The sequence below is a fragment of the Haliotis rubra genome, unplaced genomic scaffold (assembly GCF_003918875.1).
Source record: "Haliotis rubra isolate DU_JTF1 unplaced genomic scaffold, ASM391887v1 Scf38, whole genome shotgun sequence".
NCBI classification, from domain to species: Eukaryota; Metazoa; Mollusca; class Gastropoda; order Lepetellida; family Haliotidae; genus Haliotis; species Haliotis rubra.
Genome location: NW_025767057.1, coordinates 314800 through 375747, shown reverse-complemented (window position 1 = coordinate 375747; position 60948 = coordinate 314800). Strand labels below are relative to the sequence as shown.

Genomic DNA, 60948 nt, shown 5'->3' with positions numbered 1-60948 from the left:
TTAAGTACAGACAGAATTTATACTAAATATACTGAAAGGCAAAAGAAACGTCGGAATATTGGAAAATAACATATAAATAACATTTAAGTACCGGCTTGATTGCTATTCAAGCCGTCAAGTTATGCCTGAATGCATGCATGATGCTTGTGCATCTCGATTTCAATGTTGTGTTTGTGCGAACTCTTCCCTTTCCAAAACAATAACATTTCAAACCTCAACCTCAAACAATATTTCATTGAGCAATGCAGGCTATACGACCACGATTCATGTTTACCTCAAACTTGACTTCCGGTGTATATTTTAAAAAAATAGGTTCAAATACTCCATTGTTACTCAAATGTCATTTCCAATATCACGACGTTTCCTTTGCCTTTCAGTATATGTAATCACCACTGCACTTGCTAAAGAGGCATACTGAAGTGTATGAATAAAATAGGTGTGCAAATAGGAATATGGAATAGTTTCATAATAAAAGAGTTCTCTTCACGAGGAATGCTTAAATTTGGCTACTATGCATGTTTATAGGACATGTTTCTGACCAATTATTTTCCATTTGACGGCAACGAAAATGATGATTCCAAACAATGAAATAACCGCTGCGGCAGTTAGTCCTTCTGCAAGTCCAATCCAGCTTAAATCTTCCTCTCCCTTCTCTTCAATCACTTTCAATGCAGTGCTATATTCGGTCACGTTGACCCGGAGAAAGTTAGATAATTCTGATGGAAGGTCTACCTGGTCGTACGACTGGACTGCAAAAACAAATATTTCTCGTGGTTCATTTCTGTTCAAGCTGACAGCTATGCGTTGTTCCTTCCCAGAAGGAAGCGGCAGAATGGAACCGTTGAGAATTTCATCTTTTGAGACAAGATGCATGCTGCGGTAGTTTGTCTTCATGGCGAGTATTGTCTCTCCAACCCGCATCTCGTAACGGCTGACTGAAAGAGGGAACAATACTTAGATTGTTTGTTTGTTGTTCAATGACGCACTCAGAGAGTGACCAGCTATATGGTAGCTCTCTGAATAACCGAATCTGGACCAGTGATCTACATCATTAGCATCGATCTACACGTACGCAACTGGGATGCAATGGCATGCATCAATCAATTCAGAAAGCCTGACCCCCCGATCAGCCTATACAAATCGATCATTTTCTTCTTCACATCTTTGCTTTGTGTTAAAACAACCGGCACTGATCTCGAACAAGAAGATTGTGAATGTTTGAGGAAACCGACCTATAAAGATATCTGGAACCAAAGGAATATCTACTGGTGTCTCGCTTATCACGAAAGAGTGGGACAATTCAATCGGAGCTGATTTTATTTCTCATGCAGCTGTTTTCTAGATGATCGGAATTAAAACCTTCGTGACACTTCCGTTACAAATTCCTAATACATTAGTTATAAAATTGACAAGGTGCGTTTCGCAATAAAACGTTCTAGGAACGACTGCATATCCTATGAGATCTACATGACGTAAATATCTAGGCAGATAGACCAGAGATTGACATTATGATCGCCATCTAAGCGTTATCAAGCAAGTCGCCTAGCCGTATTCTATTAGCCGCTAGTTACGAGTGGTATAAGATGCTGACGTTTTCTCACCTAGAAACGGTGACTTCGAGTCTGAAGCGGACCTACCTCTGCCTGTGTATCCATCATCACCAGGGGCTGTCCAGGATAAGGTGAAGGTCTTGCTAACTGGATCACAGTGCAATAACGTCAGATCTGTAATCCTCCCAGGAGGCATCTTGTCTTTGGATTCCCCTATAAATACAATATTATGCATTAATTCTTCGTCGTTTGATTTATGCTCATGCCAATAATGGTTGTCACCCCGTCCCCACCCCAACCCCAAGCACACCTCACACCTTAATTGAAAGGGGTGACAACCATTATTGGCATGAGTATATGAATATTTTATGGCTATATTGGGGGCTTCCCGATCACAAAAGTCTGCCAATGTGCGCTGTAGGATTTACAATCTGCAACTGACTATAGATTATATCATATCTTTTTATCAGGTACACTTTTATTCGTGTAAATTAGACAGGTTGATGTAAAGATTCTAAAATAAATCAGAAACTGGTAGGACATAAGTGGAAAATACAACGTTTTCTTTTTTTCCATCTAAACCTCTTAGCATTCCAGTTTTAAGTTATACTTTTATTCGTCTTTAGTTTTAAAAACTATCAACAACTATGTGCATGTACATAACTTCAAGTTATACATTGCATCCAGTCTTCTCTGGTGGTCAGGTACTATCATTGGTGATACCATCCAATGAAACAATGTCTATCTTGAATTTGAAAAATTATAACATCTAAAGATGCATCTGTTTTGTAAATTATAGTCAGTATATATCAGGCTTCGGTATAATGAATTAATAATGTACAAGCTGCTACTTCGAGACGACCATGAGTCCGACATAACGGTGTTTAACTGTATTTCTAATATAATTACACAATACTTTACAAAACACTTTAAAAACGTCCTCATATATATTTTGAGATCGAGCAAAAGAAGAAATTAACACTGTATTCTCTAATAACAAATAGTGCCGAATCTCACCTTGAACCCTTGCTTGTTTGAAGGTCACACTTTGCAAATTAGATACACGTGACCTCAGATTTGCATCATCAATAGCAATGACCCCAAACGAGTAGGCACTATAGTTCCAGTCTCTTGGTACATTAATAACCACGCGCTGTTCGGAGCCTGCAGAGCTGGGCGCGAGGGAACTGTTCTGCAGATCCTTCTCCTCAATCAGCTGTGCTGTGCTGAAGGTTTCACTCAGCTGGTTCAGACTGCTGCCAAGTCGGAGCTCGTATCTGTCAGCTGTGTAACATGGTGCAACAGTACCAAAGCAAACAGGAACATTTGACAAACATACCATTGTTTCAACATGGAATACAAGCCAAATTTTATTAGTTCCGTCTGAGAGGCATATCCTGAGAAATATACAAAGGTGAGAAGTTACGCGTGAGATCTATCACGGGATTCCATTTCCTTTCAGGATGTCTATATGTGTTTGCTAGCTAAACAGGTGGAACTACTGCTACTATTGTCTGTATACAAATGTCGTCCTTGATAGCAAACAAGTGGTTAACATCATCAGCAACTTCGTTTCAATTACCTGTTCCTTTATCCAGGTCACCTCCTGGCGCAGTCCAGTTTAAGGTCACTGTGAAGGCTTTGGCGTCTGAAGTTACTACCAAAAGGTCAGATATGTCATTGGGGGCAAATATGTCTACTGAACTATCGTACCCAGTGACGTCCACAGTGCCAGGTGACGCAGTTCTTGTAAATAATTCAGCTGGCTCCATCCGAACAGGCCGGGATGTATCTGAAAGAAATGTTACTATGTATACTTACAGTTTTTTGACGACCTCAAACAGATCGTAATTTGTTGTGGAAACTTGATGGAAAGTAATGTGATACCGCAATTGACAAAAGTCAATAATAAACACAGTCAGCAACATTGAAGCAAATCTACGGTAGCTCGCGACAAAGGGAGCCACCATCTTATTTTCAGATGAAGCCATGGAATTCTGTATAAAAAATATAATCTCGACCGTGTAACCGAAAATAAGACCTACATAGGTTTTGCACTGTACAAAATAATGTGTTTTCGTTGAATACACAATGCCAAGCCGCGGTCTGAGTGGTAGGATCGCTACTTTGTGTGAAGGCGATTAGCTGCCTGACTCTAAGAGAGAGGGCGGGCTCGAATTCCGGATGGGACTCAACCTATCAACCTACCAGTACTAGAATTTTGTACTTTTCTGAGACCCTGTAATCACAAATATAATATATGTTACGTATATTTCTTGCATACAATATGCTTTGAAATATCGAGAATTCTGATTTTAGTTCACACTTTCTTGCATTGCCAATGTAAAACAACACACTGTGAAAGACATTTTGTCATAATCAAGTACCTGATTATGTGGGGAAAGTAATCAAACTAATAAACACTGAAAACGATAAGTTGATTGGACATGGCCTGCTCCGGACTATCTTCGAGATATGATTTGCAATGAAAATACTATTTCGAGTGAAAGACGCGATGACACGGAAATTCTTCAGTTTGGCATTATAACAGCACTGCGTTAACTGAACATGTTCTCCTTGTTAAATACATCTTGCCCCGGATATGCACTCGACATACTCTGAAAGATGGAGTAAGCTTCAGCTCCGGAGTTCCCGGAAATCATGATAAGGGTCTGGTTTTCTACGGATGACACACTGGTCTGCATGGAGTACCGCTGGTTGGTTGTAAATTCAAGAAAAACAGCCGAGTAAACACCGTCATTAGCCCGTGCATCGACGACTGCAAGAAAGAACAATTTCAAACTTTGAATTAATTCCCAAATGAACTGCTCTTTATTAACAGTTTGAGAGGCATTCTAGAAGTTGTAAGCAATAGGAATGACAAGTGTTTATGGATGATCAACTTCTGTATTGTACAACTGCGACGTTACCCTATATATATCCTGCTGTACTCATTCCCCATGTCATGCTTGAAAACGGTATAAACATCTATACCGAAACGTCGCAAATGTACAGTAGAGAAGTTGATCATCCATAAACACTTGTCATTCCTACTGCTCTTTATTATTGGGCTTTCCGAAAATATGCTTTGTTTCTACAAGTAACAATGACTTTTTCAGCTTAAGTGAACATACCTTGTCCATTGTCTTTCAGGATTAAGGTTACACTTGGTTGTGGAGACCTGTCAACAGTCACTTGTACAGAGGCGTGGATGATGGGGTTGTAGCCGATGTGGACGTATGTGTACACGACGGGGAGCCTGTCAGTGACGTTTGCGGTCATCGTGTTAAGCCATGTCTCGATCTTGTATGGTCTACGGTTCACCATCGGTAACGACCTCACAACGACTATCACAGACTCAAAACTTGACCCGGTAACGGATCTACTCTGAACAGTGAATGTCCATCGCCCTGGCTGGAACGTGTTTAAGATGTAGAGGTGACACTCGGTGTTATGATATGAAATATGACACATCAGCGCCAGAAAATTTAATGTCTCAAATATCCTCCAAAACATGCTGCACCGACAGTAAACAACAATAAAACGATATATGAGAGAATCCTTGAGAATCATTTTAAGATCCCCAAATTTGCTTATCCTGAAACTTTGACACATATCGCAACAAAACCAAATTTTTTTTCCCAAGACAAGATCATAAGCATCTCTTCACAAATAATTCATTATAAGCGACAATACAAGAAACGGAGAGTGGCTCTTGTCACAAACACGTGCAAAAGCGATTAATTGGAGGCAGTGTGCGAAATAGCCACTGGCCCGCTAGCCCGTGGCTAGTAAAAATCCAGTCGGGCCAGTAAATCTCCACAGTCACTCGACCGACTGGCTGGTGAATTTGTCATTTTGTAAATATATCACACTCTCCGACTTGTTAAATAATAATACACTTTCAAATCATGCAAGATTACGGCCTGATAAAAATGTTCACCATATTAGCATCTTAATTATGAAACCCGTGTCATCCCGACAATATCTTTTTGTCGTCCATTTTTGTTATCTTTTGCTTATTTTCTACATTCAAATTTTGGGCTAGTGAATTATCTTGTGGGCTAGGAACTCTCAGGCATAGCTAGCCTGACTGGCTAGCAAACTTTGGAAACTATTTCGCACACTGATTGGAGGGGCATATGGTACAATTCAAAACAGGGAATTGCAGGAGACATAATTTTGGTCATTGATGAATCAAATGAGAAAATCTCTTCCACGTGTTTCCTTGAATGCTGCAACCCTCACCAAACATCATATGAGCAAGTGTCGTATTGGGCTCTTTGCAGCCAGCAGAAAGAAAATGCTCTATTGAAACCCAACAGGTGAAAAGTATGTAAATATCAAAGGCTCGACTGTTGAAATTTGGATCGCCATAAAGACATAACGTTGAACTTGGCCCTGATCTAAAATTGCAATATTAGGGGTCCAAATGGTATTGATGCAATTTGTCAGACATACATTCTATGAATATCAAGAAAATGAAAATCCTAATTCAATATGTTTTTGAGGATAATGATTAAACTTTCAAGCAGGTATATAGTTGAAAATGTACATTTGCGGGACACTACGATGCGTTTCTCATTTTGAACATAGGGAAGTCAGTCATTTACAAATAAGTAATGAACATGTTTTCAGGTTCTGAAGTTTTCACGCCTGACGCATATCTGGTAATAGTGCAGATGTATCTGCTAACGTTTTGTAGTACCACTGCAGTCGCTTTGTAACAGGGATCCACACCGATTCCTGAGTCCCTACATATCTTAGTTTGCACTCATGGTAAGAGTCAGGAGTTGGCAGTAAATCACAGCATGTCAGCGTTGCGCGGAAAATCAAACGTGATTTTTTTGTCAAGTTTCGTGGAACTAACGATCACAGATAGGCTTTCTGACAGCTCAGAGATAATATCTGCAGCGTGAATTGCTTCGCCACAGACACCAACTGACTTAGATTACCTTAGCAAAGGGGATTCTGAGCCGAACAATATTTAATTCAGAGTCTATGCTGTACTCCGCTGATCTCTCATCATACGTATCTCCACTTGGGTCGCTTACATTCACCTGCAACAGACGGTCAGTGTAGTCAGTTGTGGTACACGTTTTTCGGCTTTATCGCATAGGTAATTGGCTTGAAAAGTTCAACAGTTCAGCCAATCGACCAACTGATAATGCGATTCTGCTCAAACTATCTGGGTTCAATGATACAAAAGGCAATTATAGCTGTGAAAAGTTTGTCCTCGCGGTCAATCGGGTGGAACAAACAGCCAAGCATATTTCCCTATTGCAAAATTATACTTATCCTATGAAGAGGTAGTCCGAATAGCACGGAATTTATAACATAACCCTCTCAAGTACTCATGTTGTATTAAAAGATAGTTATCATCCAGCCCTGTTGGTGTGGTATACGGCACGGGTGATACGTGGATTTACCTGAAGTAGTTCTTCCAAGATGTACTTTCCTTCATATTAAATTCAATCACCAGTGTTTGATATGGTAAGGTCAGACAAATGGACGTTACCTCGATATTGGTGTTGGCAGCCAAGATGTAATGTCCTTGATATCAAGTAAATTCACCAGTGTTTGATAAGGTATGGTCAGACAAATGGACGTTACCTCGATAAGGTAAGGTCTGAAAAAATGGACGTTACCTCGATACGGTAAGGTCAGACGGTGCGCCCCCCCCCCCCAATAGTCAGACTCCCCATTAGTTAGACACTTGAAAAAAACTCAGTTACTTGGTGGAGTGAACAAATTTGGAAAGGCTGTTACCCATTGGGGAAATGGATTAATCCAACTGTTACCCCATTCGCAAGACATAATGAGACAGTTGCGATTTTTTATTTATTTTTATAGCATCTTTTGTAATTTTCATGACATTTGTTACTTTTTCACAATATCACATGTATATAAGTAAAATTGTCACATTCTCTAGCACTACTGGCACAATATGGAGTTGCAAAGTCAAATTCAGGACTTGCTGTAAAGGTTCAGTCCATGTAGATAGTGGTAGCTGACTGAAGGGCTCGTAGCTGGGAATAAGTAGAAAAAACAACAATCTTGTCCTCATCACATCAGTGAACAGAAGACATCGCTCAGAGTCAAGTGTTTCAGTCCAAATACCATCCAGCTGAATGTCCGCAAGGATCAGTGGTATTCTTGGGATTGTGTGACCTCTGTGTCTGTACAGTGCGCTGTCAAGACCGGAATAGGAGGGTAGGCGTGCAGCATCTTCTTCGTTGTACTTCAGTAGTTCGTCTTGGTAGAGTGCTGGCATAGGCGTCGTGGGTTTTTCTCGGGCACGCTTTCACATCCAGCTGATGAAGTTGATTCTTGTTGTGCTCAGTGCAATTTCTTACGAAGTTTCCAACTGTTGTGCACTTCCCTGTACAGGTCTTGACAGTGCATCTCCAGTGCAAACAAGTCGTCCTCGTCTTGTTCTTGTGGTATACATGGCGATCAAAGATCAACTGAATCGTGCCTCTCTACTTTCTGCAAACCTGCCATTATTGTGCAGTACAGACATTTCGGGAAACATATACTTTGTCAAGTAAAAACATCAGACCTGAGTTGAGAAGTCAGTGTCAAGTTGCTTTTTTATTTTTTATTGGTTTACTCACAATGTTAATTACGCCACACTATCTACTATGCATAAGAAAACTCTTAATATTATGTGAGTAGATCAATACAAGGGGATTAAACTTTAACAGTCAAGGCTGACATATGGGAGTTTGATCTTATTGTGCAAGAGATAAGCCAATTAGATAAGGCCCATGTTGTTCTTATTATTCAAAGCAAACACTGTGTTATGCTGGTCACTTGATCCTAAAGAACAGGGGATATACTAGTCAGGACTGATCTATTGTTACTGTAGGGGTGAGCCTTTTCCACCTTCACTTCAAGTGCGCCTGACAACTGGGGTGTCTGACTAATGGGGTATCACCGGTCAGATAAGTGGACATTACCTCGATATCGGTGTTGGCAGCCAAGATGTATTGTCCTTGATATCAAATAAATTCACCAGTGTTTGATCAGGTATGGTCAGATAAATGAATGTTACCTCGATAAGATAAGATCAGACAAAATGGGCGTTACCTCGATATCGGTGTTGGCAGCCAGAGTGAAGGTGAAGAGGGTGTCATTTCCAACGGTGGAGTCAATACGGACGCTATCAGTGAAGTAAGGCATGGACGTTGTCAAAGTCAGTCCACGGCTGAATAGCTGTAATAAATGTGAAAAAACACCATGACGATACTAAAAAAAGTAAGCAAGGAATAGGAACAAACCACTGCCTTCACAATGCTTACATTGATAATATAAAGGTTTAAGATGTCGTAGATGATGGCTACATGATCCAAATGATATTGTGTCTGCATAAACCCTCGCGGCTAAAACACATATATGTTGTATAAATTTGTATATTTAATTCAAAGCAGATCTCAGCAACTGATATTCAACGTTTCTCAAATCGCATACCTCTATCATCTCAGTCTCGGAACACAGTGACACATCGGGAAGTAATCTAATGGCAGCCGAATCCAGTGCACTGGAATTGTCTTCCTCGGAGTAGAAACTATACATCCCTCCTGTGGAGAACAGTCAAACATGTACTATGCCAGGTTTTATCGGGTTCGTGGACGTTAGGCACATCCATATCATTTGGTGTGAAGAAATGGTTAACATTATGCATCATGGTTTCAAAATGTATAGCTCAATACTCATTATTTTTTTGTATTTGAAGTGCAGTGTTAATACATTTGTGTTGCATGGGGCAGTAGGGTTACTTACTGTTTTCGAATATTATTACAATCGAATGCATTTAGGATTTCCACAAAAATGCAGGCAGAAACCTGATGGACGTCTACCAAATATCATCGGTAGACTCGGACACATACTATTAGATTACATCCAATATATGGTCATGTGTGCCGAGCCAGACAAGCTTGCGAGGACTGATATTGATTCAAATTTATATACTGCTCATTCACAGGTGTCCATTGAAGACAAATACACAAAATCCTAGGAGACAAAGTAAGACGCGACACCTGAAAATGCTAAGGGTATGCATCGGTGGGTGTCCTTATGTGATCTATGTACACTTAGGCAGACCCGTACACAAAACAACGTTCAATTATTTATATACGACCTATACGTGCTACCCTTTAAGATCCTGCTTATTATTGGTCTTGTAAGAGGCGATCGGGTGGTCTAGCTCGCTGACATGGTTGACACTTATTAGATTATTTTAGTATAAAAAGATTTCATCTGACAAAATTGTAAATGTGTATGACAAGGGCTTGTTAGACTTATGCTCAGTTCTCAACATTTATATAATGAATTGACGAAGTGGATCCGACTCAGAAATAGGCGACCCTACGTTTATTGGTCATAACGGAACAAGTGTAGTAGATTATATATTAAGTTCAACATCAATTTTTGATAGTGTGCTTGACTTTGCAATCTCTTCCCGCACAGAATCCGACCGTCGTCCTCTCACTATGAAGTTACGTGCGCTTCACACGTATCATACAACAACTGAGAAACAGTCGTATAGATTTGTTTGGCATAATGATAAGCTTGAGCGCTTTAGACAAAATATGTTCTCAGAAAGTATTCAAGAGTTACTAAGCCAGTCATAGCTTAGACCTTATTGTACAAGCACTTTGTACAGCTGCCTCAGATATGAAAAAAACTAACTGGTAAGAGAGGAAACAGAGCTCAAACTTGGCATGATGCAAAGTGTGATAAACTGAAAAAAGAAACATGCAAATATTTAAATAGGTTTCGTAAATCTAAGGATGTTCGAGCTTTAGAGGATTACCATTGCATTAGAAATACGTAGAATGCAGTTTGTATACAAAAACGAAGTGACTATTTGAAACTGAAACAACAACAATTAGAAAATAGTGTTAACAATTCTAAACAGTTTTGGTCTTCGCTGAAAAAAAATGAAAGGGAAAGCAAGACAAACAAATGACATTGAGATCAATGAATGGTATTCTTATTTTAAAGAATTGTTTTCAACATCTGAAATTAATGATGCCATAAATAACAATACAGCCAGCCAGGGCGATAAAAATAATTGTCAAAGATGTGATATAAATAACTCAATGACAAATGACATACTTGATGCTCCAATAACTCTAGAAGAAATCTTAAATGGTATTAGACAATTGAAGCTAAAGAAATCACCACGAATAGATGATACTATCTCCGATTTTTCTCACACTCATCAGATATTCTACTCCCATATCTTGAATTATTGTTTAATGTCATTCTTGAAAATGTTGTTTTTCCACACTCATAGTCGATTGGTATCATTGTACATATTCATAAGCATGGTGATAAAAATCAAACTGAAAACTATAGAGGGATTACTCTTCTAAGTGTCTTTAGTAAAATATTCACTGCCATCATAAATAAACGTCTAGTTTTCTGGGCAGAATCCTTTGATAAGATAAGCGAATCCCAAGCTGGTTTTAGAAAAGGATATACTACTACTGATAACATATTTGTTTTACATTCACTTATACAGAAATACTTAAATAGGAAAGGTACCAAATTCTATGTTCTCTTTGTAGATTTTGCAAAGGTTTTCGACTCTGTTCAAAGAGAAAAGTTATGGAATCTTTTAGGTAATCATTCCTTATGCAGTGAAATGAGTACACTTTCAAGAAGTATTTATGATAACGTAAAGATGTGTGTGAGAAACAATAATGAAATATCTGAAACCTTTGAGAGCCAAATAGGAGTAAGACAAGGTTGTATCTTGAGTCCATATTTATTTTCTTTCTTTATCAATGACCAAGCAATACAGATTCATGAAAACTGTTCAAATGGTATTCAGCTACATCCAGATATAGTACAGCTATTTCTTCTATTATTTGCTGATGATATCATACTTTTCTCTAGCACTATTCGCGGATGAAAACAAGCAGAAATAAATGAATTAGAAACATACTGTCATGAATGGAAACTAACCGCAAATAGAGATAAAACTAAGATAATTCTGTTCAAGAATGGAGGTAAACTTGCTGCAAAAGAGAATTGGTATTATCAAGGTGAAATGATAGAAATAACTACGTCTTACAAATACTTAGGAGTTTACTTTACAAACCACCTATCGTGGTCCTTACATGTCAAAAATGCATCGATGCTAGCAAAGAAAATACTAATTGGTATTATTAGATATATTTATATTTTAGGTGACTTGTAACACAAATCATTTTTTAGAATCTTTCATGCTAAGATTAGTTCCATACTTCTATATGGTTCTGAGGTTTGGGGACTACAAACATTTGATACGCTAGAAAAACTACATTTATATGCAATAAAAAGATTCCTTGGTGTTAAAGTTACTACTTCAAACATAATGGTTTATGGTGAATGTGGTAGGTTTCCATCATTTGTTGAATCAAAAATGAAAGTAGTAAAATATTGGTTAACAATCTTAAATATGCCATCTTACAGATTACCCCCGAAATGTTACAATATGATGATTTTGTACGACAGAAATGGAAAACGTAATTGGGCCACAGATGTCCAAAAATTACTATTTTCTACTGGTTTCGGTCATATATGGCTAGAACAGTGCAAAGACTCGCATCCAACTTTTCTCATATCCATTAAACAAAGGTTACAAGATATATATCTCCAGACTTGGCTTGACCAATTATCTGTATCAAATAAATGTTTCTATTACAGAATGTTTAAGCAATCTATATACAATGAAACCTATCTATCATCTTTGAATGTAAGGAAATATAGAATCACGCTTACAAAATTTCGTTGCTCCTCCCATGATTTGTTATTAGAAACAGGTAGATATATTGGAATAAAAAAAGACGATAGAATATGTACAATATGTGACTTGAATCTAAATGAAGATGAATATCATTTTCTTTGTGTTTGTCCAGCCAACCACAATTTAAGAAATAAGTATATTAAGAAATAGTACTTTGTACATCACAATATTTATAAATTTATATCTCTATTAACCTACTCTAGCAAGGAACACCTGGAAAAGTTGTCAATGTTCCTATACCATGCCTTTCTACACAGGAGAAATGTACTCTCTACTGCCTAATAACAATATAGTCAGTATACATGTACTATAGGCCTGTGGCCTCTTAAGTGCAAATAAAGACTTGACACATGGTTGACACATGTCATCGTATCCGAAATGCGTAGATCGATGCTCATGTTGTTGATCACTGGAATTTTGGTCCAGAGTCGATTATTTACAGACCGCTGCCATATAGCTGTAACATGGCTGAGTGCGGCGTGAAACAACAAACCAACCAACCAACCAACCTATACCTGCGATGATGTTACAATGTCTTGCTCACCTGTGGCAGCTGCTACATTAGCCAGGTCTGTATCAGCGGCACTACCCAAAGCGACTGTATGGACTGTAACCGAGGCACGGACGAGGTCCGGTAGAACACTGGCACTATGTGGATCCCCGGTTTCACTTCCATCGACAACAAGGACTATTCGGCCGCCCTCGGGTGAATGGCCATTGGCTGACAGCAGCTACATTCACATCCATTAACATGATGTCATGTCTCTTTCAGTTAGATAATGAAACATCTATCAAAATGATAGTTAAATTCAACTGACCTGCGTATCCTGTAATTTGAATTATGTATTCTACGTCGTACACAGTCTATACAACTGTTACACTTAATATTAATTTCACATAAACGAATAAACAAGCTTTCATCCTTCCTTAATCATCCACGATAATTATTCGAACATTGCTATTACTGTATGCATGTTAAGTACTAGCTCTCATCAATTATCGAATGACGACAGTGGTCTATCAAACCATGGACCTCAACAGCTTTGAGAAGGCCAAGACCGATTGCAGTGCCCCCAATGTAATCGTCCTCGTCTTTCGGAAGTCTCGCCGTAAGATTGGCCTTGACCTCGTCAGTCGACAAATAGATCATCTGCGTCAAGTTGGAAGCTGCAGACGCAAAGGGGGCAATCACGCCCACTTCTGAACCCAACGGGAGGACGTCTTTAATAAACTTGTCAGCAAACTGAGTCAGCTTGAAGAAGCGATAATTCTGCAGAATATATTTGTGTCAATTAGATACATACTCTAAAGCAAAAGTTATTGTGACATGTAAAACACAAAGAGGATCGGTCAATAGAAGGTACTGCCGCAAACGTAATTATATCCCATAAAAATTACAACGTCTGAAGGAGGTGAGGTGAACTCGGGTTTAACGTCGTGCTTGAGAATATTTCGCTCACATGACGACGTGCATGCGTGTGTATGTGTATGTGCGGCTGCTTGTACTAGGCCAGACTGAAGCTGGTTTTAGAGTGCTAGCCCACTGAGATACCATGGAGCAGTGAAGCATGAATACCCCACTTAGACACATCATACTGACTCCGAGCCGACCAGTCCTTGTTGTACCCGTTAATGCCGAGTGCCAGGCAGAGACCAACAAGTACCATATTTTAACGTCTTTTGGTATGACGTGGTCGTGGATACGTCTGAAGGAAACAGTACATGGGAAGGGCATTCCTGCCATATGCAAATGGGTAACGTTACAGTTTCATAAGCAAGTCCACACTTTTAGTGTTGAGTGTATCCTTTTTAAAAACCTTCAACTGTGAGTCATGTTGCCCGATATAGATTCATGAATGGACGGGGCTAGCATTCTATATCTACAACGTTGTTGGATGATTTGGAATCCGTTCCTAACGTCGTTCCATTTCACCAATAACACATTCCATTGGCGAAAGATGGATCGTGCAGGGCAAGATATAGCATTAACCGCTGTTCTGACTCTGACACTGAACCACAACAAGTTGGTCAGCGACATTATCGTCAGCACCAAAGTTTGATGTCGACTCGAGGATTGACCGTCTGGCCGAGCACCTCGCGTTGATGCCGAAACTGTCTGAATGTATATGACTGGGTGAGGGGTGATCACCGCTGAGGGGACACTATAGGGACGGGTTTCCGTTAACATATTCCCTTGAAAACAGTCAATTTAATTGAACAAAGCAGACACGTTTTCACACATCACAAACATGAACAACGAGGAGAGTTCTATGTATATACAACTTCTTTAATATAATATGAGCTACGTCGCTCATATTATATTCAAGAAGTTGTATATCCATAGAACTCTCCTCGTTGTTCATCCACCAACTTCTAAATGCCACTCAAACAAGACATCACAAACATCACTGATGTAGATTAATTATGATTTCAAACAACCAATGACCATACCAGAAGTGTTATTGATACAATGAAGGCTCGTGAGGGAAAGTACCTTTTAAAACAACACATGTACAAAGCCACAGGTTAAGTGTTACAAATTATTGGCGGTAATGGGACTCTTTAATTGGGTGGAATACTGGACACCTCACATCGACTAACATCAATGTCCTACCTCACGCATAGACCCTGATGTGTTTAGTAACAGTACGACGCGCCTCCCGCATGCCCGGACACCTTCTCGGGTCTCCTTTTTGTCACAGACCAGGCGAAACCTTGGTGTGACGTCATCAAGGTCAACTGGGACGTCAATTGCCCGGAAGTCAGCATGTCGTCTGATGATATCCCATGTGCCTTCACGGTTGCATCTTCTGTTTTGTTCGTTGTTTGCGACGCCATTATGACGTAATTTGGGATCCGCTGCATTTGTTTCACAAAAGTCATGTATCTGAAACCAGAGATTTTATGATAAAATGAAAATGAAATCCATATTCCACAATGAAATGTTATATACAGACTGAGTATATTACATTCTGTCACGTGTTGCCCTGTCATTTACGGAGGCAGCATTTACTGTGCGAAATCGTATCCTTTCGCTGCACCTGTATCTGTGACTCAGACATGGTGTGAGCTTTGCATCATCATCATCATCCATGCTCGTGTTCGTTTGTCTTGTCTGGCTTCTTTCCAGCATTAAGCTGGTTCCTCATGATACAACTGAAATGCAGTTCATGAGCGATACAACTAAACACCCACATTATATGTTCCTTTAAATTTGTGCTAGACACTTTGATGATAATTTGTAATCAAGAAAACGTATGCTTCTTATCTTGTTCTAAAACAAAACTTATCAACATTCTACAAGGAATATAGTATGCGTATCATGTAATATTCACCAAAACGGCACAGACATCCTACAAACATAAACGTGAACATTAAATTTCATCTAATTATATCATTCATGTTGGATCAGACGTTCACGATGTTTGTAATGTTTGACAGCATTGATCATAGTTGGGACCAGTGTTTGTTTGGTTGTTTTTTTAAAGTTGGCACTTATCTCGGGTATGCCATAGCGAGTAATGAATGAGGTAATAATAACTCCTCAAAAACATTTCTATTTTGACAATTTGAGAATTGTGTCACTAACTCTTATATATGCTTTGATTTTGGATTAGTTTTTTTGTCTGACAGTAGAAAGTATTTAGTGTTGCCCGACATCAGTAAACCTATTGTTGGCAGCCATTATGTAAAACAATGGAAACAAATGGACTTGTAGCATAGTAAGGAGCAAATACAGAAAAAGTAAAACATAATTGTCACTTTTCGGAATTTAGGAGGAAGGATAGTACAGTTGGCTCTTTCATGACGTACCGAATCCAAGTAAGGCATATACATCACGGAAGCATTGGAATTCCCATTGCTGGTTGCCATGAATACGCATCCTTTTGTGTTGTGTCTGGGGTCACAAGGTTTGTAGGATTGCATAAAACTCCCATCTATTTCAGTTGTGCATCCAGTTGGTCTGATGACATCACCATCGAGGTACCAAGTTGGGTAGTCGGGGGGATACCCGTACTCATCGAACACACCGTACCGCAGATGAGCGAACTCATGGACAAACGCACGACCTGGCACAGAAGAACAAGAATACTTCATTGGAAAGTATGAGTACTATTTGCGTGAACCTTAGCCTGAACTGATAATTGTATTACGTGTGTGGATGCTTTCTTTTATTGGTTTGTTGCAGTTGTTGCTGTTTGTTTGTTTTGTTTTTGTAGTACCCTTGCAATAAGATGAAACGGACAAAGTGAAATCATAGCATACCTGGATCACCCCAGTTCCTCATTCTGTTAACACCATGATCTAGAATGTAGCTGGGTGTGAAATGAACATAGAGTCCTGGCTCCCTGCACTGTCCTGGTTGAAAGGTGTAAGGAGTCTCGCCGTGTAGCGGATGAGGGTTGTCGATGCGGACATCAGCCTGTTGGAACGTTTTCTGTGACCTTCTCCATGTGTCGTTCTGCGTCCACGTTTCCGGTATTTGGATCACGACATCCCGAAAATAGGCTCGCTTCCGCGTGGCTCTGTAGAGGTAGGACGAGGCTCCACTTATGATCGCCTGGAATATGAAATATTATGACATGGCTTACATTATCAGTTTATATGCATGACAAAGAGTAACGATATCACCTCACTTGAATTCTGGGCGTGAATCGTGCACTACAAATGTCACCGGCTCAAACAAATGAGGGGCGGTGGGGTAGCCTGATGGTTAAAGCGTTCGCTCGTCACGCCGGAGACCCGGATTCGATTCCTCACATGGGTACAATGTGTGAAGCTCATTTCTGGTGTCCCCCGCCGTGATATTGCTGGAATATTGCTAAAAGCGGCGTAAAACCAAACTTACTCACTCACTCACTCAAACAAAGGAACATGTAAACGGCAGCATATTTATATTCAAAAGCAATCTCTGCTGAATGTCAAGTTTACACCGGTACCTGAACAAATGTGGTAACACTTTGGTAACATACAAATAGGAAAAATTCTAGGTCAGCGAAGCGTCAAATGTTGAAATTAGAACATGTACAGTTTGAAGATTTGAAGAAGCAGGGGCGGATACAGCTTTTTGATAAAGGGCTGAAGGGAGGGGTGCACACCCTTGAGAAAGTGGAGGTGCACATTTCATTTTCATACGTTTCAATTGTCATTTAATAAACCTTCTCGACAAAGGGGTTGTGGGTTGGGGTGCTGCACCCCTCCTCTGGATCCGCCTATGTGAAGTATTGATGAAACAACATTAGAGCATGAGATGTATGGCGCTTACGGACTGAACCTCTAACCTGTGACCTAACTGGCGAAGAATGTTATCGCTAACAGCTAAAACACATCTATCAACGGGTTTACACATACACGTAATATACTATCCCCAAAAAGAATAGCATAGGCATTTTGTATCTTTAAAAATCTATTAATTACCTGTTGTGTTCAGACAATCGTCAAAATATGTGACAAAAGTATTGATAACATGATTTTACACAATTGCACAAGTAAAAAATCGATTTAACCTGCAAATGTTCATTTTGATGAGATTCCTTACAGGGATTAAAAGGCATCGCCACAAAGCAACAGCAATCACCTTCCAGGTGAAATTGTATGGCTATAAAAATCCTAATTTCTTTCGGGAATCGGCATTCGGTTTGAAGGAGTTTCAAGGTCAAATCACTGCACTACGTCTTGACGCTGCGACACGGAACATCGCCATTGAAAGAATCCACGCTGGAGATTAATCTTCTGTTGCCAGACGTCTGAATGTTAGTCTGGGCACGATATCACGATTTGCAGCTCCTTACTATCAAACAGATATAACACCGTCCCGTACAAGCAGACCCCTTGAACGTGTTAAGAACGGGTGTGCAACGCGTTTGAGTCCCGTGAGCTTCCAGTTCATGACATCTATAACATGACAGGGCTTGATGTTAAATTATCCTGTGAGTGGATTCAATCTCTTGACGAACAAGAATGGTTTAGAGAATTATTGAATGATCGTGGACAGTTGAATGGAAATAAACTGCGAACGTATAGACTTTTCAAAAGTTCCCTGGTGGCCGAACCGTACCTTACTCAGTTAATTCCCAGATCCCACCGCAGGGCTCTGGCTAAGCTGCGCTGTAGTTCTCTCCCCTTAGAAGTTGAACGTGGCAGGTTCACTCGACCTAAGACAACTCTGGAACATCGGTTATGTAAGTCCTGTGACTCATACTCAGTGGGGAATGAGATTTATTTTCTGATCAGTTGTCCATTCTATTCAGATTCAGATATTACAGTTTTCTCATGGAGTTGAATCAGCTAGATTCTGTTTTCTCGCTGTTGCCTGCTGTTCAGCAGATTGTGTGTATGCTGCAACACACAGCGTTTGTTAAACCTCTTGCCGCTCTTGTCTACCGCAGGTACAGGAGGAGACTAAATGTCTCTTAGTACGGGGTTTGGGTGTGTGTGTCTGGATGATGGTTGTGAGTGTGGGTGGGTGTGAGGATAGAAGGGTGAGTGTGTGGGTGTGTGGGTGAGTTTGACGCCTGCATAAATGTACGTATGTGTGGAAAAATTGTGATGTATGTGCAATATACATTTTTATTTATCTTTGATATTTGGAAATCACTCCTCTCCAACCCAAGCTAGATAATCCCTCTACTCTGATTAAAGATACAGATAATCATCATACTTTCATTTGTTTAGAAAACTGGACATACTTGTTTTGATATTTGGAGATCACTCCTCTTCAACCCAAGCGAAGATAATCCATCAACTCTGATTAAATATTAAAATGTTTTAACTGTCACATTTATCAACAAGTATATAAGACCAAGTCACAATGATTTTGTGTTAGCTATGGCTGGTGTTCAGAGAGCAGAGTTCGTTGCTGGCATGCAGGATTTCGATACAAGCTGAACAAGTCTGGTAGCGTGGCTGACTGCTGGAAGTGTGTTGTTCCTAGATGTAGAGGCAACTTATCAACAACTGGAGATTTCATCAGAACAGTTACTGGAGACAGCACATTCACGGGCCCGAAAATCCAGCCACAATTCGACTCATAAGCACACTGAGAAAAAGAGCCAAGGATGAGTCAACTCCAATGCCCCAAATGTACAATGAAGATCTCCGCCAACTGCCTGTTGATGCTGCTGCTGTTGCACAACCTCTATCCAGTGTAAAGTCATCCTGTATAGACACAGAAGGAAGACCACTTCTGCATTGCCTTAACATCGTAGAGATGTCAACTTAGATGGAAGATGGATTACTACATCTGATTGACATCGCTTTCTTGCTGTTGAAGACGGAGACGGTGACAAGGTGCTGGTGTTTTCCACGGATGAATCACTCACAACGTTACAGCAGGCTGATGTCCTCTTCATGGATGGAACTTTCCCTTCGTGTCCAAGACTTTGGCATCAGTTTACGTGATTCACTCTCTTACTGGCAATACCCCTGATTCCCCTAGCTTTCTGTCTTATGCCTGATCGTCAGCGAGCAACTTACTGTAGACCTACGTGTACTGAAGGATGCTGTTCAACAAACAACTTGCTGACCTCTTCAACCATTGACTATCCAGGTGGACTTTGAGTACCCTGTTCACAAGGCTATCTCTGATGGCTTCCCTAACACATCTGTGAGAGGCTGTTACTTTCATTACACGCAGTGCTTGTGGCGCAAAATCCAGGACCTAGGGCTTGTGATAGCGTACAAAGAGAATGAGAACCTGTTTAGATCTGCTGTAGCCCTTCCCTTTTTACCTCCTGAATTTGTCCAAGACACCTGGTTGGAGGCCATGAACCATGCGACATCCGAGGACTACATTGTGAGTGTGTGGGTTGACTATGACGCACATTTCCCCATCCCTGTGTGGAACCATTCCGAAACAGGCGGCCCACGAACAAATAATCATCTTGAAGGCATTCATCACTCAAACAGAGCATCAATCACAGTCGCCCTAACATCTTTGAATTCATCGAGGCAATCAAGAGCATCGAGGCAATGAACGGGAGACAGATTGCCCAGCTAGATCATGGAGCTCCTGCACCACCCAGGAAATGGATGTACAGAGAGATAGATGCTCGAGCCCGCCGTTTGCAGGATCAGCTCCGGAGACAACAGAAGTCGCCCATTGAATTTGTTCGTGCAGCAGACTGGCTGGCAAAACTGGCTGGTAGATATACTTAAAGGTCACATGCAAACAAAAATAAGAAAACACAATTAAAACACAATTATCACTTGTTCATGACATATAATATACATTGCTGATTATGAAGAAACAAATAAACAAAGTTATAAGCATACATTCGCAAATAAAAAGTGCATAAATATAATTAATCAAAAATTAACAATGATATACAAACTTACCTTAGGTATTTTTATTCCCTACTATTGCTTTTTATAGCAATAAGCAGGTTTATGGCACTTTTCCCCCTTCTGTACAAATTATTTCATTTTAATTACCCATACTGTTTCCACCATGGTATTTCCCCATCTCATCGAAATGCTGGTGTGGACTTTTTCATTCCTCTTTTTTACATGTTTTCTTTCTTTTCTCTACTTATGTAAAAACATTTTCTTTGACTTTACTGGATGTTTTTACTCTCCCTCAGTTGACTCTGATATCTATTTGCAAACTTATATTTTGAAAGAAATGACATTTTGTGCGTATTTAAAACAAGTACATGATGGTTTTGATGTGCATCTACCCGCTGCATACAATAGAATGTTTGAATGTATAGATGCCGGTTGACATCAGTCAGTACAGACAGGCAGTGGGGACATTTGCAGTCGGGCTACACTCATATGCAGCTTGTAAACTAAATATTTGCACTTTTCTATCCCGACATCTTTGCGTTTTCAGCAAATCTGTTAGTATTATCGCATCTCTTCTAATACTCTGTTGTGGAGAGGTACATCCTAACCCTGGTCCAGTACTAAATACTTTAAAGATAGTCCACCTAAATGTTTGCAGTCTCAAAGACAAATTGGATGTTATAGAAGTTGAATTTAATTCTTTTGATATCATTTGCATAACTGAAACGTGGTTGCATAAAGACATTCCGAAAGATGATATTCTTATACCGGGATTTCAACCTCCATTCCGCAAAGATCGAGGGAGTCTCGGGGGCGGTGTGGCTATATATGTTAAAGACAATTTGTATGCGGAGCATATGCACCAGCTCGACATTGCTGGACTTGAAGTGGGTTCATGTTAAATGTAAACATCGTACCTACCTCATAAGTACCTTCTACAGAGCTGACCGGAGCATTGCGTACTGGGAACTAATTGATCAGACAATTGGAAACGCTGTTGATCTTAACTTATTTACAGTTATTACTGGCGACTTTCATGTAGATATTTTAAATGAAAGCAATCGTAAAATTCAATTATTGGAATCCTTAAACGGACTAACCCAAATTATTGACAAACCAACTCGAATCACCCCGCAATCCAGTACTTTAATTGATCTCATATTCATATCCTCTATGCAAAATGTGCCGGATCGCAGGGTGTTAAACCCTATTTGCAGTGACCATTGTCCGATATATGTTGATATCAAATCTGTTAGACCCAGGTGTGATACATTTAACGTAAAATATATGATTATCAACATATGGACGTTAATGGTATGATTTCTGATATCAATAATCTTGACACTAATGACTTATTCTTAAACAACCACGTGGATGACATAGCAAATAAATTAACGACTATAATTAGGAATACTTGTGACAAGAATATCCCAAATAAAATTGTTACTATTCGACCATCGGATCCACTTTGGATGAATAACGAAATTAGATCGCTAATACGTAAGCGCAATAGACATCATCAGCTCGCTTAGAGGAAAAATTCTGTTACCCGTTGGACTCGATACAGACAAAGTAGAAATAGAGTAATCTCGGCTATCCGAAAAGCGAAAAGAGCGTATGCAAATAAACTAGTTGAAACGATAAATCGATCCACTACGGACAACTGTTGGTGGAAATTAGTCAATAATTACGTGAAGAGAAATAAAAACAACTCTAATTTTCCCCCGTTGATTTTGAATGATGTCGTAAGCGATGATTTACAAGATATAACTGATTCTCTAAATGGTTATTTCACTCGGCAATCGCAAGTAGAAAATCCGGATTCAACACCTCCCAATATCAATATAATGACAATCAATAGTCTATCAGAAATTAATCTTATTAACAGTGAAGTATATGATATCTTAATGAGTGTTAATACTGCGAAAGCAACCTGCCCCGACGGCATTGGAAATAGAATTCTTAAATTAATCGCTTTCAGTATTTCACCCATTTTAACGGGACTTTTTAATCTATCACTTCAACAACGCGTATTCCCGGCAGTTTGGAAAGAAGCAAGCGTTATACCGATTCACAAAAAGGGAAGTGTAAATGATTGTACAAATTACAAACCAGTAGCCTTAACTAGTTGTGTATCTAAAATATTTGAGCGATGTATATTCAAACATGTTTTCAGTTATCTCAGAGGCAATAAGATCTTATTCAATTTACAGTCAGGTTTCAGCCCAGGGGACTCTTGCGTGAATCAGTTGACATATTTGTATAATTTCATAGCCAAGGCAATGGACGAAGGTAAGGAAATACGTGCAGTATTTTGCGATATCAGCAAAGCTTTTGATCGAGTATGGCACAAAGGTCTCGTGCATAAGTTAAAATCATGTGGAATCGATTGTTCACTATTACAATGGTTTAAAAGTTATTTAGAATATCGATCCCAGCGTGTAGTCATAAATGGTTATAGTTCTAATATTAAACCGGTAAAAGCTGGCGTTCCGCAGGGTTCTGTTCTAGGACCACTTCTGTTCGCGGCACCAGTCACGATATAATCTACGCTGAAACATCCTCTGTTTCTCTTCGCGAAAGAAGAAGAATAGCTAAACTAATCACATTTTTCAAAATGTATCATAACAGATTACCCACTATCTAAACGAACTCGTCCCTCCCTTCGTCTCTCAAGTTAGTAACTATCCGTTACGTAACGCATCGCATTTGCAAACTATTGCCTGCCGTACTGCTCTATATGACAATTCATTTCTGCCGGACGCTGTAAGTTTATGGAACGCTTTACCGCAAAATATTAAATCTCTTACAGACATCAATGATTTTAAATCTGCTTTAAGTCATAGAGCTAAAGACATTCATTTCGATCCAAATATAGGTTCAAGAGTTTGTCAAATCCTCCACTGTCGCTTAAGGTTAGGATGTAGCAATCTCAACGCTGACAAACACAACAGACATATATCAGAGAGAGCAGATTGTTTGTGTGGCCACCCTACTGAAGATGCACGTCATTTTTCTTTGTATGTCCCAGATTTGATGCTGTAAGAATAAATTAATTTTATTATACCAATGGCTTTTCATTAGAAACAATCTTATACGGAACGTCTTCCATGGACCCACAAATTCATCACATATCTTAAAATCAGTCCATCTATTTATAATTGAAACTAGGCGCTTTAACTGAGCAAGTCATACACTAAAACCTATAATTCTCAAAGCTATACTACTATGGATCCCGAATGCAGATGCCATGAATGTATACAACCATCATGATTTTAATTTTCCGACTACATGTCATACCATCTACTTTCATTTTAGATATCATCTTTTCTTGTCATGATACTGTTTCATATATCTATGTATATTGGAGCGGTCTTCATATAAGTTCTTTTGAGCTTGTTGACCAATCCAGTTCATGAAAATTCTGTCTTTGCTTTTTCATGAAATACATATGTTTAAACCAAAGTGCAATATTTGGTACTTGGGTTTACTTCCCTCGAAACGAAGCACCCGGGAGACCGAACCCAGTCAGAGCGAGTGGGTGTGAACTCAAGTATAACGAAGTCTTTCATTGGCTGGTTCATTTGCCGATATGCTGAGGGCTCATTGTGTGTTGGATTTTGCAAATACATGCTCATTTTTTTCTGCATTTGCGTTCGATCCAATCAACAAATACTGAGATGGTGAACTTCTGCGCGGCTGGAAACTGTCGTTCGTTCAATTACAAAGCAGGACTTGAAACTCACAATCTGAGTTTGCACAGGTTTCCGTCCGATCCAGTCATCCGAGAAAAATGGATGCTGTTTGTTTGCAACCCACAGACATAATAACATGTCATGTGTACAAGTATCACACCTGCCTGTCTGTGTAATTACATAATGTGACAGAGACAGAACTCAGGTGCACGAGCCCTAAATCAATGTATTTTGTTTATGGTGTATAGCCTGATACGTTTCAAATTCAAATTGCATGTGGTCAATGATTGAAGTTGTGTATTGCATATTGTCATTAGCAGACAGGCAGACACAAAGCTAGGTGTCAATAAAACAGACATTGAGTTTTGTCTGTTACAGAGACTGCTTATCACAATCAACATATTTTTCTATGTTTCCATAGAAATGTATTAAAACATTTCAGTTTTCAAGCTGAGAATTTTTTAACAAAGAAATTAGTATTTCTAATGCTACACTTTCTTGAAAACTTGGTTTGCAAATCTGATCGGTGGCATCTCCCGCTCTGGTTTCAAGACCCTATTACCTCATTAATTATGTTATGTGGGCACACCTTAATTAGATTAAGTGGGTCTTATCAGGTGTGAATTTTAGGCCTGGTAGGCTTTAACCACATAAGGTTAACATAACATGACGCTGATACACATACCAACCCCACTTTCACCCCATCCTTTGTTTTTGCCGCGGAATGTATATTGTATTTGTCTCCAGTTTTGTTTTCATTATTTCTTAATGATCTTGAAGATGCTTTAGCTTCAGATTCATGTTGTGGTTTACAACTTAAACCCAGTGATTTCCACAACCGCTTAGATACGCTCATTACACTTTTTGCATTTCTATGTGCTGATGATATCGTCCTTATGTCCTCAGACCCTTGTGATTTGCAAAATATGTTAGTTTCTTTTTCCTTAATTATTGTAAAAAATAGAAACTTAACACATCCAAATTAATACATCCAAATCCAAAATTCTTATTTTCGGTGGCTCCCCCAAAGTATATAAAAGAACTTTCAATATTGGAGATACTGGGAAATGTATACTATTATCCCTATCTTTGCATGACACTACAAAAGAATAGTAAATTTACTAAAACCAAACGTATACTGGTGGAAAAGGCAACAAAAGCAATGTTCTTTGTATTAAGCCAAGGCAGAAAATTTAAACTTTCCATTGATTGTCATTTGAAATTGTTTGATTGTATGGTCACCCCGATTCTTTTATATGGATGTGAGGTCTGGGGGTTTGAAAATACTTCTTGCTTTGAAAATGTTCATCTACGCTTTCTCAAATATTTAGTATCACTCAGGAAAAGTACAGCTAACTATATGTTATATGGCGCGTTTGGTAGATTCCCACTTGTAAATGTTATTAAAAGCAGAATGGTATGTTGGGGGGCTAAACGTTTAACCGGAAAATCATCAAAATAATGCTTCTTAACATAAAATTAATATTCAACGATTAGACGGAGAGAAATTTCTAAATTCACATTATTTTACAAAATGGTAAACCATATGGTTCCTGAGTATCTTTGTGATCTTGCTCCAGGGAATGTTTCTGATAACAGTACCTACAATCTTATGAATAATAAAAACTATCTAACTATAAGATGCAAATCTACTAATTATGCCAAATCGTTTGTAGTTTCTAGTATTTTCCTATTTGTATCAACTGGCCACGAAACAAACCCAAGATGAATTGTTGATATCCAATATTGTTATTATTCAGAGATAACTTCTTATAACTATTATTAAAATGTACAACATTACGCATAAATTATGGAGCGGCATAAATGTAAGGCAATCAGGCTTGTTTGCAAATCCTTTTCTTTCTTCTTGAATGGAATAAAATATGTTTAAACGATATTCAACGATTATATATTTGGCAAGTGTGAACATAAATGGAGAATCTATCTTGAGAGAATCTCGGGCTGAGTTTTATCTGGTATATTTTGGCTTAAATCTGTTAAAGTAAATTAAAAGATATTATCAGCAAACTTGGATGTCAACAATTGAAACCTCTTCCAAAGCAACCACTTATAGCATTTTCAAAAATCCATCTGTCAGTTTTGAACCATACCTAAACTTTCTGCATTACAATGACTTGTTAAAATTTCGAAACTTCCAATCACTTTCTTCCAATCGAGACAGGTAGATGGCGACGAATCCCAGTAAATGATAGAAAGTGTACTATGTGTAACCTAAATGATATGTAACCTAAATGAGATTGGTGACGAACTTCATTATTTATTTACATGTCCCAAATTAGAATTAGAAAGAGGAAAATATGTTCAGAAGTATTATATTAGACCAAATATGTATAAAATGAATATCCTGTTTAACACCAAGAAGCTAGGAACTTTAAGAAAACTTTCCATTTTTTGTAAAATAATTTTGGCTTTATCTAAGAAATAATTTCAATAACGTACTATGTAACTACCTAGATGTACATTGCACCTATCATACCGTTTGTATATAATCTTTATGCTGTATAAATGTAAATATTTTTTGTGTACCTCATATGCTGTAGTTTGCAGCCTGGGTGAATAAAGCTCAGTTCAGCCAATGAGCAACATCCCCTCAGCAATGTAGGTGCTTGGCTGTCTCAGTAGTTCATGATAGTTTGCATATTTTATGGATCGACAATGTTTTTTAAGAAGTTACAAATTGATATAGTAGAGTCGTGCCTCGTTTATCCGAACCTCAGATATCGGGAAAACTCGCCTTCCGAACAAAAATTCCTCAAAACAAATTCACAATGTTGTAAAATTACTCACTTATCCGGAAATCCGGTTTCCGTAACCGGACGGTCATTTTCACATAGAAAACGCTAACTTATATGCATTTTTTTCTCCTATATCCGGATGGCTGAGCACCTGTCGGTATGTTTACACAGGCATTTTACCGATTGGCCTTGCGTGCCCTTACATAAAAGAAGTCGGCAGTCTTTGAAGCGTGAGAGGATTAACTACCTTTAATTAGCAAGGTGACACCGAGTTGATTTTCAATTGTGACTGGCAAGGCTAGACGTCCGCGTTGTTTTGGTAGTGACTATATTCCGTACGTTTATGTTAGGTACAGGAACAATGTGAACGCGTGGATGACATCAGAACTGTTTCGTGATTGGTTGCTAGCATTTGACCGACAGATGCATGTACAGGTATGTTCGCACGTGTTACTGACTTGACTACTTTATTTGACAAGATGTGATTTTATGTATGCATTGTAATTTGTTGATGTCTTATCAATAGAGATTACGTCTGATGCCTATTATGTTCGTTTCTTTGTATGTCTTTTTTACATATTGTCCTTGGAACACAAGTGTCCGGATAAACGGGGCACGACTGTATTTGGGTGGAACCCATGTCGTGATTTGGAACCACACTCTCATTTGATCGCCAGCATTCAAGTATACCATGTCAGACAACTGGTAGTCTTCCTTTTCAGTTTTCAGTTTGAGTAACTGAAATGTGTATATAATTCCACATCGTCATCTAACTTTTTATGTTTCGTTTTCGTGTTCTTATATATTTCGTATCGAACAAAGCTAGGAAGCAAACATTCACGTCTTCTGGGAATGCACTGTGTTGTTTGAAATTGTTGAAATCTACGAATTGTCCAATCAGACCATAACTTTGCTTTTGAAACTAGTAGATTTAGTTGAAGTGTTTAAAAAGTGACTGACAATGATGAGGGAAATATCATTTACTAGTGTGTTTGCTTGTTTTGGATTTTTTGGGGGGAGAGGGAGGCGTGAAAATATTTCTGCTTCTTTTTCCTCAACCCAACATTAAATTTTGTATGTGAATAAATATGTTTGCAACAGAGGCGAATGGGCAGAAATGCTAAGTTTAGCTCAGAATTCATGTATGTGAGGTTGTAAATGAATGAATGTATGTTTATAAGTATCCCAACACAAAATTCAACTTATTATGACTTAATTTAGAGCATTATTAAAAAATCTCGCCCATGAGCGAGAATATTTACCTTTACTCAAAATACTTGTTTTCCCATGTTTTTGAGGTTGTAAATGAATGAATGTATGTTTTTAAGTATCATGACAAAAAGAATTAAATTATTTGGACTTTTTTCGACTAATTTAGAGTATTATTAAATAAATCTCGCCCATGGGCGAAAAACATTTGGTCCATGTGCGAGAATATTTACTTTTACTCAAAATGCATGTTTTTTTTAGTATCTAAGAGGCTGTAGATGAATGAAAGTATGTTCATGAGTATCATCACAAAAACATTAAATCATTTGGACATAATTTGACTAATTGTGACATTGTGGTTAATCTCTGGCCTATTTTCATTTTACCATGGGTTCCCTTTTTCTTTTTGCGTGAACCACATGTTATTGATTTTATACGTTTGATTAGTTTGTCATAGATGCCTGTGGTGAGGCAGACTTTGGTCGCGTTTTCGCTAACATCTGTTACCATGGCTATTTCACAGCAAGTCATATGTCAGAAAAACGATGATTTCCCATTTTTGGCAGTGTGTTGTGCACTGAACCATGCAGGTGTTGTATCTCACTGCCAAAATTGGGACAACTGGTGTGACCAATTAAGATTAATTTAAATAATTGATTGCCAAAAGTTGGACTGCCAAAAGGGGGAATAAATCGATTGAGGCTATGTTGGGAACGTAGAATAGGGCTTCATTTCAACGGCAAAATTATCTATGCCAAAACAACCTTAGTCAGACTTAGGTTGTTTTAGAATAATAACAGAGGTATATGCAGCTTGAGAATCTCATTCCTGTGATTATAAGGTTGTTGGGGTATGTTTTACAGTTTTGGAGAAAATAGCTTTTAAAATATGATACTCGGCGCCAAAATGACCTAAGTCATACTTAGGTTGTTTTGATGATGACTTAGGTTGTTTTGGCATGGAATTGCCGTAAACTCTTCCGGAAGGAGGTAGAAAAGTCTTCCGACCGCATGGTTACCAACCAAACAAGCAAATCAAAATGAGGACAATTCTGGACTTAAAACAGCTTAAAGGTATGTATAAATTATATGAAATCATAAATTTATGATGAACACTGTTACCAATATTAAGCAAAATATGTGATTGAACGTTGAAATTATTAATTTAGGCCTGTAAACTCCATTTTTTCCACTCCCGTGACTTAGGTTGTTTTAGCAGGGAATGGATCAAACATGTTAATAGGATGTTTTATTCCTATTAAATGGGTTTCAAAGAATAATTGACATGTTTTGATGCGGAAGATTAAAAGCTTAAGCACTATTACATATTTCACCTTTCAAATCTTTTGTTAAAGGGTAGTAAAACCTCGTTATTAGTTGATATTTATTGCTTTTCACTCATTCTGAAGTAGCTTCTGTTTCTGGTTTCTGAATCGTGATGAATAGTCTTCCTACTGAGGTTTTGATATTGATCTTTCAGTACTTTGAACCGACAATCTTATTCAGGGATGAAGGTTCCGTCTGTTGACGCTGGGCAGAGATTTCTAGAGGTCCAACACTTTGGTCGAGATACATCAACCTCAATCTTCAAAGTTGTGTCTCCGCTTCAAAATCAGATGAACATTATGAGTTTTCCAACTATATACCATTATGCACCAATGTGGAGAAGATTCTGCTCAGTAGCGTACATTTCATCCTCGATAATCTCCAGGGTATACGTACCGATAAAATCTCCACTAGTATAGTGGAGATTTATCGTAGCGTATACCCTGGAGATTATCGAGGATGCGTACATTTATGCTCATTGCAGTCATTGCATGTGCTAAAAAGCTTAAAGAGGAGTAAGATTACACTGAAGGAGTAAGAATACACGGAAGGAGTAAGAATATACTGAAGGAGTAAGATTATACTGAAGGAGTAAGATTATACTGAAGGAGTAAGAATATACTGAAGGAGTAAGAATATACTGAGTAAGAATACGCTGAAGGAGAAAGAATATACTTGAGGAGGAGTAAGAATATACTGAAGGAGTAAGAATATACTGAAGGAGTAAGATTATACTGAAGGAGTAAGAATATACTGAAGGAGTAAGATTATACTGAAGGAGTAAGATTATACTGAAGGAGTAAGAATATACTGAAGGAGTAAGAATATACTGAGTAAGAATACGTTGAAGGAGAAAGAATATACTTGAGGAGGAGTAAGAATATACTGAAGGAGTAAGAATATACTGAAGGAGTAAGAATATACTGGAGTAAGAATATACTGAAGGAGTAAGATTACACTGAAGGAGTAAGATTATACTGAAGGAGTAAGAATACACTGCAGGAGTAAGAATATACTGAAGGAGTAAGATTATACTGAAGGAGTAAGAATATACTGAAGGAGTAAGAATATACTGAGTAAGAATACGCTGAAGGAGAAAGAATATACTTGAGGAGGAGTAAGAATATACTGAAGGAGTAAGATTATACTGAAGGAGTAAGAATATACTGGAGTAAGAATATACTGAAGGAGTAAGAATATACTGAGTAAGAATACGCTGAAGGAGAAAGAATATACTTGAGGAGGAGTAAGAATATACTGAAGGAGTAAGAATATACTGAAGGAGTAAGAATATACTGGAGTAAGAATATACTGAAGGAGTAAGATTACACTGAAGGAGTAAGATTATACTGAAGGAGTATGAATACACTGCAGGAGTAAGAATATACTGAAGGAGTAAGATTATACTGAAGGAGTAAGAATATACTGAAGGAGTAAGAATATACTTGAGGAGGAGTAAGAATATACTGAAGGAGTAAGAATATACTGAAGGAGTAAGAATATACTGGAGTAAGAATATACTGAAGGAGTAAGAATACACGGAAGGAGTAAGAATATACTGAGTAAGAATACGCTGAAGGAGAAAGAATATACTTGAGGAGGAGTAAGAATATACTGAAGGAGTAAGAATATACTGAAGGAGTAAGAATATACTGGAGTAAGAATATACTGAAGGAGTAAGAATACACTAAGAAGTGGAGTAGAAGGAGTAAGAATATACTGGAGTAAGAATATACTGAAGGAGTAAGAATATACTGGAGTAAGAATATACTGAAGGAGTAAGAATATACTGGAGTAAGAATATACTGAAGGAGTAAGAATACACGGAAGGAGTAAGAATATACTGGAGTAAGAATATACTGAAGGAGTAAGAATATACTGGAGTAAGAATATACTGAAGGAGTAAGAATATACTGGAGTAAGAATATACTGAAGGAGTAAGAATATACTGGAGTAAGAATATACTGAAGGAGTAAGAATATACTGGAGTAAGAATATACTGAAGGAGTAAGAATACACGGAAGGAGTAAGAATATACTGGAGTAAGAATATACTGAAGGAGTAAGAATATACTGAAGGAGTAAGAATATACTGAGTAAGAATACGCTGAAGGAGTAAGAATATACTGGAGTAAGAATATACTGAAGGAGTAAGAATACACGGAAGGAGTAAGAATATACTGGAGTAAGAATATACTGAAGGAGTAAGAATATACTGAAGGAGTAAGAATATACTGAGTAAGAATACGCTGAAGGAGTAAGAATATACTGGAGGAGGAGTAAGCATATACTGAGGGAGTAAGAATATACTGGTGTAAGCCTCCTCCAGTATATTCTTACTCCTTCAGCTTCTTCTTACTCAGTATATTCTTACTCCTTCAGTATATTCTTACTCCAGTATATTCTTACTCCTTCAGTGTATTCTTACTCCCTCAGTATATTCTTACTCCCTCAGTATATTCTTACTCCTCCTCCAGTATAAGGTAGAGTTTTGTCTTCCTGGTTTTTCCTTGTTTTTATTAATGATTTGATATGTGAACTTAGAGATTTGAACAATGGCAGTTGTGTAAGTGGCATTAATATCCCATGTATTCTTTTGGCTGACGACACAACACTTGCTTCTCCTTCTCCAAAAGGTCTTCAATCATCACTTGATACTGTTTATAGCTATGCTTGTAAGTGGCGTCTAACGTATAACGGTTCTAAAAGCACTTGTGTCATTTTCTACAAATATAAGAAACGTCTGGGTAATTTTTCTTTCAAATTTGGTTATTCAGATATACCAATAAGTGATTGTGTTAAGTATGGAGGCATTTTACTTTCGTCTGATCTATCCCAAAAATCTAGAGTATATTCATGCTGCCAGAAAGCACGGCAATCTGTATATTCTCTAAAAAGTCTTGGTTTAAACGGTAAAGATCTCCACCCTACTTCTTCTGTTAAAATATGGAAAAGAATGATACTTCCAACGAGCTTTTACGGTTGTGAACTTTTACCCATTCTTCGAGGTAAAGATTATGACTTGGTAGAAAGTACACAGAGATATTTTGCCAGATGCATTCAGGGTTTCGGTATGCGCTTTTCCTCTGCTTCAGTGCTAGGTAATCTTGGATTGTGGAGCATGGATGGTTATATAGATAAATGTAGACTATTATTTCTCGGCAAGCTGTTTACATTTAGCCACCTTTCAAAATAGAACAGCTGTCTTACATAGTATATGTGACACACTTATTCAAACCAGTTTAAAATACAATCTCTTCAATTATCTTAGTGACTATCTCGATTTTGGAAGGTTTCCATGTAAATCGTCATGGCGAAGAATAACTATTAATTGTATAAATAAATCTGAAACTGAACGATGGGTTTCTCAAGTGTGTGTAGGGCAAGATATGAATATATATCGCCTGACCCACAATTTCTTTGGTGTACATAGATTGTATTGTTTGACGTATTTTTACCCACAATTTAAAGATATATTACAGTTTTGTGTACAAATCAGCTCAAGGGGAAAATTCTCAAAATATTGTGAACTCTGCAAAAGATATTGTAATGACTTTGACTGCCATATAATTCTACACTGTGAACACTATATGTACAACAGAAATAAAAAAAAATCAAAACTTATAGATCTCTTTGATGTGGATGTTTATGTACAAATAGAATTATTATCTGAAGATGAAATGTTATCACTATTTTACTAGTAACTAACGATATTGATGAAATGTCATGGAGATTCTATGATTGTCCTCTTCTGTAAATACCTATATTCCTTGCTTCCCTCACTAAACTGTGCATTCTACACCTTTCATTTTTCTTTGTACATGTGTATATGACTATATGAATGTGTTGTGAATATATTGCTGTGATAAGGTTGCTGTAAATATTTCATGTACATGTTTATAATGATCTTCAGACTACAATCTGGAGGAAATAAAGAGATTCATTCATTCATTCATTCATTCATTCATTATCTCTAGTAAAAATGAAAATACCGTTTTTCGTCTCTCCTGTAAAGTTGCAAAAAGTGACTTAGGTTGTTTTGGCATGCAGCCCTTCTTATATTATTACTTTACACGTATACTACGAGAAAAGAAGTCGGACAGACAGCCTGTGAGAGAAGGTGTGAACTTAGTGTAGAAATTGTGTTGATCTATGTTGTGTAAGCTAAGGTGTGTAAATGGATGTTTCTTTCGTTTTTTGTGGGAATGTGTTCTTTTGATAAAATGTTGGTAAATGTTGTAATATTGTGCCAGGTTTCTTTTCGACAGGTAATGGCCCGGTATTTTAAAAAGAAATATCTATGCATTTATCTGTATGTACACATGACATCATAATAAACTGTATTATTATTATTATTGTTTACTTCGAACACCCATGCAATGTATAAAAGATCAAGGCTTCATCTCTAGGCTATCAACCCTATCATTGATTGAATAATTACTCCAGAGAAGGGAAAATGCCAAATGAGTGTTGATTGCAATATACACCAGACGCCAATGTCCGAAAATGCACATTGATCCTGAAACTGTTTTAGCATCTTTAAATCTACCTCTTCAAAGAACGTCACACGATCCTAGTAGAATAAATAGTCATGGATATAAATTACTTCAAATGTGTAAATGCCTGAACATGTCTATCTGTAATGGTCGAATACAACAGGATAATGCAGAGGGTAAGCTCACTTTTAAAGATAGAACTGTGATTGACTATCTGATTGCTTCTCCATCAGTACTAAGAATAATTTCGAATTTTAATGTTGGGGAGTTTTTACCTTTTTACTCGAATGTACACTCTCCATTGTCATTTTCCATCCAAGCATCGAGTTGTCCAATAGTCGAGCAGTCTCTTCTTAGCAATAATAGAGGTACACCCATTCAGGCAAATCAACCAAATCGTTTTGATGATAAACTAGCAGCACAGTTTCAGGATAACATTGATGTGGAGAAGCTTGACATCATACTCGATCGGCTTCAGAATAAATCAAGTGAAACCGTCGACAAACAATTTGTGAGTAACATCACTACTGACATCTCTTATGTGCTACTTGATGCTGCTCGGCGAATATCATGCATAAACAGCCATGCCGAATGTTTAATGTGAATTTAAACAAACCTTTCAATGACAAGAACACAATGTCAAAAATGTAGAAACAAAAGGGCATATGTATAAGATGGGTCTGGTTGATCACATCACTGTTATTTTCCTTAAAGATCACATCTAAAGAGACTTCATCCCGTAATTACAGGAGAAAAAGAAGAAAATATGTTTATTTGTGTGTCACATGTTATATATAAAACATACTTTGACACTTTAAGACACTCAATAAAATATAACATCCGGCCATATGGCCTATGAGACACAAGACACTACATTATACCTAAAACAGAATAGTGAATGAAATATCACAGCTTTGTAAACAACAGTGGGGTGTGGTATACTTAATTACATTTCTATTTGTGTGTCACATTTTAAAAAACACATACATAGACAATTTAAAATACTCAATAAAAGATATAACATCCGGCCGTATGGCCTATGAGACACACTCTACATTATACCTAAAACAGATACTAAGCAACAGTGAAATGTGGTATATTTAAATACTAGGACTACCAAGTGCGTTTAATCTATCAAACATTTTAGTAACCAATGCAGCTAAGGGTTTTATTAATTTAACATTACCTAGCATAAATGCGGCCTGGTCTGTTACAAATTACAATTACAAATTGAGCTCTATGTTACGACCTCCTATTTGGGGTTAATATGGGTCCTCCTTTGGTCAAAAGGTTGTTCCATCCGAAATGCGTGTGTCACGGTTTGCAAACGAGTGACCAATGCGACACACCCGTGGGCAACGCGTGGCCAACGCGTTCCACATGAGTGACCAACGCGACTCACACGGGTTGCGTAACGCGTTGCACACGCGTGTAAGGGGAATGAACTTTTAGGCAGTAGTGTAGAGTCACAACTGCAGCCCAAGTTCAGTACATCCGGGTACTAAATTTGCGGGATCGCACTGCCACGGGTGAGCCAGGAGCCCCAACGTCGTACCACGGCGCTCAACGTGTCCGTTATCTAAAATTATCCACTTGGTTGTATAGACATTAAATTCTTCTAAACTGATGTAAAAATTCATGTACTAAAGTCTATTTGTGGACGAGTTATACATGTTTACATGTTTGAAAATACAACATTTTCCGACATTTTCCATTTTCTGGGTTATGCGTTTCTTTTTTGAACAGTATATATGGCAATTTGAAATTACCACCGTTACAAAATCAATACAATCAGATCCACACTATTGGTGAGATACTTATTATAACGCATTTATGATTCTTCACAGGTTTTACATAATGACTTGAGCCATCTTTTTATATGTTTTTGTATTTAATATCTTTTTTGTATATTTTCATTTAATTGGTCATATATTAATTTATTGTAAGTGATATGTCGATGAATGCCACGTGTAAGACCAATATCCGAGAAAGAAATTGGCTCCTAGATGTGATTCTTATTCTTATTGCACGTGAAATTTACATGATATACATGATATCTTCAGGTTTGTTTAATATTTTGGAGTCATGTGGATTGAATGCAATCCTTTTTCTAATTAAGTCTTTTGTTAGATAATTAGGTATTGCACAATATGCCGTCAGTTTCTAGAGTTTCGGTTGCCCTGGATTCTTTATTTTATGATCGTTACATAACAATGAAGTGCCAAACCGCCAACAACCTCTTAAAAAATCCCTTGATATGTTCTTTTGGCAACTCTTTTATTCAGTCACTTAAACACAAATAAATTCCAATGCAATGAACAATGAAATATTGTTGTAAGAGTCGTACCGAAAATCAAGGAATGGAACGAACGTGAAGTAATCTCTTCGCCAACGATCGTAAGGTTTATGACGATATCTTCTCATTTGACGGTCAATGAGGTCGTGTGGACGATCTCGTTATCTCCAATTGTGTCCTCATAATAATCATTCGTCAGGAAGTAACTAATGATATTACTCTGCAAATCGCTCTGAAGAACATTCTGAGATATTGAACGAACAGGACCACTTTCCAGACCGATCCCACGGCTACAACTGTCTCATGTAATTCACAATACATGTATATATCTGCAGTCCGACTGTATCATAAACACTAACAAGATCGGTTAGTGGAACTGGGACCAGACCCATGTGGAAGCAAATTGTCTGGGCATCAGGGATGTATAGTGGCGTTCCTCACGCTAACGTATTCTTGCCCGATCGATTTCCCCACATGCAGGTACTTTCCTCGCCGTAATATTGCAGAATTATGTCACATATTGGCGATATACCAATTTCTAGCTTTATCGCCTAAGTGGATATGTCTACCGATACGGAATTTTATCCGACAGCTCAGTGAATTGTAATACAGAGCTACTTGTACCAAACGTAAAACACACACTACCCAAACAACACAATATATGTGTTCCTGCCTTTCTAAATATCTTTGGTTTAATCTATATGCCATAAATGGGAGACGTACCAGTTCGTATAGCCTTATTGTGGAACAACACATAAGTCGTCACGCCATGAAACAGCCTCAAGAGTAACAATACCGTTGGTTTGTTACTTCCTATATTTACACCCAGAAGGCAAAGCCTGTGCAAATAAATATCAGAGACTTAGCCCTATCAATATTCATGAGAACTCTCCACTGAAATCAGACCATACGCCTGTGCGTCACTATCAAATATTATAACAGCGCTCCACACCTCAGGGACATGCTTTAAGTGCTTACATCATGATGGATATTATTACCCCGGATAGCCCAAGCTGCCTGTGAGGTGCTAGAAAGTTAATATATGGAACATCATTGAAAACGCACCAATTATAATAGATCAGATTATTAAAAGCACGTTTAAGCACATTAATGTTTTGAGTGGATAATAACAGATGGACGACTGACAAAAAACAACAACACAGAAAAGACTCTCATTCATTGAAATGTTCCACAGTCAGAAAGGATCAAACACACGTGGGGTCAAATCGAAAAGTCAATATCGGTGTGACCGCCATTTGCATTGACACATGCAGTTCAACGTCTCCTCATTGAGTCAATAAGCGTCCGAATAGAGTTCTTGAGGATGGCATTCCACTTCTGCAGTAGTGCAGCCTTAAGTTCCCGGATGTTTTGCATCTGTTGTCGCCGCGAAAGACTTTGACCAATTTCGTCCCACAAGTGCTCCATGGGGGATACATCTGGTGACTGTGCTGGCCAATGAATAACCTGCCCGTGCGTTGTCCTGTTGAAAAGTATGGACATCTTGGTGGTGATTGAAGAAAGATGTGATGTGATTCTGAAGAATCTGCTCACGGTAATAAAGGGCATTAACTCTCCCTTGACAGACATGAAGGCAGTCCTGTGATTGTAATTTAATCCACCCCAGACCATGACACTCCCACCACCCAAAGGTCTGTCTGAACCACACACTCATCAGCATAACGTTCACGACGTCTCCTCCAAACACGTAATCGGCCGTCAGCATTACGTAGATGAAGACGTGACTCGTCAGTGACTACCACACCATGCCATTGTTGTAACCTTTTCTGAAAATGCTTGCTAGCCCATTGTATATGCTCATTACGGCGTCTGTCAGTCAGAATTGGTCCAACGTAAGGACGTCGAGCATGGAGCCCTGTAGCGTGTAGACGGCGTCGCATGGAGTCAGCGCTGATGACCCCCACGTCAGCCTTGAACTAGTGCAGCAGTCCTGGCAGTCAGCAGTGTTCAATCACTGATATGGACAAGGCCAATATGGCGATCCTGATGGAGCGTCGTAACACGTTGTTGCCAAGGTCATTAAAGGTCTCGGGTGCTGCCTGTCTACTGATGTCGTCTATGAAGCCTTACGATGGTGGAGTGGCCAAGTCCAAGTTGTCGAGCAATATCCCTGCTGCTGATGCCAACCTGAATCATGCCTAGTGCACGTTCTCTTTCGTGAGGTGTTAACCTCGGCATCTCTGTCGTCGTTTCACAATCGTTAGTGAAGCAATGAGAATCGGTTCTCATACACCTGCATTTAATGTCACAGTCAGTATGATTTCAGAATGAAATTCGCGCTTTTTTTCATGGCGTGGCTGCATGTTGATGCATTTTGGAATTAAGAGTCATACTGTGGACAGGAATTTGTTCCTAAAGCATTTGTTCAACTGGACATGCCCTTCGACTTCATGTTAGTTATATTCATTGATCATTGTCATGCTGAAATCAATCTTGATGAAAATATGGACAATTTTAGACTGGTGCGATTTCAATGATGTTCAGTATAGTTATTATTTATACCACCGGGTACTGCTGTATTTTCTCCTGGGTGAACAGAGGTAATTTTGAACAAACTCACTTGCCTATGGTGTGACCACATATGAGCTTCGTTATGAGGCAGGACTCTAGCAACTCTCAGGATTCAAGCTGCCAAACACGGTCACCCATCCAAGGACACTCCGTGACCAACGTTGCTTAACTTCACCTGATTTGTGGCCTGCGTTCTATGCACAATACCATACACCACAAATAGCTTTGCGTTTCCTATACCATCGGCGGCACTCGTTATAAGCAAGTAGAAAGACTAGTCAACATTACACCTGAAAGAAACATCAGATTGGATGGCACAAGCCAAAATAGGACGTTTAAGTTTTGTCACCGATGCATCAGATGTAAAAAAATTGTCTACAGGGAACGTTTTCGAAGCTTTTCTGAGATCTTGAATTGTGTTAACCTGGTCAAACCAAAATTTAACAATATTTCAATAAACTCTTTGAAGTTTTCGTAGATAGAATATGCTCGACTGTGTCCCGGACGTTGTGATATGCAGACAGCAAGGACTGTTAAGAACTTTGGGAATATTGCTGAACATAAAGGGGAAATATATTGTAGGAAAATTGCAGTCATCCGTCACTCTCAAGTAGTCGTGTGGAGAGATTTTTGTCACATTTATGAATCTTTAGACATAGAGATACGGAACAGACGATGCGGTCTCAGAACCTTTTCCTTTTCTCGACCAGCTGGGTAAACTGGTGGGAAGGGATTAGCTCTTTGGCAGTTCGTGAATACATATGACTCTCTTGATGCCAATATTGAAAACCTGGATTTGACCTTAAGTATATAAGTGCGTACATACCTGGATGTTTGTCAGGATATCATGGTTTTCCGGCACGTCTTTATGGATAGCCACGACCAAGTCTTCGTAGCCGTTGTTGGAGATCTTCAACAGCAGGCAGCCAGGTATAAGCACCGCGCCCAGCAGCGCTGTCCAAATCTTCATAGCGATAGCTGCATATCGACTGCGCTGCTGGAAACATACAATGGTTTATGAGAGACTTAAGTAGGAAGTGGTGTAATGATAGTTTCTGAGATGAAGATCTAAAGCTCAACAATGAGCATTTGACATAAAGTGTAACTATTACTTGGTATTAAAATGGACATTGGGATTATTACTAGTGCTTGCGGTTGTATACAACTGTATCCATTGATTTCTGATACAGACGATGGCAGCTGTTAAAAACACGGTAATCTCCGTGTGTAATTCAAACATTTGTGAAACAATCCATGAAGTGAAATGATCCTAGATTCCAAACAGTTACGACTTCTGTGAAACCTACGATCGCGACCAAAGGCATGGTACGGACAAACCTGAGAAATCATTTGGATTTCAAACTGAGAACCTATGTTTTGAAATGTCTGTGGAACACAAAGATGTGCATCTCATTCCTGTTGAGTAACACTCTACTAGAGGCAGTATTCACCACTATGCATTGCCATTCACCACAGAAAATGATCAATAACATGTATCCATTCACCCAGACTCCCACAGGATTCTGGTTCAAACTCGGTCACGTTTTCTTGTACGTAATGGCTCCATTCGAGATCTGCTCATGTTTTTTACATGGACGCCGAAACGGCATTATCGTGTAGTATACTACATACCGAATCTGTGTCTCATATACCGTTATAATTTGTGGGGATGTTTGTTTACAGTTTTTCATATACAGTTGTAAACGATACGAGATCAAAGACATCATAAAAAATATAGAATTACTTATGAATGAGGGAATATGAAAATGTTGGTTGCTCACACAGAATGAGGTCCTGGTTAGAAACTATTGTACATATTCTTCGTGCCAGGTTATATGGAAGACTTCTTATAGTGTGACTCGGATGACAAGAGCCACAGTAAAATAAGTCTTCCATATAACCTGGCACGAAGAATATGTACACTAGTTTCAAACCAGGACACCCATAATCAAAGACTGAATGAACTTAGGATGTTTTTACTATTACGGGAATATCCAAACTCTCTTGTTGAAGACGTAATAAATAAAGTTTAATAGAGAAGATCTTTTGACAGGAACGATGAAACAAACCAATGAGGAAAAAGTTATTGCTTTTGTATCTACATATAATCCGTTGAACCCAAATGTGTTCCAGAACAAATAAACAAATATGTGCATCTTAGAACAAGATGAAAAACTGAAATCAATGCTGAAATCTAGAAAAATATTAAATAGCAAAAGACAAAATCAGAATCTTAAAAAGATACTAACAAAAGCCAAATTTATTTTGAAGAAACAGAATTTATCAAATCCTACTGTGTCCAGATGCAACAGAGGTAACTGTGGAACGTGTCGACATATTGTTGAAGGACACTCTGTAACTTTCACGAGACATGGAGAATTCTATGTAAAACAGAATTTTGACTGCTCTTCCAGAAACATAATATATGTCATAACATGCACATGCTGTAATGAACAGTATATTGGTCAATCAGAAAATGTAAGAGCCCGGGTTCACAAACAACACATAAAGTGTCCTGAAACCCGATGTCTAGATGTATGTGCGAAAGGACACGATATTAAATTTACAATATTTCCTTTTTATCAAGTTCAAAATTCGGACAAAGCAAAACGAATTTTAAAAGAACACTACTTCAAAGACAAGTTGTTACGTCACAATATATATATGTAATGACGTCATAGTGTAACTGCTACAATCTCCATGAAGAGTAAAGAACGAAACATGTTGGAGTAAAAGTCATTCTGTTTTTATTTATCTATGTGATATATATATCGAGTTAGTAGGTACATTACACTTTTAAGTAAACTTGCAAATATGTATTACGTATTTAGGGAAAACACAGCTGTCATGATTAGAAACACGTTTTCATTGTAAAAAGCCTTTGTCAGGTGATATTTTCAGCTCATCGTATTCAGTGTTATTCTTTTCAAAAGACCAACAGCCAAACATTCTTTTGATTCGCCACAGATAACTAATTGCATTTGCAGTGATCTTGAAATTAAATTTTAATGACGTTGTTTTCTTTTTTCAGATTGATGTTGTTTTCTTTTTTCAAATTGCGATTAAAGCATAAATATCACACATCTTGGCACAAAATAACTCACTTTATGGTTAATCCAGCAACATTGTATTCCTTGATAACAACACGCATGTGCCTTTTGTTATTACATCTTGATTTGGTCGATGTACATAACGGCAGCAAACATTAGCCCATAGAGTTGAACATGCCACATAAATACAGCACGTATGGCGAAGTACATACAGAAATATGCCAACACTGTATCGTATGACAGTAATGACTACATAAGTAGTGCTTCTGTAGAACGTGTTCCCTGACGCTAATCGTGTGCACACAGTCAGCTGTTTGTTTACATGTACTTCATTCGTCGTTAGCGTAAATCGATCACCATAGACAATCACTACAGCAACAACTCATAGAATGAAATGGAATTCGCACCATTTAGACTTTACAGTTGAGTAAAAACGTACACTTACATGTTAAGCGGGGCTTGGTAGCGCTGGTCGTATGTGAGCACCATTGAAGATGATTTTCGCATCTGTCTCCTCTAAGTTCAACATGACCTTTAAACAGCCTTCACCCTCAGAAGTCTGAATCCTCCATGTCGTATAGCGTATAGCAAATTAGACTATCGTAATTGACAAAGGAACTCCGCTGCACTGCGCTTCGATCTGGGAGATATCCAGGGAGTCTGCATGCGCGGTATTGCAAGTTCTGCACTAAGTATTAACGGTACCTACTGGATGCTGTCGAGGATTGTATGGAAATATAATACGACTGTAGCAACTTTTTGGCTTCAGTGCCTGGTCTGACGCGTTATGTTTTGTTGATACTGAAGCGCACTTGCCGTGGCCATAACGAGCTCGGTCATGGTTGAATGGCCGCAGTTATTTCATGAGATCATGTCACTAACCTAAGTTTGTGATCACATGCGGTGAAATAATTACATTGATATAAGATGTATTATGTATCCTAATAACTGACGTGGTTCAAACATCAGACTATATGTTGTTAACAATATATATATAGTAGATTTAGGAACGACAGCACCCTGTCGAGAATATTGGAACAACTGATAACTGAAGTTGATGTGCTATGTAAAATTTACAAATTTTCTTATCAAACATATACAACAGAGGACAGGTAAAAATGGATTCCTAATGGCTTTGTAAATGCGCATGTGAACGGGGTTTTTTTTTTATAGCCCTTCAAAGAACATTGATAAATAAATTAAATTTCCCTAGCTCGACTTTTAGTTGAGATTAAATGACAGTTTTATATTAGCTGTGTTACAATGGCTCTGTAACTGTGTGTGTCATACCGATGATTGTGGTAATAAAGATAGCTTTTAGATAACTGTGGCTATACAGCTGGACCATTGCTGACAGGCGAATAAAGTTGGACCATTGCTGTGATAAAGTTAGAATATTGCTGTCTACGTTGATAAAACTGCAATATTGATGACTGTAGTGATAAAGCTGCAATATTGCTGACTAGTGGAACAGCTGGAATATTGTTGTCTACGTTGCTAAAACTGGAATATAGCTGACTAGTGATAAAGCTAAAATACTGCTAACTTCGTTGATAAAGCTGCAATATTGCTGACTACATTGATAAAGCTGCAAAATTGCTGACTGTAGTGATAAAGCTGCAATATTGCTGAGTGTAGTGATAAAGCTGCAATATTGCTTAGTGTAGTGATAAAGCTGCAATATTGCTGACTGTAGTGATAAAGCTGCAATACTGCTGACTGTAGTGATAAAGCTGCAATATTACTGTCTACGTTGATAAAGCAGTAATTCACCCACTTTGTGTCACAGATCTGGCTTTTTTTGCTTTCGATCCAAGATGAGCATTAGTTACGCATGGTAATACAATACTTATTATGTTGTTTCAGTTTACATCAACATAAAGTTAGCCCCATCTGCATGTAAGATATCAGACATATTTTCTACACTGAGATCACTGGCCGATATGCATATTCCACACTGTAAAATACGGCACGGGCGAGGTCATGTTTTATCAGCATTTGAACCCTATATGTAGCTGGTCAACATCAGACGCAACTTTCACAACAATGCCAACTAGATTCCGACAATGGACGGTGTACAGATGATGTTATACATGTATCATAATCACTCTTCTTTCAGAAAACCAACTATCACTGATCATGATCAAATAGATAGAAGCGACAAAACCCTTTCCACATCCATAAGAAATCTCTTTTAAAAGCAGACTCGAGTGTACAATTTTGACGCATCATGAATATATATTAGTTTCAGCAGTATTATGCAGGTGTTTGTAAACAAATCGAGTCTGGACCAGACAATCCAGTGATCGTCACCATGCGATACAATGACAGAACATCTGCTGATGAATCTCGACACACAACTCTCTGGAGTTACCGTCTGTAAAATACGTGCATGCATGCAGAAACCGTTTTATCCGCTATTAACCAGGACGTCATGTCAATTCGATACACGATGTTAACGAACTCACCAAATATGCTTGGTATCCAAGGATAACGTACAGAACATATACCATATGTCATATCCTTTTTACACCGTGACGTATCGTTGAACATGCATTTCTTTTCGCCACTTCTATGGAAGGATTCTCTTCGTAATAAGATATTGCGTAACTCGCACATTGACGTTAATTCATTTTCTTTCATTTCACGGTTATTTTACGTCATACATGACAACATGATAATGGCAGAACACTATATTTAAATCAGATTATATCAGGTTTAATACCAATTTATATGCATGATACACATAGTTTCAGTTGCATGTTTCAGTTGCAACTATGAAAATTTATGCACATCTCTCCAAGGCAAGTAATCGGTGTAAAGTGTGCATTAGCATACCTACGTCACTGAGTTGTTGTGACAACACTGCAACTAATTACATTCAAGAAAATAGTCGCCCGGCCTTTTCTGAAACTGAACGAGGGAAGGAAAGATGTGCACTATACGTTCAATCTATGTATGTTGCTACGCAAAAACATTGACATATCAAGGTAAGAGCATATGCTTAATATGCATTTGCAATCATCGGCTGTCACTCACACTCGTAGCAGTATGGGAAAACAGTACAAACAGGGATAATATGTTGTTCAGAGAGACAAGGAGGATCGAAGTACGTGTAACACTCATGGCCTATTTAATTGGAAATACTCATTTTCATCAGTCAGTCAGCCTGCAACCAGGTTCTCGTACTTTTTATTATACCTGAGTTAGTGTGATGGTAAAACCAACGAGCACGGAAATGGTGCTGAAAACCTTTACCAGTGGTCCATTTAACGTGAACCTGTAACAAAATCTCTGTTTTGGGTGAGTGAGTTGAAGTTTAAAGTCACATCGGAAATAGATCAGCCGTATCGTGATTAAAACGTTCTTGAATCATAAAATCCGGTGATCGATGGATCACTTTTTGCGGATGATTTTAATATTTCTTGTCAGGTACAATTATGCATTCTTTAGAACGGCAACTGCAGTTGTGTTTAAACAAATAAATAAATGGTGTCTTGAAAACTGGTTTTAAATTTTCTAAATCTAAAAGAATGTTACACGTACTTTGATCCTCCTTGTCTCCCTCAACAACATATTATCTCTGTTTGTATTGTTAAGAGGTAAACGACCCCTCAAACCAAAGTCATGTCAATCCTTTAAAATGCCATGCTTCCAGGTGGTATCGTATGCTTTTCGAGATCAAAGAATACCAATACTGCGTGTTGTTTATTTACTATAGCATTTTTAACAAAGGATTTTAATCGTACTAAATGATCAATAGTACTTCGATTTTTCATGAAACCACACTGAATATTTGTTAAGGTTATTGGTTTCAAGACAGTGTCATCTAAATATTCGCATGGCCCACAGTGTGAGCATCTTTGGGAAGCCAGGTTTGAACTAGAGATCATACTGTTAGAACGAAGCACAAATTAACGCAGGTACTCTAGAGGTAACTAGTGGATTTTACAGATGTACTGAAAGTTAGTTTCATCTTAGCCAATCCGAATATTGTTTTTCATTCCGCCCAAAACCTGCAAGCTTTTACTTCAGAAACGGAAACAATGTTTATTTGGTATTAGGTAATGGTTTTATATTGTCTATATATACGTATACTTTATGATATCTTACTGATGTATTTTGATTGTTCTTCGTTATTTAATATTAACTTCTATAGTTTTCATATTGTGTGAATATGTTCTTAGCTATATAGTCTCCCGTAACCAAGAAAGGGTGGCTCACTGTTTTATTGCACTTGTATTGTGTATTGTTACTATGCGCTTGTGAGGTGAGACTTTAATAAACTATCTGTCTGTCTGTCTGTCCGTGAGACGGGTGGCTACGCCAGGTGCTGATGTGGTCGCCACTGGTGGTTCTTACTCCCACAACAATCAGTTTTGTTAATAAGCGTGTTGTTATAACACACTGATCAAACGGATGACCAGAGTGGAGTCTGGACCAGACAGTCGTGTAACTGGCATCATGGTATTCGACCTGTACAACTGAGATACAGTGACATGATGTCAACCACGTCAGCAAGCCTTACCACTCTCTCCCTTTGGTCGCCTCTTATGACAAACATGGGTGGTTGAAGACGCATTTTATCCCGGATCGTAAGGATCAGTAACCAATAGGGATCGTAAGAGGCGACCAGATGCATGGCCAGCCACTGCTGTGTCTCTCTAGCCTTAGGGCCTTGTTAAATGATAATAATAATATGTGTATTTAAACCGCGCTGGATTCCATACAAAAATGTATGCTCAAAGCGCTACATATAAAGGTGACAGGAGTGCTACAAGACATAAAACATTTGTACATAAAATAGTTGATTTTATTTGGGAGGATATGTTTGTTAGTAAGTGTAGTAATTTCTAAAGAGAAGTGTTTTTAAGGCACATGTGAAGGAATCAAGGGGTGTTGTTTGTCTTTGTTCCAGTGGCAGCAGGTTCCAAAGGCTTTCAGTTTACGTCTTTGGATGACCAATAGAGGTTGATCAGCTGATCGCGAGGCTCGCGATGGAACATGTTTGGTCACCAACTCAATTAGGTAGTCAGGAGCAGATATGAGTATCAAATGGGTGGGATTTCCTAATGCTGACGATATCAATCACTGGACTGGAATATTTACTGGCCGCCCTTGTATAGTGACGTTACAGTAACACAAAAAAACATGACAATCCTACATAACTGCAACGTATGTTATCGAGACATAATGACATTACATTGCATATCCAAATGCTGCAGTCTCTCAGATATATTTCATAATATCACATAATATTTCACGCAGTCTTACAACTCAAACACTGCAACAGAAAATAACAAATACATTGTTCCGTTTCAAATTGTGCTGCAAACACAGAACCTTTAATATACTTTTATTATACATTTACTTTGTGTCAAGTCAAGAGTGATTGAGTATGTCTTTACGCCACTTTTAGCAATAAAACCCGGGTCTTCGGCGTAACGAACAAACGTCGAACAGATCGGCTACCCCACCTCCACCATATCTGGAGACAGAATTGTTAAACTATTTCCCCAGCATTGTTTTAAGGGTGCTTATACTGGAATCGGACAGACCACTAAGCTTGTGAGTGCGTACTGTTGTAAGCCTGTAGAATCGGACGATGCTTCACAGGAAGCACACTGTCCACTTTTGATAATGTCTCGTTCAGAAGTTTCAAATCAAGAACAACATCATTCTGCGTACTCGACGGTTGAACAAATATCCTCCAATATTCTTGCCCTATCAAATTGGCCATTGACCAAAATATTGTGGTGGCAAGGCCTTTTGGATAGCCAGTTTTTGAATATGGCATTATTTCCAGGATCTTTGTGGTACGTCTTGCAAAATACAAATTATAGAGTGCTCCTCCATGTACACCGATGATAAGATATGCTTTTCCAAAAAGATCCAAAGACTCATTTAACGAATATCCTCCTTTAAACAAAACAACTCTTTCTTTACTGTATCGCCTTTCAAGAACATCGACCACTTCCTGTATATTCAGTATCTTGCGGCCGCCATTATGACTGTATGCCCGAGTGAGGAGTATAATCAGCGCCTTGTTTGGAGGAACTGGAATATTTCCTACTACCCCAATGAGTGCCCTTGCAGTCTTCCAGAGAACCGGGTGTACAGGCGGAGTGATACACGCTGCTACCATGAAGTTGGCAGTATAGGTCCTACCATTATACCATATAATTTGTTTCCGCGGGATACCCATTCGATCCAATATGCTCATTATCATTTTTTCATCTCCTGTTCTTGGTTTTGCAATGAGAAGTTTCATGTCTGGATGGAGTAGAAGATCCCTCACCTGAACCAGTTTTGGAAGTAGCCCGTCCATGAAGTGTTGAAAACAGTTTGCTTCCGGTGATAGTAGAGGGCAAAGCTTGTCGAAATATGTAGCAGTCCCGGAACATGTCTCATGCATTGGTGCATAGTTGCTAGGCCATCCACACGTAATAGCTTTGCTGAATGAGCCGTTTCGAATAACTTCCACAACGCCTCGTAATCTTTTATAGGGAATAGGATCTAGAAGTTGAGTCCCAGTACCGAACTTATAAAACAATTCCCTGTCGATGTCTCTTGGAAATAAAGGTTCTTTGATCTTAAAAGATTCGTATTCAAACTCGTTGTACACATCTACTGATGTAACAGATGTGAATTTCTCGTTGCTTGTGTTAAAGGAAGGACGGAATGTTCCGTTATGTACAATGATTCTGGAATAATCACGTGTTTGGTAATTCAGCAGTTCAGGGATGAGCCTTTGCGGCACCTTCAGATTACTACGCCTGGCAATCATAATATCTTCAACTTTGAAACTCTTTGGAAATCCCAGCCATTTGATACTCATATATGTGAAAACGGCGCTATACGCAAGAATTACGCTGAACATAAAAGATGGTTTCCTGTGTCTCCACATGGTTCAACACACCTCGTCCTGGACACTTTGCAACTTGATAGTTTGAATTCTGTAAATTTTCGAAATTGCCTTTCTCCTGTAACAAACAAAATGCTACATAAATAAATTAATAAATAAATTTATCTGAGAGATGGCAAAAGAACTGTCCAATGTGATTTCAACACCACGTAACACGTCTGTCTCAATGAAGGATGAGTACTGAAACTAAAGTAACATATATGTATGATCATCTGTGCAATCATAATGGCTGTCGTGGTTCAATATTAATAGCGCTAATGAGAAATGTCGGTAATAAATTTTGAATAGCAGCACTCAGCCATTCTAAACTCTTACACTGATACTGTGATCCATTTATGCACCGTGGAGAAGATTCAGATGGCATGCAAGCTGCAACGCCATAACTGCTGATTAAAAACGGTCCCAGCTGGACAATTCGTTCATCACTATATGGACCATGGCGTTGTTATATCACGGGGAGGTAATTTCACGAACTATATTCATGAAATATGTCAGTATGACTTTCTTCTAAACAGCTGTTAGAAGACTAGTAGTTAATGACTTGTCAAATGCCCAAATGATCTAGCACAGGGCAGGTTATTATTTGATGCAAAAAATCTGTGGTATAAACAGTAATGTACTATATATTTACACGCTCGACGGTATTACTAAAAGTGTTATATGTTCTTATGTTAATATGTTATTCAACATGGATTTTTAACTGAACGTGTATATGTTTCAGTCAATGTCTACAATCAGGCAAAGTGTTACAATGACTGAAATAACCAGTCAATGTGTACATTGCCTGATTCACTCATTCATCGTGTATATTGTCTAAAATGTCCAGGCATTGTGTACATTGTCTGATTAATTAACCCAATTATTGTTCAGATTGACTGATTGTTGAACAGGGATAATTGAGAAGACAAGATTAACATGGTTTCTTTCTGTGATCACTGAGGCTTCTTTTAATTAAGTAATGTTTATAGATTAGATTAATCCAATTTTCATTAAAGCAAAGGCTTCCCTAGAAATGATTAAGCACAGGTTTTAGAACAGTTTACACCTTGCATAATCCTGGCCACCGCATTTAGATACTGTTTGAACTGCTTGCCTTAGTCCAATTTCCCTCACTGTGGAAATGTCATTGAGAGTGTAAAGTTTCTGAGTGCAAATGTCAAATTGATTCCTTGAATATCTACCTTTCAGGACACCTGCCTGTACGCCACTTTTATAGAGTTCATTTTCACTCCTGACTGTAAAATACATATTGCTTCTGGTCGATTGATTCTTTCACCAGATTTTCCATGATGGTTTGTTCACCTCCACTCGCTTTTCATGGTGTACAAGACATGGGAAGTACAGGTTTTTTACATTAGTCTTTCGGCACAATCAACAAATAAAACGACGTATAAACGCGCATTGTTACGACGTAAATTGTAATAAAAACGCAAATTGTAATACTTGCAGCAAATTGTAATAAACTTGACGTAAATTGTAATAAAAACGTAAATTGTAATAAAAATTGACGTAAATTGTAATACGCAAATTGTAATAAAGATTGACGTAAATTGTAATAATTTTCGTTGCGGTAAAATGTAATAAATATTTACGTAAATTGTAATAACAGTTTTAATCACTCGTAAATACGCGGGTGTTTGTTTTCGTTGCATTTCATACATCAAATAAGCTTGTTAGGGCGATAACTCAAGAAAGAAATGATGGATTTTGTTCAAATTTGGTACCAAGGTATATTGGCGAGATTCACCGACACAAGTGAAATGGAGTGACCTTGAGATAATTTTCAAGGTCACAGCAATAATCTGAGGGTTTTGCCAATATAAAGATTGTTAGCGCGATAACCCAAGAAAGAATTGATAAATCTTAGCCAAATGACGAAAATGACATTCATCCTGATATATAATCGATATAAAATCTCTTACTGTTCTCTGTATCATGTCTTTTCGCAAATATCTTTTGAGGTTTTGATATGTATAAATATACAGTGGGGTGGGGTGGGATGGGGGTGGGTTTCTAACGGGTATATCAAATCAAATCAAATCAAATTAGACATTTGTATAGCGCTACATATCCAGAGTCCTGCTCATGTGCACTTAGTCGAATGCTCGTTTGAAGAGGATGGTTTTGAGACAAGATCGGAAACTGTTGATATTTTCTGATTTTCTGACATTTTCAGGTAATCATTTCCAGAGTACAGCACTGGGTCTGCTGAATGATCTGTCTCCGTATGTTGTGGTTCGGACAAATGGAATAGCCTAGCTGACTAGCAATGAAATGCATCACAAATTAAACTTCAGGAAACAAAAATTGGTTTTGTATTGGAACACAAGGTTCCAGCCGTTTGCATAATTTATATTTCAAAGACAAATGAACCCAGCTCTGTGTGGGACTTACTTCAATTCCAACAACAGAAAAGACATTTTAATGAAAAACTATAGCACAGCTATAGATAAAATATGATGAATCCATGGAAATAATATTAATATTAGAAGCATGTTGTCCGTGGATAAAAAATGTATAAATATTACACACAGAGTTAAGCTTAGACGGCTACAGTCTTAATGGATCTTTGAATTCCCACAAGACCTATCGCTCACTTTTCACTCCTTAAATTGTCATGACTGCCAAGTCGTGAAGATGCTATCAATATCATTTATTAATTATTTGCCAAGTCTGTCAAAAAGTGTAATGTATGAACACACATTGCCAAATCTTTTAACATCAAACAATATAGATGTTGTGACAATAATACCATTAGTTTTTATCTGAAATATGCATTCAATGCCAATAGAAACTTAATATGTTACTAGCACCACGTGCAAGCAGATCAAACTGTAATTGTACTATAGGCCTCAGGGCCAACACTGCTGAATAAAAAATTATCTTTTATCCGACCTTTCTGTTGACAGGAATCTAGTGAATAATACTGTGCAATATCGTCATTATCTGAACGCCTTCACAGACGCATATTCCGGAAAGATGTCTTGAAAACATGAAGCTGCGTCTACTTTATAGATGAACATAATTTCCTCGATACTCATTAATCAGATGGACCTTCATTTAGTTCAATTCACAAGTGACTGCAGAAAATGCATAATTCTTTTTAATGACTTCACGGTCGGAAAACATGTATTATATACTCTCCCAAAAAGAAACGCATATAAGAATTTCAACTGTATTTTATGTTTATTTTGAAACATCTTTTAGGCTTAATGAGTCAATGAAATATAGCGAAATTGCACACTGGGAATGCAGACTTATCCGTCTTTGGCACCAACTCGAGGAAAGTCAGTTTTAGTGTCACATGGAGACGTGTGGTGGTGCCTCGGCATCGAACGAATAAGTCTCAGAATCTCGTGTTGCCCATTCGCAGCCCACTCTGCCTGTAGTGCCTGTGCGAGTTGCTGAAGTGTCTGGGGCTGAGGGTTACGGCGTCCCACCTGTCTGTCCAGGGCATCCGACAGATGTTCGATGGGGTTTAAGTCCGGTGATCTTGAGGGCCAGGGGAGCATATTGATGTTGTGGTTCTGGAGGAAGTCTCTAGTGTGACGTGCTGTGTGGGGCCTGGCATTGTCCTGTTGAAACAACTCCCTCTGACGATCAATGATTGGAAGGAGGTGTGGGCGTAGGATTTCGTCACAGTACCGTTGAGCTGTCAGGTTACCCTTGATCATCACCAAATCACTTCTCCTACGGCAGGTGATCGCTCCCCACATCATAACACCGCCCCGGCCGAATCTGTCCACCTGGGGAACGCATGCCTCGGCGAAACGTCCACGTCGACGTCTGTACGACCGCATTCTTCCATCGCGTCGTTCCAATAGAAATCGTGATTCATCACTGAACCAGATTCTACGCCAATTCGGTAGGTTCCAGGCCTGAACGTTGGTGCACCATTGAACTCGATGTCGACGATGTTGTTGTCGAAGTACAGGGCCAAAATAAGGCCTTCTGGCACGTAAACCTGTTCCTGACGGTCTGTGCAGAAAGCCTCCTCAATCCGGGTATTTGTCGAGCGGTACTGGTCGCCGTAGCTGTTCGATGACGCAGGTGATGTACCCGGATGTAGCGATCCTGCGCCGCAGTGGTCGCTCGAGGTCACCCACTACGAGGGGCATCTGCTACCGCATTCTACCGGCGATATCTCTCCCAGAGCCGTGAAATGGTGCTTTGGTGAACATTCCTGCGTCGGGCAACTGCACGTTGAGACTGGCCAGCTTCAAGCAAACCAATGGCGATATGACGGTTGGCTTCACTTAGACGTGGCATTTTGCGTTCGTCAACAATATTCCAAATACAGTGAATAATCGACAGACAGCGATCAACCTTTTATACCCATCATTGAGACTATCTGATCCCCAACTTTCACGTGCATTACATGTGAATTGTGTATTCTGTGACACTACACGCCGAAATTGAAAATCATGCTGTTAAATACGGGTATTTTACGGATGGTGCGTTTTGTTGTGATGTTTCAAACCATAAACACCATAGGACTCATAAACAGAGCAAAACTTTTTGTAAAATGAATCACGTTTTCATGATGCGTTTCTTTTTTGGAGAGTATATTTCATAAGTGTATTATAGAACGCTGTAGTAGATGAACATAATTTCCTCGATACCCATTAATCAGGTTAACCTCCATTTAATGCATAGATAGTTCTTTTCAATGTCTTCAAGAACGGAAAACATGTATTATATTTCATAAGTGTATTATAGAAAGCTGCAACGATTCGGCAGAGAAATACTATTGTGCCAGTGTATTCCTTATATGAACCTATCAGTGTATAACATTAGCATTCAGATATTGTTATAAAATAAGTTAAAAATTCCAAATATTATCGTGTAATATGACAAGAGATAGTGTTGTGTTCGCTGTGACAAAAAGGTTTCGATATTCAAATGTAACATTTAATCAAAGTGACTACGAAGTAGGCCTGCATATCACTCACAACAGAAATAGATACATCATAATGTTTTGTTTCTTTTCCTACACATCAGTTGCGAGAGCAATGTTTATGCTAACTAAGTTTTCGTCAATTTATATATCATTTTTAAAAGATGATTTGCTTCAATTAAAACATTCGAAGAATGAAAAAGAAATTAGGCCTATTGCTGAAATGATTAGTAAAAATATAATTAAAATCCATCTATGGGAAGGGATGCCAGACGGACATATCAAAACAAAATCGGATAATTACTTGGAGTATAGACTTTCAAAAATAGCATATTAATTAACAATGATATCAGTTTTTCATAAAATCATTAATAATTCTGAAACGTTTCCGATAAACCTGGAATCGTGTTCAGATGTTTTCATAAATACACTCACACGAACGCCCAAGTGCACTTTGCGCCCTATTGGATAGTGTTTACAAAATCACGTTTCGCGAAGGCCGGTATTGAAACGCCAATTACATCACATATATTTCTTATTCAGCGGCGACAAATGAATCACTGAATTCTAAGGCTGGGACGGGTACTCGGGTACTCGAATCCGGGTCGGGTACAGCTGGAATCGAGTCCTATTTCTAGGAATCGAGTATCCGGAAAGGGAGAGAGCTCTGTAATGACAAGGGCAAACAATAGCTTGTCTTTTTCATTTTTGAGTGAGTGAGTGAGTTTAGTTTAGTTTTACACGGCACTCAGCAATATTCCAGCTATATGGCTGCGGTCTGTAAATAATCGAGTCTGGACCAGACAATCCAGTGATCAACAACATGAGCATCGATGTGCGCAATTGGGAACCGATGACATATGTCAACCAAGTCAGCGAGTCTGACCACCCGATCCCGTTAGTCGCCTCTTACGACAAGCATGGGTTACTGAATAACCAAATTCTAACCCGGAAATTCACGGGTTTTTACATCATTGGTATTGTCCGATTAATAGAGCATAGTTTTAATGACTGTAATTTATCTGTGCATGAGCAGTGAGAAGTTAAGTTACAGTAGCAGCAGGAACAAAACGTTCGTTGTTATAACGAGGAATGTAAGTAAAGTGTTACTCTCTATATTGGTTAAACAGACTTAAATTAAATAGCTTGAGGTCAATTTTAATGTCTTTTTACCAACTGTTCAAGTTTTCTACAATAATCTCTGTCAAATCGTGATTGAATATTCAGAAAGTTGACCCGAATGTATTTCTTACATTTCCGGTACTCGATTCCGATTCGGGTACGTACATGCGGGTACTCGATTCCATTGTTTCCTACTCGTCCCAGCCCTACTGACTTCCTGATACATTTTAGAATCTAATTACAACTGGTCTTTTTGGCACCAATACCAAGTGTCTAGATAAAGTGAAACGAAAGATATTGGGGGTTGAAACAACTGCTGTGCTCGAAAGACAACACCTGTTTAAATGTAAACAAAGAAAACTTCAGACTTTACACTGTGTAGCATTTTCTCAAATTTTCAGACACGCATTTGCATGGAAAGAGCATATAAGCAAGAAATAGGAAATTAAAAATAGATACAATACAGGAATGTGATGTGTTTACACGAAACTGTCAAGTTTCTGTGCTGCGTGACGCCATGACTGACGCAAAATCACGCAGAACGACAACGGTAATAATCGCCATTTCTGGCTTCTTCTCTTTCTTAAAATAGGAGTGTATTTGGTAATTTCTCTCTGAGGTGAAGGTCGGTAGAATAAGAGTATAAACAATCACCATATCCAGCCGATTACACTTTCAGTATCATAATGTAATCGTTCGGATATTTTTTCATGAAACTGATTTAATTATCTTCAATATCATATCATACGTGGGTATAAGGTGTACGTGTTATATTCTTTGAATGTGTTTGTTTGAAAAATATTTACAGAAGAAATTCACACATTTAGTGTAGTAAAGCATATATAAACCTTTCCACAAGTGTTAAAAGATGAAAAGTAGGCATCATGTACTTGTACAACATGTATTTTAGTTCCTATGATGTGCATAGAAGTAGCATATAAGTAATCAGTTTCGGACATCAAAGCATTCCTAAGGAGAACAATAGCATTCCTAAGGAGAACAATAGCATTCCAGGGGAGAACAATAGCATTTTTTAAGGAGTACTTCTACATACCAAATGAGTTTTCAGGAGCACATTCCATAAATTCCAGCAGCTGTCCTTTGAACCCTTAACCCTATTGTATACAATGATAGCCTACACTATGGTTCTATACCAGCCGGTAAAGAGTTAAGTGACGTCTTTATTTAACAACATGACTCATGGAGATGGGAATGTGTATTGAAATGTTATGACTAGGAACCAATCAAATTTGATATATTGAAATCATTGCTATTAAATTTGAAATAGGTGGAATGTTGCTTATGTCTATAAATTCATAGCTGATTCTAACCGCTTTCAATAAGTGCTTGGTACCATAAGTAATATGTTCATTAAGTAGTACATCTTATTTGTTAACACTTGTAAGCTAGTCTGTCGTACAGACCCTGAAGCAAATATATCCAAGAAAGCCCACGCAAGTCTAGAAAATGTGGCAAGTCTAGATTTCCACAGCTTCTGAAAATGAAGAAAGTCTCAGGGCTCCTTTTCATTATATTATATTCTTTTTTTACTATGAACCTTTTTCAGTAAAATATGTTCATTTCAGAGACTAGTTGTTGGTGTAACTTGTAAGCATGCAACACTTCTAACGTTATATTCCATCAGAATTCCAACCTAGAAATGCAACAGTCTATTTCCTTTTATATGTAATATCAATGTTCAAACCTTGTACATATAGCTTCTTTGGAAATAACATATTGTTTAAATCAATTGGTTTGAAAAGAAGTACAAACATATGTCAATATGAATGGAAGGTTTAGCATTTGGAATGTGTATTGATTTTCAACTGAGTATTTCTCTACTCCAGCAGGTAAAGGGTTAACAGAATGTATGAAATACAGCTCGCCTTTTCTAGCTCATTGTACATGTCTGCATATGAATATAATTCTGCAGTATAAAAGCAGGTCAAAATTAAGACTATTCTCTGCAAGAAATGAAATATCAAATGCTCAATGGTTGAGAAAGTCAATCAATTCTAACAATTTGTACAAAGTTTCAATTAAATACCTTCAACTGAACAACATGGGGTTTGCAGAAACACCGTTCCTGGTCTTGAATTGATAACACTAAATTTTTCACTTTGCTTTTAAGGATAGGTATAGTTTCGCACAACTGCTTATCATTCAGCTGAATCACACGCCAGACAGACATGTGTGCGTTCACCTTTACCTGTGATATTTTTATACCAACATACAATTAAATCACGTATGTCTTCAATGTCTTACCACTTTATTTTGAATGTTTAATGGTAGACGCTTTTCAGAAAATGTCACCATTTATATCACACTATATCATGACTTACAATTCCTTTGAATTTTCAGTACACATTTTCTATTAAAAATGTCACGATCAAGATTTGCAAACCTTTTTTGTTTGCAGACAAATAAGAAAGTATACAATATGACCTCGTTACACTATTATCTGATTATTGCATTGTATTGCAATAGTTGTGCCACAAGCTATTTTATTGATACATCATCAACTACAACCTTTCTATCAAACTGAGGTCAAATTTAGTTTCATGTGTTTTCTGTGGGAGGTTATTTAGTATGTATGTAACTCATTAATAGCTAGGGGCGGTGGGGTAGCCTATAAAAGCGTTGGCTCGTCACGCCGAAGACCCGGGTTCGAATCCCCACATGGGTACAATGTGTGAAGCCCATTTCTGGTGTTCCCCGCCGCGATGTTGCTGGAATATTGCTAAAAGCGGCGTAAAACCAAACTCAGTCGGTAAGTCAGTCATTAATAGCTAAAGATATGCATGACGTAACAAGTCAGCCAAGTCATGGTTGGGTGTATTGTTCTCATGCACTGATACATTCAGTCATCTCAGCCTTCATTAAAGCAAAACAATGGATAGTATAAAAACGTAGTAGCCATTTCCAAATAGGGAAGTGCTGACACAGAAAGGAATGTGTATTCACGTGACAAGCTCACTGTGTGGTCATTGTTGAGATGTTATTATAGATCATGAGCCACAACTGACTAGTGTTGGGGGCGGCGACTTGACACTATTGAAAAAGAGTTGCCGTGTGTCAACAACCTGTTTGTGAGCTTTTTAGGTAGATTGCAGAATTCGAAGAACAGGATTTTGCAAAAATATGAAAGTATCTAAGCTGTAATCGTTTTGTGTTTTCTTCACACGAAAAATTCGAGTTCAACAACACCACTTGGATGTTTTGTAGGAATAGTTTCATTGGTAAATACTTTAGGTTTTTCTGCTTATTTGGTCAAAGCTTCTTTAACTTGCTTTGTTGTTACCTCTCGGTAGTTATGTAAAGTGCATGAACACTCATAAACACGCAATGTATGCATGACATCAAGGTTAGACGTGATGACAGATGCTAATACACTAATGCTATATTAACCTAGACTCTTCATTCAGCCAAAACATGGCGTAGCAGACCTTTCCATATAAGGTTATGCTACTACTTGATCACCCGATCCTGAGCGGGGGCGGTCCTGTAAAAAAGGCAATTACACTGGTGTCAGCAATATATATATATATTCGGGGGTTCGGGGGTTCGGGGGCGGTGGGGTAGCCTAGTGGTTAAAGCGTTGGCTCGTCACGCCGAAGACCCGGGTTCGAATCCCCACATGGGTACAATGTGTGAAGCCCATTTCTGGTGTCCCCCGCCGTGATGTTGCTGGAATATTGCTAAAAGCGGCGTAAAACCAAACTCAGTCAGTCAGTAACAGCCTGTTCAAGATCATATTGTTTTGAACAATAGGATTGCTGAAACATATTTACAATGTGTATGACACCATAGAAACATGAATTAAAAACAACGAAACAAAAATTGTAACAGACCTTTTATTAACAACATAAGGTGTCAGTCTTCACAAGTGTAGGGTTCAAGGGATTTTCACAAGGAAAAAAAAAGCAATCTTGATGGTTCAATGATTTTAAAGCTTGTATTGTGTTTTAGTCTTAACATGAAACATGAAACAACTCAGATACAGCAGGTATAGAACAGAGAAGACTATCGTTTAGCGGCATTTATGCCACGGAAACATGTTTGTGTCCTGGGGGTCCCACCTTGGCTGCTCTCCTGATGTATAGGACCAAGTGTTTCTTTGATAGGGAGCTGTTGGTGTCATTTCGAGAAAACTGTTTTGTCTTCTTGGCAGGTTGTGTTTTTAATATGTGGATAAGTCCATATCTCTTCCTTCCTTTATGTCGGCTTGGTGACTGATTCTTCTGTGTCATTATTATGGGATGATAAAATCTCGACTGAAGGGTTGTAACGCAAGACAAGGATTTTATTCTTGCTGACCCTCATCATCATCATCATCATCATCATCATCATCATCATCATAATCGTCATCGGCAGCCATGACAGAGTCACTGTCACTTTCTACTTCGGGCATATCTATACGAGTCAGAATGTCTTTCATGATCATTTTCATGAAACGGGTTATCTTGTTTTTGATAATAGATTGATCAGTGCCAGGGTCCATATCACTCAGGCTGTCTAGGTTGGGTTGAAATAGAGGTGCCTGTTTAAAGTATTGTGTGAACTCTATGACATTGTTAAGGCTATTGGCCAATTCATTTCCCCATATCTGTTTCATTTTTCTGTCAATCCAATCTTCTGTTCGACCCTGTTGTCTGTACTTTTTCCTTTTGAGTTTCATCACGTCATGGTTGATGTTGTACACACGATTCCAGATGCGTTGTACACCCACATTTTGCCACTCCTCCATGTCAGTGCTTGAAGGCTTCCCACGACATTGTTTTCCAGCAGAACCTCCTCCTTTCTGTACAGGAAGTTGTTCCTCGCCTTCACTGTTGTCGTTACTATCATATCTGAGACGTTTCCTCTTGGATTTCAAACTGGTGTTTGCTGGACACCATGTTTTGATATGTCGCTGTAGATGATGCATATTGTCTATCAATACGCCGCAGTCGGTACACGCAGTGGCCATGGTGAAAGGTCCTGTGTCGTCACTTGAGATAGATGCTGTTTCAACGTCGTTGTCAAAGCTAAGAGATCTTTCTTTGGATGTGTGATCAGCACAAATGTCGGAAGCTGTCTGAAAGTCTAATACTGGAGAGACCTCTTTTACCTGTTCTTGTTGCAAACCACTCTGTTGATCAGATGTATTGAGGTTGGTTTTAAAGAGATTGACATGGAGTCTATTCTTTTCACTTATACTAGGTTTGAGATCCACTGTTAGGTGTCCATAAGGTGTTTCAACAGCCTTTTCATAAAGAGTCATAAATCTACTAATGTCGTCAGGAAATACCCTTCTGGCAAATAACTTCACCTGCTGTCTGTCCACTGGTGAATTGAAAAGTGTTACATAATGTGAATTTAGAGCAATGTCACGAGATTCCTTACCTCTTGGGAAGAGGTTTTGCAATAGCAAAAAGATAATAACATTTTTGTGGTGGGAGGTTTGAGTAAACAGACGGGAAATCCACTTATCGTTCTTTGCTTCAGACAGAAAATCATCCAACTACATTATCTTCTGGTTGTGGGCATCAAAGTAGTTTTCATCTTCTATATTGTAAGGTATTCCTTTCACAAAACGTACTTGGGGTAAAGTTTGAAGAATGCTATCGTAAAGAGGTTGCCACACGGTATAACACCAGACTATACAGTCAGGTAGAGGTTGAATGAATCCACGTCTTAATAGGTTGAAGACAAACACCGACTTTCCACATCCACTGGGTCCGATGATGATGCCATTGGAGGGAATCAGAAATTTGAATCGTTCGTGCTTCTTGTGCTCCTCCTGAGGAGGAGGAGGAGAAAGTTGTTTATCCAGAGGCGGAGAAAGATGTTTATCCTGAGGAGGAGGAGAAGGAAGTTGTTTATCCTGAGGAAGAGCAGGATGTAACTCTTGAATTGATCCATGCATATGCATCTGCTTCTGATGTCTTTGTAAATTATCTTTTCGCGTAAATCTCTTGTCACAGTCATGACAGGTGGTAGTAAGCTCCATAGTGATGTAACACAAGT

At 38.4% G+C, this 60948-nt stretch overlaps 1 protein-coding gene across 3 annotated transcripts; it reads right to left on the bottom strand.

Annotated features, from left to right (window-relative positions):
• Positions 1–293: 293 nt before the first annotated feature.
• Positions 294–56999, bottom strand: LOC124286312 (calcium-activated chloride channel regulator 1-like). Of its 3 annotated transcripts, none has more exons than XM_046722673.1 (16): positions 56987–56999; positions 39772–39942; positions 16618–16912; positions 16165–16421; positions 14966–15238; positions 13385–13621; positions 12896–13082; positions 9024–9133; positions 8643–8768; positions 6506–6610; positions 4685–4964; positions 4168–4329; positions 3133–3342; positions 2568–2834; positions 1638–1763; positions 294–935 (listed from the first exon to the last, which is right to left on the bottom strand). In XM_046722673.1, the coding sequence occupies exons 2-16, from the start codon at positions 39913–39915 to the stop codon at positions 520–522; spliced, it is 3195 nt and encodes a 1064-aa protein (XP_046578629.1). In that variant the 5' UTR covers positions 39916–39942; positions 56987–56999; the 3' UTR covers positions 294–519. The 3 variants fall into 3 exon arrangements, with proteins under 3 accessions (XP_046578629.1, XP_046578627.1, XP_046578628.1); XM_046722671.1 differs by lacking the exon at positions 56987–56999 and adding an exon at positions 42441–42751; XM_046722672.1 differs by lacking the exon at positions 56987–56999 and adding an exon at positions 42441–42751 and having other exon boundaries at positions 39772–39939.
• Positions 57000–60948: the final 3949 nt, after the last annotated feature.

Coding starts and splice junctions, on each gene's coding strand:
- LOC124286312 (XM_046722673.1), bottom strand. CDS start 39,915: ATGAAGATTTGGACAGCGCTGCTGGGCGCGGTGCTTATACCTGGCTGC. Junction 15,239..16,164: donor ATATGCCTTACTTGGATTCG/GTACGTCATGAA, acceptor CTCTGGTTTCAG/ATACATGACTTTTGTGAAAC. Junction 8,769..9,023: donor CCGAGACTGAGATGATAGAG/GTATGCGATTTG, acceptor CATTTATTACAG/CTATTCAGCCGTGGACTGAC.